Source organism: Pongo pygmaeus, chromosome 14, assembly GCF_028885625.2.
Source record: "Pongo pygmaeus isolate AG05252 chromosome 14, NHGRI_mPonPyg2-v2.0_pri, whole genome shotgun sequence".
NCBI classification, from domain to species: Eukaryota; Metazoa; Chordata; class Mammalia; order Primates; family Hominidae; genus Pongo; species Pongo pygmaeus.
This window is the reverse complement of record NC_072387.2, coordinates 23,700,107-23,772,195: the sequence shown is the minus strand read 5'-3', so window position 1 is coordinate 23,772,195 and position 72,089 is coordinate 23,700,107.

The window sequence follows — 72,089 nt, the reverse complement described above, 5'->3', positions numbered from 1 at the left end:
ATTCCATATCCCAGCACAGGCTTCGTTGTGCTTCAAATAACCACTTGCAGATTTTACCAAAAGAGTGTTTCAAAACTGCTCTTTCTACAGGTAAGTTCAAGTCTGTGAGTTGAATTCACTCAACACAAAGAAGTTTCTGAGAATGCTTCTGTTCAGTTTTTATGTGAAATTATTTCCTTTTCCAACATCGGCCTCAAACGGCTCCAAATATCCACTTGCAGATTCTACAAAAAGAGTGTTTCCAAACTTCTCTATCAATTGGTAGGTTCAGCTCTGTGAGTTGAATGAACTCATCACAAAGAAGTTTCTGAGAATCCTTCTCTCTAGTTTTTATGTGAAGATATTTCCTTTTCCAACATAGGCCTCAAGGTGCTCCGAATAAACACTTGCAGATTCTACAAACGTAATGTTTCCAAACTGTTCTTTCAAAAGAAACGTTCAAGTCTGTGAGTTGAATGCACTCATCACACAGAAGTTACTGAGAATGCTTCTGTCTAGTTTTTAGGTGAAGATATTTCCTTTTCCAGCTTAGGCCTCAAAACGCTCCAAATATCCTCTCGCAGATTCTACAAAAAGAGTGTTTCAAAACTGTTCTATCAAAAGGAAGGTTCAACTCTGTGAGTTGAATGAATGCATCGTGAAGAACTTTCTGAGAATGCTTCTCTGTAGTTTTTAGGTGAAGATATTCCATATCCCAGCACAGGCCTCGAAGTGCTCCAAATAACCACTTGCAGATTTTACCATAAGAGTGTTTCAAAACTGCTCTTTCTACAGGTAAGTTCAAGTCTGTGAGTTGAATGCACTCAACACAAAGAAGTTTCGGAGAATGCTTCCGTTCAGTTTTTATGTGAAGATATTTCCTTTTCCAGCATAGGCCTCAAACGGCTCCAAATATCCACTTGCAGATTCTACAAAAAGAGTGTTTCCAAACTTCTCTATCAATTGGTAGGTTCAACTCTGTGAGTTGAATGAACTCATCACAAAGATGTTTCTGAGAATCCTTCTCTCTAGTTTTTATGTGAAGATATTTCCTTTTCCAACATAGGCCTCAAGGTGATCCGAATAAACACTTGCAGATTCTACAAACGTAATGTTTCAAAACTGTTCTATCAAGAGAAACGTTCAAGTCTGTGAGTTGAATGCACTCATCACACAGAAGTTTCTGAGAATACTTCTGTCTAGTTTTTAGGTGAAGATATTTCCTTTTCCAGCATAGGCCTCAAAACGCTGCAAATATCGTCTTGCAGATTCTACAAAAAGAGTGTTTCAAAACTGTTCTATCAAAAGGAAGGTTCAACTCTGTGAGTTGAATGAATGCATCGTGAAGAACTTTCTGAGAATGCTTCTCTGTAGTTTTTAGGTGAAGATATTCCATATCCCAGCACAGGCCTCGAAGTGCTCCAAATAACCACTTGCAGATTTTACCAAAAGAGTGTTTCAAAACTGCTCTTTCTACAGGTAAGTTCAAGTCTGTGAGTTGAATGCACTCAACACAAAGAAGTTTCTGAGAATGCTTCTGTTCAGTTTTTATGTGAAGATATTTCCTTTTCCAGCATACGCCTCAAACGGCTCCAAATATCCACTTGCAGATTCTACAAAAAGAGTGTTTCCAAACTTCTCTATCAATTGGTAGGTTCAACTCTGTGAGTTGAATGAACTCATCACAAAGAAGTTTCTGAGAATCCTTCTCTCTAGTTTTTATGTGAAGATATTTCCTTTTCCAACATAGGCCTCAAGGTGCTCCGAATAAACACTTGCAGATTCTACAAACGTAATGTTTCAAAACTGTTCTATCAAAAGAAACGTTCAAGTCTGTGAGTTGAATGCACTCATCACACAGAAGTTTCTGAGAATGCTTCTGTCTAGTTTTTAGGTGAAGATATTTTCTTTTCCAGCATAGGCCTCAAAACGCTCCAAATATCCTCTTGCAGATTCTATAAAAAGAGTGTTTCAAAACTGTTCTATCAAAAGGAAGGTTCAACTCTGTGAGTTGAATGAATGCATCGTGAAGAACTTTCTGAGAATGCTTCTCTGTAGTTTTTAGGTGAAGATATTCCATATCCCAGCACAGGCCTCGAAGTGCTCCAAATAACCACTTGCAGATTTTACCAAAAGAGTGTTTCAAAACTGCTCTTTCTACAGGTAAGTTCAAGTCTGTGAGTTGAATGCACTCAACACAAAGAAGTTTCTGAGAATGCTTCTGTTCAGTTTTTATGTGAAGATATTTCCTTTTCCAGCATAGGCCTCAAACGGCTCCAAATATCCACTTACAGATTCTACAAAAAGAGTGTTTCCAAACTTCTCTACCAATTGGTAGGTTCAACTCTGTGAGTTGAATGAACTCATCACAAAGAAGTTTCTGAGAATCCTTCTCTCTAGTTTTTATGTGAAGATATTTCCTTTTCCAACATAGGCCTCAAGGTGCCCCGAATAAACACTTGCAGATTCTACAAACGTAATGTTTCAAAACTGTTCTATCAAAAGAAACGTTCAAGTCTGTGAGTTGAATGCACTCATCACACAGAAGTTTCTGAGACTGCTTCTGTCTAGTTTTTAGGTGAAGATATTTCCTTTTCCAGCATAGGCCTCAAAACGCTCCAAATATCCTCTTGCAGATTCTACAAAAAGAGTGTTTCAAAACTGTTCTGTCAAAAGGAAGGTTCAACTCTGTGAGTTGAATGAATGCATCGTGAATAACTTTCTGAGAATGCTTCTCTGTAGTTTTTAGGTGAAGATATTCCACATCCCAGCACAGGCCTCGAAGTGCTCCAAATAACCACTTGCAGATTTTACCAAAAGAGTGTTTCAAAACTGCTCTTTCTACAGGTAAGTTCAAGTCTGTGAGTTGAATGCACTCAACACAAAAAAGTTTCTGAGAATGCTTCTGTTCAGTTTTTATGTGAAGATATTTCCTTTTCCAGCATAGGCCTCAAACGGCTCCAAATATCCACTTGCAGATTCTACAAAAAGAGTGTTCCCAAACTTCTCTATCAATTGGTAGGTTCAACTCTGTGAGTTGAATGAACTCATCACAAAGAAGTTTCTGAGAATCCTTCTCTCTAGTTTTTATGTGAAGATATTTCCTTTTCCAACATAGGCCTCAAGGTGCTCCGAATAAACACTTGCAGATTCTACAAACGTAATGTTTCAAAACTGTTCTATCAAAAGAAACGTTCAAGTCTGTGAGTTGAATGCACTCATCGCAGAGAAGTTTCTGAGAATGCTTCTGTCTAGTTTTTAGGTGAAGATATTTCCTTTTCCAGCATAGGCCTCAAAACGCTCCAAATATCCTCTTGCAGATTCTATAAAAAGAGTGTTTCAAAACTGTTCTATCAAAAGGAAGGTTCAACTCTGTGAGTTGAATGAATGCATCGGGAAGAACTTTCTGAGAATGCTTCTCTGTAGTTTTTAGGTGAAGATATTCCATATCCCAGCACAGGCCTCGAAGTGCTCCAAATAACCACTTGCAGATTTTAACAAAAGAGTGTTTCAAAACTGCTCTTTCTACAGGTAAGTTCAAGTCTGTGAGTTGAATGCACTCAACACAAAGAAGTTTCTGAGAATGCTTCTGTTCAGTTTTTATGTGAAGATATTTCCTTTTCCAGCATTGGCCTCAAACGGCTCCAAATATCCACTTACAGATTCTACAAAAAGAGTGTTTCCAAACTTCTCTACCAATTGGTAGGTTCAACTCTGTGAGTTGAATGAACTCATCACAAAGAAGTTTCTGAGAATCCTTCTCTCTAGTTTTTATGTGAAGATAATTCCTTTTCCAACATAGGCCTGAATATGCTCCGAATAAACACTTGCAGATTCTACAAACGTAATGTTTCCAAACTGTTCTATCAAAAGAAACGTTCAAGTCTGTGAGTTGAATGCACTCATCGCACAGAAGTTTCTCAGAATGCTTCTGTCTAGTTTTTAGGTGAAGATATTTCCTTTTCCAGCATAGGCCTCAAAACGCTCCAAATATCCTCTTGCAGATTCTACAAAAAGAGTGTTTCAAAACTGTTCTATCAAAAGGAAGGTTCAACTCTGTGAGTTGAATGAATGCATCGTGAAGAACTTTCTGAGAATGCTTCTCTGTAGTTTTTAGGTGAAGATATTCCATATCCCAGCACAGGCCTCGAAGTGCTCCAAATAACCACTTGCAGATTTTACCAAAAGAGTGTTTCAAAACTGCTCTTTCTACAGGTAAGTTCAAGTCTGTGAGTTGAATGCACTCAACACAAAAAAGTTTCTGAGAATGCTTCTGTTCAGTTTTTATGTGAAGATATTTCCTTTTCCAGCATAGGCCTCAAACGGCTCCAAATATCCACTTGCAGATTCCACAAAAAGAGTGTTTCCAAACTTCTCTATCAATTGGTAGGTTCAACTCTGTGAGTTGAATGAACTCATCACAAAGAAGTTTCTGAGAATCCTTCTCTCTAGTTTTTATTTGAAGATATTTCCTTTTACAACATAGGCCTCAAGGTGCTCCGATAAGCACTTGCAGATTCTACAAACGTAATGTTTCAAAACTGTTCTATCAAAAGAAACGTTCAAGTCTGTAAGTTGAATGCACTCATCACACAGAAGTTTCTGAGAATGCTTCTGTCTAGTTTTTAGGTGAAGATATTTCCTTTTCCAGCATAGGCCTCAAAACGCTCCAAATATCCTCTTGCAGATTCTACAAAAAGAGTGTTTCAAAACTGTTCTATCAAAAGGAAGGTTCACCTCTGTGAGTTGAATGAATGAATCGTGAAGAACTTTCTGAGAATGCTTCTCTGTAGTTTTTAGGTGAAGATATTCCATATCCCAGCACAGGCCTCGAAGTGCTCCAAATAACCACTTGCAGATTTTACCAAAAGAGTGTTTCAAAACTGCTCTTTCTACAGGTAAGTTCAAGTCTGTGAGTTGAATGCACTCAACACAAAGAAGTTTCTGAGAATGCTTCTGTTCAGTTTTTATGTGAAGATATTTCCTTTTCCAGCATAGGCCTCAAACGGCTCCAAATATCCACTTGCAGATTCTACAAAAAGAGTGTTCCCAAACTTCTCTATCAATTGGTAGGTTCAACTCTGTGAGTTGAATGAACTCATCACAAAGAAGTTTCTGAGAATCCTTCTCTCTAATTTTTATGTGAAGATATTTCCTTTTCCAACAAAGGCCTCAAGGTGCTCCGAATAAACACTTGCAGATTCTACAAACGTAATGTTTCAAAACTGTTCTATCAAAAGAAACGTTCAAGTCTGCGAGTTGAATGCACTCATCGCACAGAAGTTTCTGAGAATGCTTCTGTCTAGTTTTTAGGTGAAGATATTTCCTTTTCCAGCATAGGCCTCAAAACGCTCCAAATATCGCCTTGCAGATTCTACAAAAAGAGTGTTTCAAAACTGTTCTATCAAAAGGAAGGTTCAACTCTGTGAGTTGAATGAATGCGTCGTGAAGAACTTTCTGAGAATGCTTCTCTGTAGTTTTTAGGTGAAGATATTCCATATCCCAACACAGGCCTCGAAGTGCTCCAAATAACCACTTGCAGATTTTACCAAAAGAGTGTTTCAAAACTGCTCTTTCTACAGGTAAGTTCAAGTCTGTGAGTTGAATGCACTCAACACAAAGAAGTTTCTGAGAATTCTTCTGTTCAGTTTTTATGTGAAGATATTTCCTTTTCCAGCATAGGCCTCAAACGGCTCCAAATATCCACTTGCAGATTCTACAAAAAGAGTGTTTCCAAACTTCTCTATCAATTGGTAGGTTCAACTCTGTGAGTTGAATGAACTCATCACAAAGAAGTTTCTGAGAATCCTTCTCTCTAGTTTTTATGTGAAGTTATTTCCTTTTCCAACATAGGCCTCAAGGTGCTCCGAATAAACACTTGCAGATTCCACAAACGTAATGTTTCAAAACTGTTCTATCAAAAGAAACGTTCAAGTCTGCGAGTTGAATGCACTCATCACACAGAAGTTTCTGAGAATGCTTCTGTCTAGTTTTTAGGTGAAGATATTTCCTTTTCCATCATAGGCCTCAAAACGCTCCAAATATCCTCTTGCAGATTCTATAAAAAGAGTGTTTCAAAACTGTTCTATCAAAAGGAAGGTTCAACTCTGTGAGTTGAATGAATGCATCATGAAGAACTTTCTGAGAATGCTTCTCTGTAGTTTTTAGGTGAAGATATTCCATATCCCAGCACAGGCCTCGAAGTGCTCCAAATAACCACTTGCAGATTTTACCAAAAGAGTGTTTCAAAACTGCTCTTTCTACAGGTAAGTTCAAGTCTGTGAGTTGAATGCACTCAACACAAAGAAGTTTCTGAGAATGCTTCTGTTCAGTTTTTATGTGAAGATATTTCCTTTTCCAGCATAGGCCTCAAACGGCTCCAAATATCCAATTACAGATTCTACAAAAAGAGTGTTTCCAAACTTCTCTACCAATTGGTAGGTTCAACTCTGTGAGTTGAATGAACTCATCACAAAGAAGTTTCTGAGAATCCTTCTCTCTAGTTTTTATGTGAAGATATTTCCTCTTCCAACATAGGCCTCAAGGTGCTCCGAATAAACACTTGCAGATTCTACAAACGTAATGTTTCAAAACTGTTCTATCAAAAGAAACGTTCAAGTCTGTGAGTTGAATGCACTCACCGCAGAGAAGTTTCTGAGAATGCTTCTGTCTAGTTTTTAGGTGAAGATATTTCCTTTTCCAGCATAGGCCTCAAAACGCTCCAAATATCCTCTTGCAGATTCTATAAAAAGAGTGTTTCAAAACTGTTCTATCAAAAGGAAGGTTCAACTCTGTGAGTTGAATGAATGCATCGTGAAGAACTTTCTGAGAATGCTTCTCTGTAGTTTTTAGGTGAAGATATTCCATATCCCAGCACAGGCCTCGAAGTGCTCCAAATAACCACTTGCAGATTTTACCAAAAGAGTGTTTCAAACTGCTCTTTCTACAGGTAAGTTCAAGTCTGTGAGTTGAATGCACTCAACACAAAGAAGTTTCTGAGAATGCTTCTGTTCAGTTTTTATGTGAAGATATTTCCTTTTCCAGCATAGGCCTCAAACGGCTCCAAATATCCACTTGCAGATTCTACAAAAAGAGTGTTTCCAAACTTCTCTAACAATTGGTAGGTTCAACTCTGTGAGTTGAATGAACTCATCACAAAGAAGTTTCTGAGAATCCTTCTCTCTAGTTTTTATGTGAAGATATTTCCTTTTCCAACATAGGCCTCAAGGTGCTCCGAATAAACACTTGCAGATTCTACAAACGTAATGTTTCAAAACTGTTCTATCAAAAGAAACGTTCAAGTCTGTGAGTTGAATGCACTCATCACACAGAAGTTTCTGAGAATGCTTCTGTCTAGTTTTTAGGTGAAGATATTTCCTTTTCCAGCATAGGCCTCAAAACGCTCCAAATATCGTCTTGCAGATTCTTCAAAAAGAGTGTTTCAAAACTGTTCTATCAAAAGGAAGGTTCAACTCTGTGAGTTGAATGAATGCATCGTGAAGAACTTTCTGAGAATGCTTCTCTGTAGTTTTTAGGTGAAGATATTCCATATCCCAGCACAGGCCTCGAAGTGCTCCAAATAACCACTTGCAGATTTTACCAAAAGAGTGTTTCAAAACTGCTCTTTCTACAGGTAAGTTCAAGTCTGTGAGTTGAATGCACTCAACACAAAGAAGTTTCTGAGAATGCTTCTGTTCAGTTTTTATGTGAAGATATTTCCTTTTCCAGCATAGGCCTCAAACGGCTCCAAATATCCACTTGCAGATTCTACAAAAAGAGTGTTTCCAAACTTCTCTATCAATTGGTAGGTTCAACTCTGTGAGTTGAATGAACTCATCACAAAGAAGTTTCTGAGAATCCTTCTCTCTAGTTTTTATGTGAAGATATTACCTTTTCCAACATAGGCCTCAAGGTACTCCGAATAAACACTTGCAGATTCTACAAACGTAATGTTTCCAAACTGTTCTATCAAAAGAAACGTTCTAGTCTGTGAGTTGAATGCACTCATCACACAGAAGTTTCTGAGAATGCTTCTGTCTAGTTTTTAGGTGAAGATATTTCCTTTTCCAGCATAGGCCTCAAAACGCTCCAAATATCCTCTTGCAGATTCTACAAAAAGAGTGTTTCAAATCTGTTCTATCAAAAGGAAGGTTCAACTCTGTGAGTTGAATGAATGCGTCGTGAAGAACTTTCTGAGAATGCTTCTCTGTAGTTTTTAGGTGAAGATATTCCATATCCCAGCACAGTCCTCGAAGTGCTCCAAATAACCACTTGCAGATTTTACCAACAGAGTGTTTCAAAACTGCTCTTTTACAGGTAAGTTCAAGTCTGTCAGTTGAATGCACTCAACACCAAGAAGTTTCTGAGAATGCTTCTGTTCAGTTTTTATGTGAAGATATTTCCTTTTCCAGCATAGGCCTCAAACGGCTCCAAATATCCACTTGCAGATTCTACAAAAAGAGTGTTCCCAAACTTCTCTATCAATTGGTAGGTTCAACTCTGTGAGTTGAATGAACTCATCACAAAGAAGTTTCTGAGAATCCTTGTCTCTAGTTTTTATGTGAAGATATTTCCTTTTCCAACATAGGCCTCAAGGTGCTGCGAATAAACACTTGCAGATTCTACAAACGTAATGTTTCAAAACTGTTCTATCAAAAGAAACGTTCAAGTCTGTGAGTTGAATGCACTCATCACACAGAAGTTTCTGAGAATGCTTCTGTCTAGTTTATAGGTGAAGATATTTCCTTTTCCAGCATAGGCCTCAAAACGCTCCAAATATCGTCTTGCAGATTCTTCAAAAAGAGTGTTTCAAAACTGTTCTATCAAAAGGAAGGTTCAACTCTGTGAGTTGAATGAATGCATCGTGAAGAACTTTCTGAGAATGCTTCTCTGTAGTTTTTAGGTGAAGATATTCCATATCCCAGCACAGGCCTCGAAGTGCTCCAAATAACCACTTGCAGATTTTACCAAAAGAGTGTTTCAAAACTGCTCTTTCTACAGGTAAGTTCAAGTCTGTGAGTTGAATGCACTCAACACAAAGAAGTTTCTGAGAATGCTTCTGTTCAGTTTTTATGTGAAGATATTTCCTTTTCCAGCATAGGCCTCAAACGGCTCCAAATATCCACTTGCAGATTCTACAAAAAGAGTGTTTCCAAACTTCTCTATCAATTGGTAGGTTCAACTCTGTGAGTTGAATGAACTCATCACGAAGAAGTTTCTGAGAATCCTTCTCTCTAGTTTTTATGTGAAGATATTACCTTTTCCAACATAGGCCTCAAGGTGCTCCGAATAAACACTTGCAGATTCTACAAACGTAATGTTTCCAAACTGTTCTATCAAAAGAAACGTTCTACTCTGTGAGTTGAATGCACTCATCACACAGAAGTTTCTGAGAATGCTTCTGTCTAGTTTTTAGGTGAAGATATTTCCTTTTCCAGCATAGGCCTCAAAACGCTCCAAATATCCTCTTGCAGATTCTACAAAAAGAGTGTTTCAAATCTGTTCTATCAAAAGGAAGGTTCAACTCTGTGAGTTGAATGAATGCGTCGTGAAGAACTTTCTGAGAATGCTTCTCTGTAGTTTTTAGGTGAAGATATTCCACATCCCAGCACAGTCCTCGAAGTGCTCCAAATAACCACTTGCAGATTTTACCAAAAGAGTGTTTCAAAACTGCTCTTTCTACAGGTAAGTTCAAGTCTGTGAGTTGAATGCACTCAACACCAAGAAGTTTCTGAGAATTCTTCTGTTCAGTTTTTATGTGAAGATATTTCCTTTTCCAGCATAGGCCTCAAACGGCTCCAAATATCCACTTGCAGATTCTACAAAAAGAGTGTTTCCAAACTTCTCTATCAATTGGTAGGTTCAACTCTGTGAGTTGAATGAACTCATCACAAAGAAGTTTCTGAGAATCCTTCTCTCTAGTTTTTATGTGAAGATATTTCCTTTTCCAACATAGGCCTCAAGGTGCTCCGAATAAACACTTGCAGATTCTACAAACGTAATGTTTCAAAACTGTTCTATCAAAAGAAACGTTCAAGTCTGTGAGTTGAATGCACTCATCACACAGAAGTTTCTGAGACTGCTTCTGTCTAGTTTTTAGGTGAAGATATTTCCTTTTCCAGCATAGGCCTCAAAACGCTCCAAATATCCTCTTGCAGATTCTACAAAAAGAGTGTTTCAAAACTGTTCTATCAAAAGGAAGGTTCAACTCTGTGAGTTGAATGAATGCATCGTGAAAAACTTTCTGAGAATGCTTCTCTGTAATTTTTAGGTGAAGATATTCCATATCCCAGCACAGGCCTCGAAGTGCTCCAAATAACCACTTGCAGATTTTACCAAAAGAGTGTTTCAAAACTGCTCTTTCTACAGGTAAGTTCAAGTCTGTGAGTTGAATGCACTCAACACAAAGAAGTTTCTGAGAATGCTTCTGTTCAGTTTTTATGTGAAGATATTTCCTTTTCCAGCATAGGCCTCAAACGGCTCCAAATATCCACTTGCAGATTCTACAAAAAGAGTGTTCCCAACTTCTCTATCAATTGGTAGGTTCAACTCTGTGAGTTGAATGAACTCATCACAAAGAAGTTTCTGAGAATCCTTCTCTCTAGTTTTTATGTGAAGATATTTCCTTTTCCAACGTAGGCCTCAAGGTGCTCCGAATAAACACTTGCAGATTCTACAAACGTAATGTTTCAAAACTGTTCTATCAAAAGAAACGTTCAAGTCTGTGAGTTGAATGCACTCATCACACAGAAGTTTCTGAGAATGCTTCTGTCTAGTTTTTAGGTGAAGATATTTCCTTTTCCAGCATAGGCCTCAAAACGCTCCAAATATCGTCTTGCAGATTCTTCAAAAAGAGTGTTTCAAAACTGTTCTATCAAAAGGAAGGTTCAACTCTGTGAGTTGAATGAATGCATCGTGAAAAACTTTCTGAGAATGCTTCTCTATAGTTTTTAGGTGAAGATATTCCATATCCCAGCACAGGCCTCGAAGTGCTCCAAATAACCACTTGCAGATTTTACCAAAAGAGTGTTTCAAAACTGCTCTTTCTACAGGTAAGTTCAAGTCTGTGAGTTGAATGCACTCAACACAAAGAAGTTTCTGAGAATGCTTCTGTTCAGTTTTTAGGTGAAGATATTTCCTTTTCCAGCATAGGCCTCAAACGGCTCCAAATATCCACTTGCAGATTCTACAAAAAGAGTGTTTCCAAACTTCTCTATCAATTCGTAGGTTCAACTCTGTGAGTTGAATGAACTCAACACAAAGAAGTTTCTGAGAATCCTTCTCTCTAGTTTTTATGCGAAGATATTTCCTTTTCCAACATAGGCCTCAAGGTACTCCGAATAAACACTTGCAGATTCTACAAACGTAATGTTTCCAAACTGTTCTATCAAAAGAAACGTTCTAGTCTGTGAGTTGAATGCACTCATCACACAGAAGTTTCTGAGAATTCTTCTGTCTAGTTTTTAGGTGAAGATATTTCCTTTTCCAGCATAGGCCTCAAAACGCTCCAAATATCCTCTTGCAGATTCTACAAAAAGAGTGTTTCAAAACTGTTCTATCAAAAGGAAGGTTCAACTCTGTGAGTTGAATGAATGCATCGTGAAGAACTTTCTGAGAATGCTTCTCTGTAGTTTTTAGGTGAAGATATTCCATATCCCAGCACAGGCCTCGAAGTGCTCCAAATAACCACTTGCAGATTTTAACAAAAGAGTGTTTCAAAACTGCTCTTTCTACAGGTAAGTTCAAGTCTGTGAGTTGAATGCACTCAACACAAAAAAGTTTCTGAGAATGCTTCTGTTCAGTTTTTATGTGAAGATATTTCCTTTTCCAGCATAGGCCTCAAACGGCTCCAAATATCCACTTGCAGATTCTACAAAAAGAGTGTTTCCAAACTTCTCTATCAATTGGTAGGTTCAACTCTGTGAGTTGAATGAACTCATCACAAAGAAGTTTCTGAGAATCCTTCTCTCTAGTTTTTATGTGAAGATATTACCTTTTCCAACATAGGCCTCAAGGTACTCCGAATAAACACTTGCAGATTCTACAAACGTAATGTTTCCAAACTGTTCTATCAAAAGAAACGTTCTAGTCTGTGAGTTGAATGCACTCATCACACAGAAGTTTCTGAGAATGCTTCTGTCTAGTTTTTAGGTGAAGATATTTCCTTTTCCAGCATAGGCCTCAAAACGCTCCAAATATCCTCTTGCAGATTCTACAAAAAGAGTGTTTCAAATCTGTTCTATCAAAAGGAAGGTTCAACTCTGTGAGTTGAATGAATGCGTCGTGAAGAACTTTCTGAGAATGCTTCTCTGTAGTTTTTAGGTGAAGATATTCCATATCCCAGCACAGTCCTCGAAGTGCTCCAAATAACCACTTGCAGATTTTACCAACAGAGTGTTTCAAAACTGCTCTTTTACAGGTAAGTTCAAGTCTGTGAGTTGAATGCACTCAACACCAAGAAGTTTCTGAGAATGCTTCTGTTCAGTTTTTATGTGAAGATATTTCCTTTTCCAGCATAGGCCTCAAACGGCTCCAAATATCCACTTGCAGATTCTACAAAAAGAGTGTTCCCAAACTTCTCTATCAATTGGTAGGTTCAACTCTGTGAGTTGAATGAACTCATCACAAAGAAGTTTCTGAGAATCCTTGTCTCTAGTTTTTATGTGAAGATATTTCCTTTTCCAACATAGGCCTCAAGGTGCTGCGAATAAACACTTGCAGATTCTACAAACGTAATGTTTCAAAACTGTTCTATCAAAAGAAACGTTCAAGTCTGTGAGTTGAATGCACTCATCACACAGAAGTTTCTGAGAATGCTTCTGTCTAGTTTATAGGTGAAGATATTTCCTTTTCCAGCATAGGCCTCAAAACGCTCTAAATATCGTCTTGCAGATTCTTCAAAAAGAGTGTTTCAAAACTGTTCTATCAAAAGGAAGGTTCAACTCTGTGAGTTGAATGAATGCATCGTGAAGAACTTTCTGAGAATGCATCTCTGTAGTTTTTAGGTGAAGATATTCCATATCCCAGCACAGGCCTCGAAGTGCTCCAAATAACCACTTGCAGATTTTACCAAAAGAGTGTTTCAAAACTGCTCTTTCTACAGGTAAGTTCAAGTCTGTGAGTTGAATGCACTCAACACAAAGAAGTTTCTGAGAATGCTTCTGTTCAGTTTTTATGTGAAGATATTTCCTTTTCCAGCATAGGCCTCAAACGGCTCCAAATATCCACTTGCAGATTCTACAAAAAGAGTGTTTCCAAACTTCTCTATCAATTGGTAGGTTCAACTCTGTGAGTTGAATGAACTCATCACGAAGAAGTTTCTGAGAATCCTTCTCTCTAGTTTTTATGTGAAGATATTACCTTTTACAACATAGGCCTCAAGGTGCTCCGAATAAACACTTGCAGATTCTACAAACGTAATGTTTCCAAACTGTTCTATCAAAAGAAACGTTCTACTCTGTGAGTTGAATGCACTCATCACACAGAAGTTTCTGAGAATGCTTCTGTCTAGTTTTTAGGTGAAGATATTTCCTTTTCCAGCATAGGCCTCAAAACGCTCCAAATATCCTCTTGCAGATTCTACAAAAAGAGTGTTTCAAATCTGTTCTATCAAAAGGAAGGTTCAACTCTGTGAGTTGAATGAATGCGTCGTGAAGAACTTTCTGAGAATGCTTCTCTGTAGTTTTTAGGTGAAGATATTTCACATCCCAGCACAGTCCTCGAAGTGCTCCAAATAACCACTTGCAGATTTTACCAAAAGAGTGTTTCAAAACTGCTCTTTCTACAGGTAAGTTCAAGTCTGTGAGTTGAATGCACTCAACACCAAGAAGTTTCTGAGAATGCTTCTGTTCAGTTTTTATGTGAAGATATTTCCTTTTCCAGCATAGGCCTCAAACGGCTCCAAATATCCACTTGCAGATTCTACAAAAAGAGTGTTTCCAAACTTCTCTATCAATTGGTAGGTTCAACTCTGTGAGTTGAATGAACTCGTCACAAAGAAGTTTCTGAGAATCCTTCTCTCTAGTTTTTATGTGAAGATAATTCCTTTTCCAACATAGGCCTGAATGTGCTCCGAATAAACACTTGCAGATTCTACAAACGTAATGTTTCAAAACTGTTCTATCAAAAGAAACGTTCAAGTCTGCGAGTTGAATGCACTCATCGCACAGAAGTTTCTGAGAATGCTTCTGTCTAGTTTTTAGGTGAAGATATTTCCTTTTCCAGCATAGGCCTCAAAACGCTCCAAATATCGTCTTGCAGATTCTACAAAAAGAGTGTTTCAAAACTGTTCTATCAAAAGGAAGGTTCAACTCTGTGAGTTGAATGAATGCGTCATGAAGAACTTTCTGAGAATGCTTCTCTGTAGTTTTTAGGTGAAGATATTCCATATCCCAACACAGGCCTCGAAGTGCTCCAAATAACCACTTGCAGATTTTACCAAAAGAGTGTTTCAAAACTGCTCTTTCTACAGGTAAGTTCAAGTCTGTGAGTTGAATGCACTCAACACAAAGAAGTTTCTGAGAATGCTTCTGTTCAGTTTTTATGTGAAGATATTTCCTTTTCCAGCATAGGCCTCAAACGGCTCCAAATATCCACTTGCAGATTCTACAAAAAGAGTGTTTCCAAACTTCTCTATCAATTGGTAGGTTCAACTCTGTGAGTTGAATGAACTCATCACAAAGAAGTTTCTGAGAATCCTTCTCTCTAGTTTTTATGTGAAGTTATTTCCTTTTCCAACATAGGCCTCAAGGTGCTCCGAATAAACACTTGCAGATTCCACAAACGTAATGTTTCAAAACTGTTCTATCAAAAGAAACGTTCAAGTCTGCGAGTTGAATGCACTCATCACACAGAAGTTTCTGAGAATGCTTCTCTCTAGTTTTTAGGTGAAAATATTTCCTTTTCCAGCATAGGCCTCAAAACGCTCCAAATATCCTCTTGCAGATTCTATAAAAAGAGTGTTTCAAAACTGTTCTATCAAAAGGAAGGTTCAACTCTGTGAGTTGAATGAATGCATCGTGAAGAACTTTCTGAGAATGCTTCTCTGTAGTTTTTAGGTGAAGATATTCCATATCCCAGCACAGGCCTCGAAGTGCTCCAAATAACCACTTGCAGATTTTACCAAAAGAGTGTTTCAAAACTGCTCTTTCTACAGGTAAGTTCAAGTCTGTGAGTTGAATGCACTCAACACAAAGAAGTTTCTGAGAATGCTTCTGTTCAGTTTTTATGTGAAGATATTTCCTTTTCCAGCATAGGCCTCAAACGGCTCCAAATATCCACTTACAGATTCTACAAAAAGAGTGTTTCCAAACTTCTCTACCAATTGGTAGGTTCAACTCTGTGAGTTGAATGAACTCATCACAAAGAAGTTTCTGAGAATCCTTCTCTCTAGTTTTTATGCGAAGATATTTCCTTTTCCAACATAGGCCTCAAGGTGCTCCGAATAAACACTTGCAGATTCTACAAACGTAATGTTTCAAAACTGTTCTATCAAAAGAAACGTTCAAGTCTGTGAGTTGAATGCACTCATCACACAGAAGTTTCTGAGAATTCTTCTGTCTAGTTTTTAGGTGAAGATATTTCCTTTTCCAGCATAGTCCTCAAAACGCTCCAAATATCCTCTTGCAGATTCTACAAAAAGAGTGTTTCAAATCTGTTCTATCAAAAGGAAGGTTCAACTCTGTGAGTTGAATGAATGCGTCGTGAAGAACTTTCTGAGAATGCTTCTCTGTAGTTTTTAGGTGAAGATATTCCATATCCCAGCACAGGCCTCGAAGTGCTCCAAATAACCACTTGCAGATTTTACCAAAAGAGTGTTTCAAAACTGCTCTTTCTACAGGTAAGTTCAAGTCTGTGAGTTGAATGCACTCAACACCAAGAAGTTTCTGAGAATTCTTCTGTTCAGTTTTTAGGTGAAGATATTTCCTTTTCCAGCATAGGCCTCAAACGGCTCCAAATATCCACTTGCAGATTCTACAAAAAGAGTGTTCCCAAACTTCTCTATCAATTGGTAGTTTCAACTCTGTGAGTTGAATGAACTCATCACTAAGAAGTTTCTGAGAATCCTTCTCTCTAGTTTTTATGTGAAGATAATTCCTTTTCCAACATAGGCCTGAATGTGCTCCGAATAAACACTTGCAGATTCTACAAACGTAATGTTTCAAAACTGTTCTATCAAAAGAAACGTTCAAGTCTGTGAGTTGAATGCACTCATCGCAGAGAAGTTTCTGAGAATGCTTCTGTCTAGTTTTTAGGTGAAGATATTTCCTTTTCCAGCATAGGCCTCAAAACGCTCCAAATATCCTCTTGCAGATTCTATAAAAAGAGTGTTTCAAAACTGTTCTATCAAAAGGAAGGTTCAACTCTGTGAGTTGAATGAATGCATCGTGAAGAACTTTCTGAGAATGCTTCTCTGTAGTTTTTAGGTGAAGATATTCCATATCCCAGCACAGGCCTCGAAGTGCTCCAAATAACCACTTGCAGATTTTACCAAAAGAGTGTTTCAAAACTGCTCTTTCTACAGGTAAGTTCAAGTCTGTGAGTTGAATGCACTCAACACAAAGAAGTTTCTGAGAATGCTTCTGTTCAGTTTTTATGTGAAGATATTTCCTTTTCCAGCATAGGCCTCAAACGGCTCCAAATATCCACTTGCAGATTCTACAAAAAGAGTGTTTCCAAACTTCTCTATCAATTCGTAGGTTCAACTCTGTGAGTTGAATGAACTCATCACAAAGAAGTTTCTGAGAATCCTTCTCTCTAGTTTTTATGCGAAGATATTTCCTTTTCCAACATAGGCCTCAAGGTGCTCCGAATAAACACTTGCAGATTCTACAAACGTAATGTTTCCAAACTGTTCTATCAAAAGAAACGTTCTAGTCTGTGAGTTGAATGCACTCATCACACAGAAGTTTCTGAGAATTCTTCTGTCTAGTTTTTAGGTGAAGATATTTCCTTTTCCAGCATAGGCCTCAAAACGCTCCAAATATCCTCTTGCAGATTCTACAAAAAGAGTGTTTCAAATCTGTTCTATCAAAAGGAAGGTTCAACTCTGTGAGTTGAATGAATGCGTCGTGAAGAACTTTCTGAGAATGCTTCTCTGTAGTTTTTAGGTGAAGATATTCCATATCCCAGCAGAGGCCTCGAAGTGCTCCAAATAACCACTTGCAGATTTTACCAAAAGAGTGTTTCAAAACTGCTCTTTCTACAGGTAAGTTCAAGTCTGTGAGTTGAATGCACTCAACACAAAGAAGTTTCTGAGAATGCTTCTGTTCAGTTTTTATGTGAAGATATTTCCTTTTCCAGCATAGGCCTCAAACGGCTCCAAATATCCACTTGCAGATTCTACAAAAAGAGTGTTTCCAAACTTCTCTATCAATTGGTAGGTTCAACTCTGTGAGTTGAATGAACTCATCACAAAGAAGTTTCTGAGAATCCTTCTCTCTAGTTTTTATGTGAAGATAATTCCTTTTCCAACATAGGCCTGAATGTGCTCCGAATAAACACTTGCAGATTCTACAAACGTAATGTTTCAAAACTGTTCTATCAAAAGAAACGTTCAAGTCTGTGAGTTGAATGCACTCATCGCACAGAAGTTTCTCAGAATGCTTCTGTCTAGTTTTTAGGTGAAGATATTTCCTTTTCCAGCATAGGCCTCAAAACGCTCCAAATATCCTCTTGCAGATTCTACAAAAAGAGTGTTTCAAAACTGTTCTATCAAAAGGAAGGTTCAACTCTGTGAGTTGAATGAATGCATCGTGAAGAACTTTCTGAGAATGCTTCTCTGTAGTTTTTAGGTGAAGATATTCCATATCCCAGCACAGGCCTCGAAGTGCTCCAAATAACCACTTGCAGATTTTAGCAAAAGAGTGTTTCAAAACTGCTCTTTCTACAGGTAAGTTCAAGTCTGTGAGTTGAATGCACTCAACACAAAAAAGTTTCTGAGAATGCTTCTGTTCAGTTTTTATGTGAAGATATTTCCTTTTCCAGCATAGGCCTCAAACGGCTCCAAATATCCACTTGCAGATTCTACAAAAAGAGTGTTCCCAAACTTCTCTATCAATTGGTAGGTTCAACTCTGTGAGTTGAATGAACTCATCACAAAGAAGTTTCTGAGAATCCTTCTCTCTAGTTTTTATGTGAAGATATTTCCTTTTCCAACATAGGCCTGAATGTGCTCCGAATAAACACTTGCAGATTCTACAAACGTAATGTTTCAAAACTGTTCTATCAAAAGAAACGTTCAAGTCTGTGAGTTGAATGCACTCATCGCAGAGAAGTTTCTGAGAATGCTTCTGTCTAGTTTTTAGGTGAAGATATTTCCTTTTCCAGCATAGGCCTCAAAACGCTCCAAATATCCTCTTGCAGATTCTACAAAAAGAGTGTTTCAAAACTGTTCTATCAAAAGGAAGGTTCAACTCTGTGAGTTGAATGAATGCATCGTGAAGAACTTTCTGAGAATGCTTCTCTGTAGTTTTTAGGTGAAGATATTCCATATCCCAGCACAGGCCTCGAAGTGCTCCAAATAACCACTTGCAGATTTTACCAAAAGAGTGTTTCAAAACTGCTCTTTCTACAGGTAAGTTCAAGTCTGTGAGTTGAATGCACTCAACACAAAGAAGTTTCTGAGAATGCTTCTGTTCAGTTTTTATGTGAAGATATTTCCTTTTCCAGCATAGGCCTCAAACGGCTCCAAATATCCACTTACAGATTCTACAAAAAGAGTGTTTCCAAACTTCTCTACCAATTGGTAGGTTCAACTCTGTGAGTTGAATGAACTCATCACAAAGAAGTTTCTGAGAATCCTTCTCTCTAGTTTTTATGTGAAGATATTTCCTTTTCCAACATAGGCCTCAAGGTGCTCCGAATAAACACTTGCAGATTCTACAAACGTAATGTTTCAAAACTGTTCTATCAAAAGAAACGTTCAAGTCTGTGAGTTGAATGCACTCATCACACAGAAGTTTCTGAGAATTCTTCTGTCTAGTTTTTAGGTGAAGATATTTCCTTTTCCAGCATAGGCCTCAAAACGCTCCAAATATCCTCTTGCAGATTCTACAAAAAGAGTGTTTCAAATCTGTTCTATCAAAAGGAAGGTTCAACTCTGTGAGTTGAATGAATGCATCGTGAAGAACTTTCTGAGAATGCTTCTCTGTAGTTTTTAGGTGAAGATATTCCATATCCCAGCACAGGCCTCGAAGTGCTCCAAATAACCACTTGCAGATTTTACCAAAAGAGTGTTTCAAAACTGCTCTTTCTACAGGTAAGTTCAAGTCTGTGAGTTGAAAGCACTCAACACCAAGAAGTTTCTGAGAATTCTTCTGTTCAGTTTTTAGGTGAAGATATTTCCTTTTCCAGCACAGGCCTCAAACGGCTCCAAATATCCACTTGCAGATTCTACAAAGGAGTGTTTCCAAACTTCTCTATCAATTGGTAGGTTCAACTCTGTGAGTTGAATGAACTCATCACTAAGAAGTTTCTGAGAAATCTTCTCTCTAGTTTTTATGTGAAGATAATTCCTTTTCCAACATAGGCCTGAATGTGCTCCGAATAAACACTTGCAGATTCTACAAACGTAATGCTTCAAAACTGTTCTATCAAAAGAAACGTTCAAGTCTGTGAGTTGAATGCACTCATCGCAGAAAAGTTTCTGAGAATGCTTCTGTCTAGTTTTTAGGTGAAGATATTTCCTTTTCCAGCATAGGCCTCAAAACGCTCCAAATATCCTCTTGCAGATTCTATAAAAAGAGTGTTTCAAAACTGTTCTATCAAAAGGAAGGTTCAACTCTGTGAGTTGAATGAATGCATCGTGAAGAACTTTCTGAGAATGCTTCTCTGTAGTTTTTAGGTGAAGATATTCCATATCCCAGCACAGGCCTCGAAGTGCTCCAAATAACCACTTGCAGATTTTACCAAAAGAGTGTTTCAAAACTGCTCTTTCTACAGGTAAGTTCAAGTCTGTGAGTTGAATGCACTCAACACAAAGAAGTTTCTGAGAATGCTTCTGTTCAGTTTTTATGTGAAGATATTTCCTTTTCCAGCATAGGCCTCAAACGGCTCCAAATATCCACTTGCAGATTCTACAAAAAGAGTGTTTCCAAACTTCTCTATCAATTCGTAGGTTCAACTCTGTGAGTTGAATGAACTCATCACAAAGAAGTTTCTGAGAATCCTTCTCTCTAGTTTTTATGCGAAGATATTTCCTTTTCCAACATAGGCCTCAAGGTGCTCCGAATAAACACTTGCAGATTCTACAAACGTAATGTTCCCAAACTGTTCTATCAAAAGAAACGTTCTAGTCTGTGAGTTGAATGCACTCATCACACAGAAGTTTCTGAGAATTCTTCTGTCTAGTTTTTAGGTGAAGATATTTCCTTTTCCAGCATAGGCCTCAAAACGCTCCAAATATCCTCTTGCAGATTCTACAAAAAGAGTGTTTCAAATCTGTTCTATCAAAAGGAAGGTTCAACTCTGTGAGTTGAATGAATGCGTCGTGAAGAACTTTCTGAGAATGCTTCTCTGTAGTTTTTAGGTGAAGATATTCCATATCCCAGCACAGGCCTCGAAGTGCTCCAAATAACCACTTGCAGATTTTACCAAAAGAGTGTTTCAAAACTGCTCTTTCTACAGGTAAGTTCAAGTCTGTGAGTTGAATGCACTCAACACAAAGAAGTTTCTGAGAATGCTTCTGTTCAGTTTTTATGTGAAGATATTTCCTTTTCCAGCATAGGCCTCAAACGGCTCCAAATATCCACTTGCAGATTCTACAAAAAGAGTGTTTCCAAACTTCTCTATCAATTGGTAGGTTCAACTCTGTGAGTTGAATGAACTCATCACAAAGAAGTTTCTGAGAATCCTTCTCTCTAGTTTTTATGTGAAGATATTACCTTTTCCAACATAGGCCTCAAGGTGCTCCGAATAAACACTTGCAGATTCTACAAACGTAATGTTTCCAAACTGTTCTATCAAAAGAAACGTTCTAGTCTGTGAGTTGAATGCACTCATCACACAGAAGTTTCTGAGAATGCTTCTGTCTAGTTTTTAGGTGAAGATATTTCCTTTTCCAGCATAGGCCTCAAAACGCTCCAAATATCCTCTTGCAGATTCTACAAAAAGAGTGTTTCAAATCTGTTCTATCAAAAGGAAGGTTCAACTCTGTGAGTTGAATGAATGCGTCGTGAAGAACTTTCTGAGAATGCTTCTCTGTAGTTTTTAGGTGAAGATATTCCATATCCCAGCACAGGCCTCGAAGTGCTCCAAATAACCACTTGCAGATTTTACCAAAAGAGTGTTTCAAAACTGCTCTTTCTACAGGTAAGTTCAAGTCTGTGAGTTGAATGCACTCAACACCAAGAAGTTTCTGAGAATTCTTCTGTTCAGTTTTTAGGTGAAGATATTTCCTTTTCCAGCATAGGCCTCAAACGGCTCCAAATATCCACTTGCAGATTCTACAAAAAGAGTGTTTCCAAACTTCTCTATCAATTGGTAGGTTCAACTCTGTGAGTTGAATGAACTCATCACAAAGAAGTTTCTGAGAATCCTTCTCTCTAGTTTTTATGTGAAGATAATTCCTTTTCCAACATAGGCCTGAATGTGCTCCGAATAAACACATGCAGATTCTACAAACGTAATGTTTCCAAACTGTTCTATCAAAAGAAACGTTCAAGTCTGTGAGTTGAATGCACTCATCGCACAGAAGTTTCTCAGAATGCTTCTGTCTAGTTTTTAGGTGAAGATATTTCCTTTTCCAGCATAGGCCTCAAAACGCTCTAAATATCCTCTTGCAGATTCTACAAAAAGAGTGTTTCAAAACTGTTCTATCAAAAGGAAGGTTCAACTCTGTGAGTTGAATGAATGCATCGTGAAGAACTTTCTGAGAATGCTTCTCTGTAGTTTTTAGGTGAAGATATTCCATATCCCAGCACAGGCCTCGAAGTGCTCCAAATAACCACTTGCAGATTTTACCAAAAGAGTGTTTCAAAACTGCTCTTTCTACAGGTAAGTTCAAGTCTGTGAGTTGAATGCACTCAACACAAAAAAGTTTCTGAGAATGCTTCTGTTCAGTTTTTATGTGAAGATATTTCCTTTTCCAGCATAGGCCTCAAACGGCTCCAAATATCCACTTGCAGATTCTACAAAAAGAGTGTTCCCAAACTTCTCTATCAATTGGTAGGTTCAACTCTGTGAGTTGAATGAACTCATCACAAAGAAGTTTCTGAGAATCCTTCTCTCTAGTTTTTATGTGAAGATATTTCCTTTTCCAACATAGGTCTCAAGGTGCTCCGAATAAACACTTGCAGATTCTACAAACGTAATGTTTCAAAACTGTTCTATCAAAAGAAACGTTCAAGTCTGTGAGTTGAATGCACTCATCACACAGAAGTTTCTGAGAATTCTTCTGTCTAGTTTTTAGGTGAAGATATTTCCTTTTCCAGCATAGGCCTCAAAACGCTCCAAATATCCTCTTGCAGATTCTACAAAAAGAGTGTTTCAAATCTGTTCTATCAAAAGGAAGGTTCAACTCTGGGAGTTGAATGAATGCGTCGTGAAGAACTTTCTGAGAATGCTTCTCTGTAGTTTTTAGGTGAAGACATTCCATATCCCAGCACAGGCCTCGAAGTGCTCCAAATAACCACTTGCAGATTTTACCAAAAGAGTGTTTCAAAACTGCTCTTTCTACAGGTAAGTTCAAGTCTGTGAGTTGAATGCACTCAACACCAAGAAGTTTCTGAGAATTCTTCTGTTCAGTTTTTAGGTGAAGATATTTCCTTTTCCAGCATAGGCCTCAAACGGCTCCAAATATCCACTTGGAGATTCTACAAAAAGAGTGTTTCCAAACTTCTCTATCAATTGGTAGGTTCAACTCTGTGAGTTGAATGAACTCATCACAAAGAAGTTTCTGAGAATCCTTCTCTCTAGTTTTTATGTGAAGATAATTCCTTTTCCAACATAGGCCTGAATGTGCTCCGAATAAACACTTGCAGATTCTACAAACGTAATGTTTCAAAACTGTTCTATCAAAAGAAACGTTCAAGTCTGTGAGTTGAATGCACTCATCGCAGAGAAGTTTCTGAGAATGCTTCTGTCTAGTTTTTAGGTGAAGATATTTCCTTTTCCAGCATAGGCCTCAAAACGCTCCAAATATCCTCTTGCAGATTCTACAAAAAGAGTGTTTCAAAACTGTTCTATCAAAAGGAAGGTTCAACTCTGTGAGTTGAATGAATGCATCGTGAAGAACTTTCTGAGAATGCTTCTCTGTAGTTTTTAGGTGAAGATATTCCATATCCCAGCACAGGCCTCGAAGTGCTCCAAATAACCACTTGCAGATTTTACCAAAAGAGTGTTTCAAAACTTCTCTTTCTACAGGTAAGTTCAAGTCTGTGAGTTGAATGCACTCAACACAAAGAAGTTTCTGAGAATGCTTCTGTTCAGTTTTTATGTGAAGATATTTCCTTTTCCAGCATAGGCCTCAAACGGCTCCAAATATCCACTTGCAGATTCTACAAAAAGAGTGTTTCCAAACTTCTCTATCAATTGGTAGGTTCAACTCTGTGAGTTGAATGAACTCATCACTAAGAAGTTTCTGAGAATCCTTCTCTCTAGTTTTTATGTGAAGATAATTCCTTTTCCAACATAGGCCTGAATGTGCTCCGAATAAACACTTGCAGATTCTACAAACGTAATGTTTCAAAACTGTTCTATCAAAAGAAACGTTCAAGTCTGTGAGTTGAATGCACTCATCGCAGAGAAGTTTCTGAGAATGCTTCTGTCTAGTTTTTAGGTGAAGATATTTCCTTTTCCAGCATAGGCCTCAAAACGCTCCAAATATCCTCTTGCAGATTCTATAAAAAGAGTGTTTCAAAACTGTTCTATCAAAAGGAAGGTTCAACTCTGTGAGTTGAATGAATGCATCGTGAAGAACTTTCTGAGAATGCTTCTCTGTAGTTTTTAGGTGAAGATATTCCATATCCCAGCACAGGCCTCGAAGTGCTCCAAATAACCACTTGCAGATTTTACCAAAAGAGTGTTTCAAAACTGCTCTTTCTACAGGTAAGTTCAAGTCTGTGAGTTGAATGCACTCAACACAAAGAAGTTTCTGAGAATGCTTCTGTTCAGTTTTTATGTGAAGATATTTCCTTTTCCAGCATAGGCCTCAAACGGCTCCAAATATCCACTTGCAGATTCTACAAAAAGAGTGTTTCCAAACTTCTCTATCAATTCGTAGGTTCAACTCTGTGAGTTGAATGAACTCATCACAAAGAAGTTTCTGAGAATCCTTCTCTCTAGTTTTTATGCGAAGATATTTCCTTTTCCAACATAGGCCTCAAGGTGCTCCGAATAAACACTTGCAGATTCTACAAACGTAATGTTTCCAAACTGTTCTATCAAAAGAAACGTTCTAATCCGTGAGTTGAATGCACTCATCACACAGAAGTTTCTGAGAATTCTTCTGTCTAGTTTTTAGGTGAAGATATTTCCTTTTCCAGCATAGGCCTCAAAACGCTCCAAATATCCTCTTGCAGATTCTACAAAAAGAGTGTTTCAAATCTGTTCTATCAAAAGGAAGGTTCAACTCTGTGAGTTGAATGAATGCGTCGTGAAGAACTTTCTGAGAATGCTTCTCTGTAGTTTTTAGGTGAAGACATTCCATATCCCAGCACAGGCCTCGAAGTGCTCCAAATAACCACTTGCAGATTTTACCAAAAGAGTGTTTCAAAACTGCTCTTTCTACAGGTAAGTTCAAGTCTGTGAGTTGAATGCACTCAACACCAAGAAGTTTCTGAGAATTCTTCTGTTCAGTTTTTAGGTGAAGATATTTCCTTTTCCAGCATAGGCCTCAAACGGCTCCAAATATCCACTTGCAGATTCTACAAAAAGAGTGTTTCCAAACTTCTCTATCAATTGGTAGGTTCAACTCTGTGAGTTGAATGAACTCATCACAAAGAAGTTTCTGAGAATCCTTCTCTCTAGTTTTTATGTGAAGATAATTCCTTTTCCAACATAGGCCTGAATGTGCTCCGAATAAACACTTGCAGATTCTACAAACGTAATGTTTCAAAACTGTTCTATCAAAAGAAACGTTCAAGTCTGTGAGTTGAATGCACTCATCGCACAGAAGTTTCTCAGAATGCTTCTGTCTAGTTTTTAGGTGAAGATATTTCCTTTTCCAGCATAGGCCTCAAAACGCTCCAAATATCCTCTTGCAGATTCTACAAAAAGAGTGTTTCAAAACTGTTCTATCAAAAGGAAGGTTCAACTCTGTGAGTTGAATGAATGCATCGTGAAGAACTTTCTGAGAATGCTTCTCTGTAGTTTTTAGGTGAAGATATTCCATATCCCAGCACAGGCCTCGAAGTGCTCCAAATAACCACTTGCAGATTTTAGCAAAAGAGTGTTTCAAAACTGCTCTTTCTACAGGTAAGTTCAAGTCTGTGAGTTGAATGCACTCAACACAAAAAAGTTTCTGAGAATGCTTCTGTTCAGTTTTTATGTGAAGATATTTCCTTTTCCAGCATAGGCCTCAAACGGCTCCAAATATCCACTTGCAGATTCTACAAAAAGAGTGTTCCCAAACTTCTCTATCAATTGGTAGGTTCAACTCTGTGAGTTGAATGAACTCATCACAAAGAAGTTTCTGAGAATCCTTCTCTCTAGTTTTTATGTGAAGATATTTCCTTTTCCAACATAGGCCTGAATGTGCTCCGAATAAACACTTGCAGATTCTACAAACGTAATGTTTCAAAACTGTTCTATCAAAAGAAACGTTCAAGTCTGTGAGTTGAATGCACTCATCGCAGAGAAGTTTCTGAGAATGCTTCTGTCTAGTTTTTAGGTGAAGATATTTCCTTTTCCAGCATAGGCCTCAAAACGCTCCAAATATCCTCTTGCAGATTCTACAAAAAGAGTGTTTCAAAACTGTTCTATCAAAAGGAAGGTTCAACTCTGTGAGTTGAATGAATGCATCGTGAAGAACTTTCTGAGAATGCTTCTCTGTAGTTTTTAGGTGAAGATATTCCATATCCCAGCACAGGCCTCGAAGTGCTCCAAATAACCACTTGCAGATTTTACCAAAAGAGTGTTTCAAAACTGCTCTTTCTACAGGTAAGTTCAAGTCTGTGAGTTGAATGCACTCAACACAAAGAAGTTTCTGAGAATGCTTCTGTTCAGTTTTTATGTGAAGATATTTCCTTTTCCAGCATAGGCCTCAAACGGCTCCAAATATCCACTTACAGATTCTACAAAAAGAGTGTTTCCAAACTTCTCTACCAATTGGTAGGTTCAACTCTGTGAGTTGAATGAACTCATCACAAAGAAGTTTCTGAGAATCCTTCTCTCTAGTTTTTATGTGAAGATATTTCCTTTTCCAACATAGGCCTCAAGGTGCTCCGAATAAACACTTGCAGATTCTACAAACGTAATGTTTCAAAACTGTTCTATCAAAAGAAACGTTCAAGTCTGTGAGTTGAATGCACTCATCACACAGAAGTTTCTGAGAATTCTTCTGTCTAGTTTTTAGGTGAAGATATTTCCTTTTCCAGCATAGGCCTCAAAACGCTCCAAATATCCTCTTGCAGATTCTACAAAAAGAGTGTTTCAAATCTGTTCTATCAAAAGGAAGGTTCAACTCTGTGAGTTGAATGAATGCATCGTGAAGAACTTTCTGAGAATGCTTCTCTGTAGTTTTTAGGTGAAGATATTCCATATCCCAGCACAGGCCTCGAAGTGCTCCAAATAACCACTTGCAGATTTTACCAAAAGAGTGTTTCAAAACTGCTCTTTCTACAGGTAAGTTCAAGTCTGTGAGTTGAAAGCACTCAACACCAAGAAGTTTCTGAGAATTCTTCTGTTCAGTTTTTAGGTGAAGATATTTCCTTTTCCAGCACAGGCCTCAAACGGCTCCAAATATCCACTTGCAGATTCTACAAAGGAGTGTTTCCAAACTTCTCTATCAATTGGTAGGTTCAACTCTGTGAGTTGAATGAACTCATCACTAAGAAGTTTCTGAGAAATCTTCTCTCTAGTTTTTATGTGAAGATAATTCCTTTTCCAACATAGGCCTGAATGTGCTCCGAATAAACACTTGCAGATTCTACAAACGTAATGCTTCAAAACTGTTCTATCAAAAGAAACGTTCAAGTCTGTGAGTTGAATGCACTCATCGCAGAAAAGTTTCTGAGAATGCTTCTGTCTAGTTTTTAGGTGAAGATATTTCCTTTTCCAGCATAGGCCTCAAAACGCTCCAAATATCCTCTTGCAGATTCTATAAAAAGAGTGTTTCAAAACTGTTCTATCAAAAGGAAGGTTCAACTCTGTGAGTTGAATGAATGCATCGTGAAGAACTTTCTGAGAATGCTTCTCTGTAGTTTTTAGGTGAAGATATTCCATATCCCAGCACAGGCCTCGAAGTGCTCCAAATAACCACTTGCAGATTTTACCAAAAGAGTGTTTCAAAACTGCTCTTTCTACAGGTAAGTTCAAGTCTGTGAGTTGAATGCACTCAACACAAAGAAGTTTCTGAGAATGCTTCTGTTCAGTTTTTATGTGAAGATATTTCCTTTTCCAGCATAGGCCTCAAACGGCTCCAAATATCCACTTGCAGATTCTACAAAAAGAGTGTTTCCAAACTTCTCTATCAATTCGTAGGTTCAACTCTGTGAGTTGAATGAACTCATCACAAAGAAGTTTCTGAGAATCCTTCTCTCTAGTTTTTATGCGAAGATATTTCCTTTTCCAACATAGGCCTCAAGGTGCTCCGAATAAACACTTGCAGATTCTACAAACGTAATGTTCCCAAACTGTTCTATCAAAAGAAACGTTCTAGTCTGTGAGTTGAATGCACTCATCACACAGAAGTTTCTGAGAATTCTTCTGTCTAGTTTTTAGGTGAAGATATTTCCTTTTCCAGCATAGGCCTCAAAACGCTCCAAATATCCTCTTGCAGATTCTACAAAAAGAGTGTTTCAAATCTGTTCTATCAAAAGGAAGGTTCAACTCTGTGAGTTGAATGAATGCGTCGTGAAGAACTTTCTGAGAATGCTTCTCTGTAGTTTTTAGGTGAAGATATTCCATATCCCAGCACAGGCCTCGAAGTGCTCCAAATAACCACTTGCAGATTTTACCAAAAGAGTGTTTCAAAACTGCTCTTTCTACAGGTAAGTTCAAGTCTGTGAGTTGAATGCACTCAACACAAAGAAGTTTCTGAGAATGCTTCTGTTCAGTTTTTATGTGAAGATATTTCCTTTTCCAGCATAGGCCTCAAACGGCTCCAAATATCCACTTGCAGATTCTACAAAAAGAGTGTTTCCAAACTTCTCTATCAATTGGTAGGTTCAACTCTGTGAGTTGAATGAACTCATCACAAAGAAGTTTCTGAGAATCCTTCTCTCTAGTTTTTATGTGAAGATATTACCTTTTCCAACATAGGCCTCAAGGTGCTCCGAATAAACACTTGCAGATTCTACAAACGTAATGTTTCCAAACTGTTCTATCAAAAGAAACGTTCTAGTCTGTGAGTTGAATGCACTCATCACACAGAAGTTTCTGAGAATGCTTCTGTCTAGTTTTTAGGTGAAGATATTTCCTTTTCCAGCATAGGCCTCAAAACGCTCCAAATATCCTCTTGCAGATTCTACAAAAAGAGTGTTTCAAATCTGTTCTATCAAAAGGAAGGTTCAACTCTGTGAGTTGAATGAATGCGTCGTGAAGAACTTTCTGAGAATGCTTCTCTGTAGTTTTTAGGTGAAGATATTCCATATCCCAGCACAGGCCTCGAAGTGCTCCAAATAACCACTTGCAGATTTTACCAAAAGAGTGTTTCAAAACTGCTCTTTCTACAGGTAAGTTCAAGTCTGTGAGTTGAATGCACTCAACACCAAGAAGTTTCTGAGAATTCTTCTGTTCAGTTTTTAGGTGAAGATATTTCCTTTTCCAGCATAGGCCTCAAACGGCTCCAAATATCCACTTGCAGATTCTACAAAAAGAGTGTTTCCAAACTTCTCTATCAATTGGTAGGTTCAACTCTGTGAGTTGAATGAACTCATCACAAAGAAGTTTCTGAGAATCCTTCTCTCTAGTTTTTATGTGAAGATAATTCCTTTTCCAACATAGGCCTGAATGTGCTCCGAATAAACACATGCAGATTCTACAAACGTAATGTTTCCAAACTGTTCTATCAAAAGAAACGTTCAAGTCTGTGAGTTGAATGCACTCATCGCACAGAAGTTTCTCAGAATGCTTCTGTCTAGTTTTTAGGTGAAGATATTTCCTTTTCCAGCATAGGCCTCAAAACGCTCTAAATATCCTCTTGCAGATTCTACAAAAAGAGTGTTTCAAAACTGTTCTATCAAAAGGAAGGTTCAACTCTGTGAGTTGAATGAATGCATCGTGAAGAACTTTCTGAGAATGCTTCTCTGTAGTTTTTAGGTGAAGATATTCCATATCCCAGCACAGGCCTCGAAGTGCTCCAAATAACCACTTGCAGATTTTACCAAAAGAGTGTTTCAAAACTGCTCTTTCTACAGGTAAGTTCAAGTCTGTGAGTTGAATGCACTCAACACAAAAAAGTTTCTGAGAATGCTTCTGTTCAGTTTTTATGTGAAGATATTTCCTTTTCCAGCATAGGCCTCAAACGGCTCCAAATATCCACTTGCAGATTCTACAAAAAGAGTGTTCCCAAACTTCTCTATCAATTGGTAGGTTCAACTCTGTGAGTTGAATGAACTCATCACAAAGAAGTTTCTGAGAATCCTTCTCTCTAGTTTTTATGTGAAGATATTTCCTTTTCCAACATAGGTCTCAAGGTGCTCCGAATAAACACTTGCAGATTCTACAAACGTAATGTTTCAAAACTGTTCTATCAAAAGAAACGTTCAAGTCTGTGAGTTGAATGCACTCATCACACAGAAGTTTCTGAGAATTCTTCTGTCTAGTTTTTAGGTGAAGATATTTCCTTTTCCAGCATAGGCCTCAAAACGCTCCAAATATCCTCTTGCAGATTCTACAAAAAGAGTGTTTCAAATCTGTTCTATCAAAAGGAAGGTTCAACTCTGGGAGTTGAATGAATGCGTCGTGAAGAACTTTCTGAGAATGCTTCTCTGTAGTTTTTAGGTGAAGACATTCCATATCCCAGCACAGGCCTCGAAGTGCTCCAAATAACCACTTGCAGATTTTACCAAAAGAGTGTTTCAAAACTGCTCTTTCTACAGGTAAGTTCAAGTCTGTGAGTTGAATGCACTCAACACCAAGAAGTTTCTGAGAATTCTTCTGTTCAGTTTTTAGGTGAAGATATTTCCTTTTCCAGCATAGGCCTCAAACGGCTCCAAATATCCACTTGGAGATTCTACAAAAAGAGTGTTTCCAAACTTCTCTATCAATTGGTAGGTTCAACTCTGTGAGTTGAATGAACTCATCACAAAGAAGTTTCTGAGAATCCTTCTCTCTAGTTTTTATGTGAAGATAATTCCTTTTCCAACATAGGCCTGAATGTGCTCCGAATAAACACTTGCAGATTCTACAAACGTAATGTTTCAAAACTGTTCTATCAAAAGAAACGTTCAAGTCTGTGAGTTGAATGCACTCATCGCAGAGAAGTTTCTGAGAATGCTTCTGTCTAGTTTTTAGGTGAAGATATTTCCTTTTCCAGCATAGGCCTCAAAACGCTCCAAATATCCTCTTGCAGATTCTACAAAAAGAGTGTTTCAAAACTGTTCTATCAAAAGGAAGGTTCAACTCTGTGAGTTGAATGAATGCATCGTGAAGAACTTTCTGAGAATGCTTCTCTGTAGTTTTTAGGTGAAGATATTCCATATCCCAGCACAGGCCTCGAAGTGCTCCAAATAACCACTTGCAGATTTTACCAAAAGAGTGTTTCAAAACTTCTCTTTCTACAGGTAAGTTCAAGTCTGTGAGTTGAATGCACTCAACACAAAGAAGTTTCTGAGAATGCTTCTGTTCAGTTTTTATGTGAAGATATTTCCTTTTCCAGCATAGGCCTCAAACGGCTCCAAATATCCACTTGCAGATTCTACAAAAAGAGTGTTTCCAAACTTCTCTATCAATTGGTAGGTTCAACTCTGTGAGTTGAATGAACTCATCACTAAGAAGTTTCTGAGAATCCTTCTCTCTAGTTTTTATGTGAAGATAATTCCTTTTCCAACATAGGCCTGAATGTGCTCCGAATAAACACTTGCAGATTCTACAAACGTAATGTTTCAAAACTGTTCTATCAAAAGAAACGTTCAAGTCTGTGAGTTGAATGCACTCATCGCAGAGAAGTTTCTGAGAATGCTTCTGTCTAGTTTTTAGGTGAAGATATTTCCTTTTCCAGCATAGGCCTCAAAACGCTCCAAATATCCTCTTGCAGATTCTATAAAAAGAGTGTTTCAAAACTGTTCTATCAAAAGGAAGGTTCAACTCTGTGAGTTGAATGAATGCATCGTGAAGAACTTTCTGAGAATGCTTCTCTGTAGTTTTTAGGTGAAGATATTCCATATCCCAGCAAAGGCCTCGAAGTGCTCCAAATAACCACTTGCAGATTTTACCAAAAGAGTGTTTCAAAACTGCTCTTTCTACAGGTAAGTTCAAGTCTGTGAGTTGAATGCACTCAACACAAAGAAGTTTCTGAGAATGCTTCTGTTCAGTTTTTATGTGAAGATATTTCCTTTTCCAGCATAGGCCTCAAACGGCTCCAAATATCCACTTGCAGATTCTACAAAAAGAGTGTTTCCAAACTTCTCTATCAATTCGTAGGTTCAACTCTGTGAGTTGAATGAACTCATCACAAAGAAGTTTCTGAGAATCCTTCTCTCTAGTTTTTATGCGAAGATATTTCCTTTTCCAACATAGGCCTCAAGGTGCTCCGAATAAACACTTGCAGATTCTACAAACGTAATGTTTCCAAACTGTTCTATCAAAAGAAACGTTCTAATCCGTGAGTTGAATGCACTCATCACACAGAAGTTTCTGAGAATTCTTCTGTCTAGTTTTTAGGTGAAGATATTTCCTTTTCCAGCATAGGCCTCAAAACGCTCCAAATATCCTCTTGCAGATTCTACAAAAAGAGTGTTTCAAATCTGTTCTATCAAAAGGAAGGTTCAACTCTGTGAGTTGAATGAATGCGTCGTGAAGAACTTTCTGAGAATGCTTCTCTGTAGTTTTTAGGTGAAGATATTCCATATCCCAGCACAGGCCTCGAAGTGCTCCAAATAACCACTTGCAGATTTTACCAAAAGAGTGTTTCAAAACTGCTCTTTCTACAGGTAAGTTCAAGTCTGTGAGTTGAATGCACTCAACACAAAGAAGTTTCTGAGAATGCTTCTGTTCAGTTTTTATGTGAAGATATTTCCTTTTCCAGCATAGGCCTCAAACGGCTCCAAATATCCACTTGCAGATTCTACAAAAAGAGTGTTTCCAAACTTCTCTATCAATTGGTAGGTTCAACTCTGTGAGTTGAATGAACTCATCACAAAGAAGTTTCTGAGAATCCTTCTCTCTAGTTTTTATGTGAAGATATTACCTTTTCCAACACAGGCCTCAAGGTGCTCCGAATAAACACTTGCAGATTCTACAAACGTAATGTTTCCAAACTGTTCTATCAAAAGAAACGTTCTAGTCTGTGAGTTGAATGCACTCATCACACAGAAGTTTCTGAGAATGCTTCTGTCTAGTTTTTAGGTGAAGATATTTCCTTTTCCAGCATAGGCCTCAAAACGCTCCAAATATCCTCTTGCAGATTCTACAAAAAGAGTGTTTCAAATCTGTTCTATCAAAAGGAAGGTTCAACTCTGTGAGTTGAATGAATGCATCGTGAAGAACTTTCTGAGAATGCTTCTCTGTAGTTTTTAGGTGAAGATATTCCACATCCCAGCACAGTCCTCGAAGTGCACCAAATAACCACTTGCAGATTTTACCAAAAGAGTGTTTCAAAACTGCTCTTTCTACAGGTAAGTTCAAGTCTGTGAGTTGAATGCACTCAACACCAAGAAGTTTCTGAGAATGCTTCTGTTCAGTTTTTATGTGGAGATATTTCCTTTTCCAGCATAGGCCTCAAACGGCTCCAAATATCCACTTGCAGATTCTACAAAAAGAGTGTTCCCAAACTTCTCTATCAATTGGTAGGTTCAACTCTGTGAGTTGAATGAACTCATCACAAAGAAGTTTCTGAGAATCCTTCTCTCTAGTTTTTATGTGAAGATATTTCCTTTTCCAACATAGGCCTCAAGGTGCTCCGAATAAACACTTGCAGATTCTACAAACGTAATGTTTCAAAACTGTTCTATCAAAAGAAACGTTCAAGTCTGTGAGTTGAATGCACTCATCACACAGAAGTTTCTGAGAATTCTTCTGTCTAGTTTTTAGGTGAAGATATTTCCTTTTGCAGCATAGGCCTCAAAACGCTCCAAATATCCTCTTGCAGATTCTACAAAAAGAGTGTTTCAAATCTGTTCTATCAAAAGGAAGGTTCAACTCTGTGAGTTGAATGAATGCGTCATGAAGAACTTTCTGAGAATGCTTCTCTGTAGTTTTTAGGTGAAGACATTCCATATCCCAGCACAGGCCTCGAAGTGCTCCAAATAACCACTTGCAGATTTTACCAAAAGAGTGTTTCAAAACTGCTCTTTCTACAGGTAAGTTCAAGTCTGTGAGTTGAATGCACTCAACACCAAGAAGTTTCTGAGAATTCTTCTGTTCAGTTTTTAGGTGAAGATATTTCCTTTTCCAGCATAGGCCTCAAACGGCTCCAAATATCCACTTGCAGATTCTACAAAAAGAGTGTTTCCAAACTTCTCTATCAATTGGTAGGTTCAACTCTGTGAGTTGAATGAACTCATCACAAAGAAGTTTCTGAGAATCCTTCTCTCTAGTTTTTATGTGAAGATAATTCCTTTTCCAACATAGGCCTGAATGTGCTCCGAATAAACACTTGCAGATTCTACAAACGTAATGTTTCAAAACTGTTCTATCAAAAGAAACGTTCAAGTCTGTGAGTTGAATGCACTCATCGCAGAGAAGTTTCTGAGAATGCTTCTGTCTAGTTTTTAGGTGAAGATATTTCCTTTTCCAGCATAGGCCTCAAAACGCTCCAAATATCCTCTTGCAGATTCTACAAAAAGAGTGTTTCAAAACTGTTCTATCAAAAGGAAGGTTCAACTCTGTGAGTTGAATGAATGCATCGTGAAGAACTTTCTGAGAATGCTTCTCTGTAGTTTTTAGGTGAAGATATTCCATATCCCAGCACAGGCCTCGAAGTGCTCCAAATAACCACTTGCAGATTTTACCAAAAGAGTGTTTCAAAACTGCTCTTTCTACAGGTAAGTTCAAGTCTGTGAGTTGAATGCACTCAACACCAAGAAGTTTCTGAGAATGCTTCTGTTCAGTTTTTATGTGAAGATATTTCCTTTTCCAGCATAGGCCTCAAACGGCTCCAAATATCCACTTACAGATTCTACAAAAAGAGTGTTTCCAAACTTCTCTACCAATTGGTAGGTTCAACTCTGTGAGTTGAATGAACTCATCACAAAGAAGTTTCTGAGAATCCTTCTCTCTAGTTTTTATGTGAAGATATTTCCTTTTCCAACATAGGCCTCAAGGTGCTCCGAATAAACACTTGCAGATTCTACAAACGTAATGTTTCAAAACTGTTCTATCAAAAGAAACGTTCAAGTCTGTGAGTTGAATGCACTCATCACACAGAAGTTTCTGAGAATTCTTCTGTCTAGTTTTTAGGTGAAGATATTTCCTTTTCCAGCATAGGCCTCAAAACGCTCCAAATATCCTCTTGCAGATTCTACAAAAATAGTGTTTCAAATCTGTTCTATCAAAAGGAAGGTTCAACTCTGTGAGTTGAATGAATGCGTCGTGAAGAACTTTCTGAGAATGCTTCTCTGTAGTTTTTAGGTGAAGATATTCCATATCCCAGCACAGGCCTCGAAGTGCTCCAAATAACCACTTGCAGATTTTACCAAAAGAGTGTTTCAAAACTGCTCTTTCTACAGGTAAGTTCAAGTCTGTGAGTTGAATGCACTCAACACCAAGAAGTTTCTGAGAATTCTTCTGTTCAGTTTTTAGGTGAAGATATTTCCTTTTCCAGCATAGGCCTCAAACGGCTCCAAATATCCACTTGCAGATTCTACAAAAAGAGTGTTTCCAAACTTCTCTATCAATTGGTAGGTTCAACTCTGTGAGTTGAATGAACTCATCACTAAGAAGTTTCTGAGAATCCTTCTCTCTAGTTTTTATGTGAAGATAATTCCTTTTCCAACATAGGCCTGAATGTGCTCCGAATAAACACTTGCAGATTCTACAAACGTAATGTTTCCAAACTGTTCTATCAAAAGAAACGTTCAAGTCTGTGAGTTGAATGCACTCATCGCAGAGAAGTTTCTGAGAATGCTTCTGTCTAGTTTTTAGGTGAAGATATTTCCTTTTCCAGCATAGGCCTCAAAACGCTCCAAATATCCTCTTGCAGATTCTATAAAAAGAGTGTTTCAAAACTGTTCTATCAAAAGGAAGGTTCAACTCTGTGAGTTGAATGAATGCATCGTGAAGAACTTTCTGAGAATGCTTCTCTGTAGTTTTTAGGTGAAGATATTCCATATCCCAGCACAGGCCTCGAAGTGCTCCAAATAACCACTTGCAGATTTTACCAAAAGAGTGTTTCAAAACTGCTCTTTCTACAGGTAAGTTCAAGTCTGTGAGTTGAATGCACTCAACACAAAGAAGTTTCTGAGAATGCTTCTGTTCAGTTTTTATGTGAAGATATTTCCTTTTCCAGCATAGGCCTCAAACGGCTCCAAATATCCACTTACAGATTCTACAAAAAGAGTGTTTCCAAACTTCTCTACCAATTGGTAGGTTCAACTCTGTGAGTTGAATGAACTCATCACAAAGAAGTTTCTGAGAATCCTTCTCTCTAGTTTTTATGTGAAGATATTTCCTTTTCCAACATAGGCCTCAAGGTGCTCCGAATAAACACTTGCAGATTCTACAAACGTAATGTTTCAAAACTGTTCTATCAAAAGAAACGTTCAAGTCTGTGAGTTGAATGCACTCATCACACAGAAGTTTCTGAGAATTCTTCTGTCTAGTTTTTAGGTGAAGATATTTCCTTTTCCAGCATAGGCCTCAAAACGCTCCAAATATCCTCTTGCAGATTCTACAAAAAGAGTGTTTCAAATCTGTTCTATCAAAAGGAAGGTTCAACTCTGTGAGTTGAATGAATGCGTCGTGAAGAACTTTCTGAGAATGCTTCTCTGTAGTTTTTAGGTGAAGATATTCCATATCCCAGCACAGGCCTCGAAGTGCTCCAAATAACCACTTGCAGATTTTACCAAAAGAGTGTTTCAAAACTGCTCTTTCTACAGGTAAGTTCAAGTCTGTGAGTTGAATGCACTCAACACCAAGAAGTTTCTGAGAATTCTTCTGTTCAGTTTTTAGGTGAAGATATTTCCTTTTCCAGCATAGGCCTCAAACGGCTCCAAATATCCACTTGCAGATTCTACAAAAAGAGTGTTTCCAAACTTCTCTATCAATTGGTAGGTTCAACTCTGTGAGTTGAATGAACTCATCACTAAGAAGTTTCTGAGAAATCTTCTCTCTAGTTTTTATGTGAAGATAATTCCTTTTCCAACATAGGCCTGAATGTGCTCCGAATAAACACTTGCAGATTCTACAAACGTAATGTTTCAAAACTGTTCTATCAAAAGAAACGTTCAAGTCTGTGAGTTGAATGCACTCATCGCAGAAAAGTTTCTGAGAATGCTTCTGTCTAGTTTTTAGGTGAAGATATTTCCTTTTCCAGCATAGGCCTCAAAACGCTCCAAATATCCTCTTGCAGATTCTATAAAAAGAGTGTTTCAAAACTGTTCTATCAAAAGGAAGGTTCAACTCTGTGAGTTGAATGAATGCATCGTGAAGAACTTTCTGAGAATGCTTCTCTGTAGTTTTTAGGTGAAGATATTCCATATCCCAGCACAGGCCTCGAAGTGCTCCAAATAACCACTTGCAGATTTTACCAAAAGAGTGTTTCAAAACTGCTCTTTCTACAGGTAAGTTCAAGTCTGTGAGTTGAATGCACTCAACACAAAGAAGTTTCTGAGAATGCTTCTGTTCAGTTTTTATGTGAAGATATTTCCTTTTCCAGCATAGGCCTCAAACGGCTCCAAATATCCACTTGCAGATTCTACAAAAAGAGTGTTTCCAAACTTCTCTATCAATTCGTAGGTTCAACTCTGTGAGTTGAATGAACTCATCACAAAGAAGTTTCTGAGAATCCTTCTCTCTAGTTTTTATGCGAAGATATTTCCTTTTCCAACATAGGCCTTAAGGTGCTCCGAATAAACACTTGCAGATTCTACAAACGTAATGTTCCCAAACTGTTCTATCAAAAGAAACGTTCTAGTCTGTGAGTTGAATGCACTCATCACAGAGAAGTTTCTGAGAATTCTTCTGTCTAGTTTTTAGGTGAAGATATTTCCTTTTCCAGCATAGGCCTCAAAACGCTCCAAATATCCTCTTGCAGATTCTACAAAAAGAGTGTTTCAAATCTGTTCTATCAAAAGGAAGGTTCAACTCTGTGAGTTGAATGAATGCGTCGTGAAGAACTTTCTGAGAATGCTTCTCTGTAGTTTTTAGGTGAAGATATTCCATATCCCAGCACAGGCCTCGAAGTGCTCCAAATAACCACTTGCAGATTTTACCAAAAGAGTGTTTCAAAACTGCTCTTTCTACAGGTAAGTTCAAGTCTGTGAGTTGAATGCACTCAACACAAAGAAGTTTCTGAGAATGCTTCTGTTCAGTTTTTATGTGAAGATATTTCCTTTTCCAGCATAGGCCTCAAACGGCTCCAAATATCCACTTGCAGATTCTACAAAAAGAGTGTTTCCAAACTTCTCTATCAATTGGTAGGTTCAACTCTGTGAGTTGAATGAACTCATCACAAAGAAGTTTCTGAGAATCCTTCTCTCTAGTTTTTATGTGAAGATATTACCTTTTCCAACATAGGCCTCAAGGTGCTCCGAATAAACACTTGCAGATTCTACAAACGTAATGTTTCCAAACTGTTCTATCAAAAGAAACGTTCTAGTCTGTGAGTTGAATGCACTCATCACAGAGAAGTTTCTGAGAATGCTTCTGTCTAGTTTTTAGGTGAAGATATTTCCTTTTCCAGCATAGGCCTCAAAACGCTCCAAATATCCTCTTGCAGATTCTACAAAAAGAGTGTTTCAAATCTGTTCTATCAAAAGGAAGGTTCAACTCTGTGAGTTGAATGAATGCGTCGTGAAGAACTTTCTGAGAATGCTTCTCTGTAGTTTTTAGGTGAAGATATTCCATATCCCAGCACAGGCCTCGAAGTGCTCCAAATAACCACTTGCAGATTTTACCAAAAGAGTGTTTCAAAACTGCTCTTTCTACAGGTAAGTTCAAGTCTGTGAGTTGAATGCACTCAACACCAAGAAGTTTCTGAGAATTCTTCTGTTCAGTTTTTAGGTGAAGATATTTCCTTTTCCAGCATAGGCCTCAAACGGCTCCAAATATCCACTTGCAGATTCTACAAAAAGAGTGTTTCCAAACTTCTCTATCAATTGGTAGGTTCAACTCTGTGAGTTGAATGAACTCATCACAAAGAAGTTTCTGAGAATCCTTCTCTCTAGTTTTTATGTGAAGATAATTCCTTTTCCAACATAGGCCTGAATGTGCTCCGAATAAACACATGCAGATTCTACAAACGTAATGTTTCCAAACTGTTCTATCAAAAGAAACGTTCAAGTCTGTGAGTTGAATGCACTCATCGCACAGAAGTTTCTCAGAATGCTTCTGTCTAGTTTTTAGGTGAAGATATTTCCTTTTCCAGCATAGGCCTCAAAACGCTCTAAATATCCTCTTGCAGATTCTACAAAAAGAGTGTTTCAAAACTGTTCTATCAAAAGGAAGGTTCAACTCTGTGAGTTGAATGAATGCATCGTGAAGAACTTTCTGAGAATGCTTCTCTGTAGTTTTTAGGTGAAGATATTCCATATCCCAGCACAGGCCTCGAAGTGCTCCAAATAACCACTTGCAGATTTTACCAAAAGAGTGTTTCAAAACTGCTCTTTCTACAGGTAAGTTCAAGTCTGTGAGTTGAATGCACTCAACACAAAAAAGTTTCTGAGAATGCTTCTGTTCAGTTTTTATGTGAAGATATTTCCTTTTCCAGCATAGGCCTCAAACGGCTCCAAATATCCACTTGCAGATTCTACAAAAAGAGTGTTCCCAAACTTCTCTATCAATTGGTAGGTTCAACTCTGTGAGTTGAATGAACTCATCACAAAGAAGTTTCTGAGAATCCTTCTCTCTAGTTTTTATGTGAAGATATTTCCTTTTCCAACATAGGCCTCAAGGTGCTCCGAATAAACACTTGCAGATTCTACAAACGTAATGTTTCAAAACTGTTCTATCAAAAGAAACGTTCAAGTCTGTGAGTTGAATGCACTCATCACACAGAAGTTTCTGAGAATTCTTCTGTCTAGTTTTTAGGTGAAGATATTTCCTTTTCCAGCATAGGCCTCAAAACGCTCCAAATATCCTCTTGCAGATTCTACAAAAAGAGTGTTTCAAATCTGTTCTATCAAAAGGAAGGTTCAACTCTGGGAGTTGAATGAATGCGTCGTGAAGAACTTTCTGAGAATGCTTCTCTGTAGTTTTTAGGTGAAGACATTCCATATCCCAGCACAGGCCTCGAAGTGCTCCAAATAACCACTTGCAGATTTTACCAAAAGAGTGTTTGAAAACTGCTCTTTCTACAGGTAAGTTCAAGTCTGTGAGTTGAATGCACTCAACACCAAGAAGTTTCTGAGAATTCTTCTGTTCAGTTTTTAGGTGAAGATATTTCCTTTTCCAGCATAGGCCTCAAACGGCTCCAAATATCCACTTGCAGATTCTACAAAAAGAGTGTTTCCAAACTTCTCTATCAATTGGTAGGTTCAACTCTGTGAGTTGAATGAACTCATCACAAAGAAGTTTCTGAGAATCCTTCTCTCTAGTTTTTATGTGAAGATAATTCCTTTTCCAACATAGGCCTGAATGTGCTCCGAATAAACACTTGCAGATTCTACAAACGTAATGTTTCAAAACTGTTCTATCAAAAGAAACGTTCAAGTCTGTGAGTTGAATGCACTCATCGCAGAGAAGTTTCTGAGAATGCTTCTGTCTAGTTTTTAGGTGAAGATATTTCCTTTTCCAGCATAGGCCTCAAAACGCTCCAAATATCCTCTTGCAGATTCTACAAAAAGAGTGTTTCAAAACTGTTCTATCAAAAGGAAGGTTCAACTCTGTGAGTTGAATGAATGCATCGTGAAGAACTTTCTGAGAATGCTTCTCTGTAGTTTTTAGGTGAAGATATTCCATATCCCAGCACAGGCCTCGAAGTGCTCCAAATAACCACTTGCAGATTTTACCAAAAGAGTGTTTCAAAACTTCTCTTTCTACAGGTAAGTTCAAGTCTGTGAGTTGAATGCACTCAACACAAAGAAGTTTCTGAGAATGCTTCTGTTCAGTTTTTATGTGAAGATATTTCCTTTTCCAGCATAGGCCTCAAACGGCTCCAAATATCCACTTGCAGATTCTACAAAAAGAGTGTTTCCAAACTTCTCTATCAATTGGTAGGTTCAACTCTGTGTGTTGAATGAACTCATCACTAAGAAGTTTCTGAGAATCCTTCTCTCTAGTTTTTATGTGAAGATAATTCCTTTTCCAACATAGGCCTGAATGTGCTCCGAATAAACACTTGCAGATTCTACAAACGTAATGTTTCAAAACTGTTCTATCAAAAGAAACGTTCAAGTCTGTGAGTTGAATGCACTCATCGCAGAGAAGTTTCTGAGAATGCTTCTGTCTAGTTTTTAGGTGAAGATATTTCCTTTTCCAGCATAGGCCTCAAAACGCTCCAAATATCCTCTTGCAGATTCTATAAAAAGAGTGTTTCAAAACTGTTCTATCAAAAGGAAGGTTCAACTCTGTGAGTTGAATGAATGCATCGTGAAGAACTTTCTGAGAATGCTTCTCTGTAGTTTTTAGGTGAAGATATTCCATATCCCAGCAAAGGCCTCGAAGTGCTCCAAATAACCACTTGCAGATTTTACCAAAAGAGTGTTTCAAAACTGCTCTTTCTACAGGTAAGTTCAAGTCTGTGAGTTGAATGCACTCAACACAAAGAAGTTTCTGAGAATGCTTCTGTTCAGTTTTTATGTGAAGATATTTCCTTTTCCAGCATAGGCCTCAAACGGCTCCAAATATCCACTTGCAGATTCTACAAAAAGAGTGTTTCCAAACTTCTCTATCAATTCGTAGGTTCAACTCTGTGAGTTGAATGAACTCATCACAAAGAAGTTTCTGAGAATCCTTCTCTCTAGTTTTTATGCGAAGATATTTCCTTTTCCAACATAGGCCTCAAGGTGCTCCGAATAAACACTTGCAGATTCTACAAACGTAATGTTTCCAAACTGTTCTATCAAAAGAAACGTTCTAGTCCGTGAGTTGAATGCACTCATCACACAGAAGTTTCTGAGAATTCTTCTGTCTAGTTTTTAGGTGAAGATATTTCCTTTTCCAGCATAGGCCTCAAAACGCTCCAAATATCCTCTTGCAGATTCTACAAAAAGAGTGTTTCAAATCTGTTCTATCAAAAGGAAGGTTCAACTCTGTGAGTTGAATGAATGCGTCGTGAAGAACTTTCTGAGAATGCTTCTCTGTAGTTTTTAGGTGAAGATATTCCATATCCCAGCACAGGCCTCGAAGTGCTCCAAATAACCACTTGCAGATTTTACCAAAAGAGTGTTTCAAAACTGCTCTTTCTACAGGTAAGTTCAAGTCTGTGAGTTGAATGCACTCAACACAAAGAAGTTTCTGAGAATGCTTCTGTTCAGTTTTTATGTGAAGATATTTCCTTTTCCAGCATAGGCCTCAAACGGCTCCAAATATCCACTTGCAGATTCTACAAAAAGAGTGTTTCCAAACTTCTCTATCAATTGGTAGGTTCAACTCTGTGAGTTGAATGAACTCATCACAAAGAAGTTTCTGAGAATCCTTCTCTCTAGTTTTTATGTGAAGATATTACCTTTTCCAACACAGGCCTCAAGGTGCTCCGAATAAACACTTGCAGATTCTACAAACGTAATGTTTCCTAACTGTTCTATCAAAAGAAACGTTCTAGTCTGTGAGTTGAATGCACTCATCACACAGAAGTTTCTGAGAATGCTTCTGTCTAGTTTTTAGGTGAAGATATTTCCTTTTCCAGCATAGGCCTCAAAACGCTCCAAATATCCTCTTGCAGATTCTACAAAAAGAGTGTTTCAAATCTCTTCTATCAAAAGGAAGGTTCAACTCTGTGAGTTGAATGAATGCATCGTGAAGAACTTTCTGAGAATGCTTCTCTGTAGTTTTTAGGTGAAGATATTCCACATCCCAGCACAGTCCTCGAAGTGCTCCAAATAACCACTTGCAGATTTTACCAAAAGAGTGTTTCAAAACTGCTCTTTCTACAGGTAAGTTCAAGTCTGTGAGTTGAATGCACTCAACACCAAGAAGTTTCTGAGAATGCTTCTGTTCAGTTTTTATGTGGAGATATTTCCTTTTCCAGCATAGGCCTCAAACGGCTCCAAATATCCACTTGCAGATTCTACAAAAAGAGTGTTCCCAAACTTGTCTATCAATTGGTAGGTTCAACTCTGTGAGTTGAATGAACTCATCACAAAGAAGTTTCTGAGAATCCTTCTCTCTAGTTTTTATGTGAAGATATTTCCTTTTCCAACATAGGCCTCAAGGTGCTCCGAATAAACACTTGCAGATTCTACAAACGTAATGTTTCAAAACTGTTCTATCAAAAGAAACGTTCAAGTCTGTGAGTTGAATGCACTCATCACACAGAAGTTTCTGAGAATTCTTCTGTCTAGTTTTTAGGTGAAGATATTTCCTTTTGCAGCATAGGCCTCAAAACGCTCCAAATATCCTCTTGCAGATTCTACAAAAAGAGTGTTTCAAATCTGTTCTATCAAAAGGAAGGTTCAACTCTGTGAGTTGAATGAATGCGTCGTGAAGAACTTTCTGAGAATGCTTCTCTGTAGTTTTTAGGTGAAGACATTCCATATCCCAGCACAGGCCTCGAAGTGCTCCAAATAACCACTTGCAGATTTTACCAAAAGAGTGTTTCAAAACTGCTCTTTCTACAGGTAAGTTCAAGTCTGTGAGTTGAATGCACTCAACACCAAGAAGTTTCTGAGAATTCTTCTGTTCAGTTTTTAGGTGAAGATATTTCCTTTTCCAGCATAGGCCTCAAACGGCTCCAAATATCCACTTGCAGATTCTACAAAAAGAGTGTTTCCAAACTTCTCTATCAATTGGTAGGTTCAACTCTGTGAGTTGAATGAACTCATCACAAAGAAGTTTCTGAGAATCCTTCTCTCTAGTTTTTATGTGAAGATAATTCCTTTTCCAACATAGGCCTGAATGTGCTCCGAATAAACACTTGCAGATTCTACAAACGTAATGTTTCAAAACTGTTCTATCAAAAGAAACGTTCAAGTCTGTGAGTTGAATGCACTCATCGCAGAGAAGTTTCTGAGAATGCTTCTGTCTAGTTTTTAGGTGAAGATATTTCCTTTTCCAGCATAGGCCTCAAAACGCTCCAAATATCCTCTTGCAGATTCTACAAAAAGAGTGTTTCAAATCTGTTCTATCAAAAGGAAGGTTCAACTCTGTGAGTTGAATGAATGCGTCGTGAAGAACTTTCTGAGAATGCTTCTCTGTAGTTTTTAGGTGAAGATATTCCATATCCCAGCACAGGCCTCGAAGTGCTCCAAATAACCACTTGCAGATTTTACCAAAAGAGTGTTTCAAAACTTCTCTTTCTACAGGTAAGTTCAAGTCTGTGAGTTGAATGCACTCAACACAAAGAAGTTTCTGAGAATGCTTCTGTTCAGTTTTTATGTGAAGATATTTCCTTTTCCAGCATAGGCCTCAAACGGCTCCAAATATCCACTTGCAGATTCTACAAAAAGAGTGTTTCCAAACTTCTCTATCAATTGGTAGGTTCAACTCTGTGAGTTGAATGAACTCATCACAAAGAAGTTTCTGAGAATCCTTCTCTCTAGTTTTTATGTGAAGATATTACCTTTTCCAACATAGGCCTCAAGGTGCTCCGAATAAACACTTGCAGATTCTACAAACGTAATGTTTCCAAACTGTTCTATCAAAAGAAACGTTCTAGTCTGTGAGTTGAATGCACTCATCACACAGAAGTTTCTGAGAATGCTTCTGTCTAGTTTTTAGGTGAAGATATTTCCTTTTCCAGCATAGGCCTCAAAACGCTCCAAATATCCTCTTGCAGATTCTACAAAAAGAGTGTTTCAAATCTGTTCTATCAAAAGAAAGGTTCAACTCTGTGAGTTGAATGAATGCATCGTGAAGAACTTTCTGAGAATGCTTCTCTGTAGTTTTTAGGTGAAGATATTCCATATCCCAGCACAGGCCTCGAAGTGCTCCAAATAACCACTTGCAGATTTTACCAAAAGAGTGTTTCAAAACTGCTCTTTCTACAGGTAAGTTCAAGTCTGTGAGTTGAAAGCACTCAACACCAAGAAGTTTCTGAGAATTCTTCTGTTCAGTTTTTAGGTGAAGATATTTCCTTTTCCAGCATAGGCCTCAAACGGCTCCAAATATCCACTTGCAGATTCTACAAAAAGAGTGTTTCCAAACTTCTCTATCAATTGGTAGGTTCAACTCTGTGAGTTGAATGAACTCATCACTAAGAAGTTTCTGAGAAATCTTCTCTCTAGTTTTTATGTGAAGATAATTCCTTTTCCAACATAGGCCTGAATGTGCTCCGAATAAACACTTGCAGATTCTACAAACGTAATGTTTCAAAACTGTTCTATCAAAAGAAACGTTCAAGTCTGTGAGTTGAATGCACTCATCGCAGAAAAGTTTCTGAGAATGCTTCTGTCTAGTTTTTAGGTGAAGATATTTCCTTTTCCAGCATAGGCCTCAAAACGCTCCAAATATCCTCTTGCAGATTCTATAAAAAGAGTGTTTCAAAACTGTTCTATCAAAAGGAAGGTTCAACTCTGTGAGTTGAATGAATGCATCGTGAAGAACTTTCTGAGAATGCTTCTCTGTAGTTTTTAGGTGAAGATATTCCATATCCCAGCACAGGCCTCGAAGTGCTCCAAATAACCACTTGCAGATTTTACCAAAAGAGTGTTTCAAAACTGCTCTTTCTACAGGTAAGTTCAAGTCTGTGAGTTGAATGCACTCAACACAAAGAAGTTTCTGAGAATGCTTCTGTTCAGTTTTTATGTGAAGATATTTCCTTTTCCAGCATAGGCCTCAAACGGCTCCAAATATCCACTTGCAGATTCTACAAAAAGAGTGTTTCCAAACTTCTCTATCAATTCGTAGGTTCAACTCTGTGAGTTGAATGAACTCATCACAAAGAAGTTTCTGAGAATCCTTCTCTCTAGTTTTTATGCGAAGATATTTCCTTTTCCAACATAGGCCTCAAGGTGCTCCGAATAAACACTTGCAGATTCTACAAACGTAATGTTCCCAAACTGTTCTATCAAAAGAAACGTTCTAGTCTGTGAGTTGAATGCACTCATCACACAGAAGTTTCTGAGAATTCTTCTGTCTAGTTTTTAGGTGAAGATATTTCCTTTTCCAGCATAGGCCTCAAAACGCTCCAAATATCCTCTTGCAGATTCTACAAAAAGAGTGTTTCAAATCTGTTCTATCAAAAGGAAGGTTCAACTCTGTGAGTTGAATGAATGCGTCGTGAAGAACTTTCTGAGAATGCTTCTCTGTAGTTTTTAGGTGAAGATATTCCATATCCCAGCACAGGCCTCGAAGTGCTCCAAATAACCACTTGCAGATTTTACCAAAAGAGTGTTTCAAAACTGCTCTTTCTACAGGTAAGTTCAAGTCTGTGAGTTGAATGCACTCAACACAAAGAAGTTTCTGAGAATGCTTCTGTTCAGTTTTTATGTGAAGATATTTCCTTTTCCAGCATAGGCCTCAAACGGCTCCAAATATCCACTTGCAGATTCTACAAAAAGAGTGTTTCCAAACTTCTCTATCAATTGGTAGGTTCAACTCTGTGAGTTGAATGAACTCATCACAAAGAAGTTTCTGAGAATCCTTCTCTCTAGTTTTTATGTGAAAATATTACCTTTTAGAACATAGGCCTCAAGGTGCTCCGAATAAACACTTGCAGATTCTACAAACGTAATGTTTCCAAACTGTTCTATCAAAAGAAACGTTCTAGTCTGTGAGTTGAATGCACTCATCACACAGAAGTTTCTGAGAATGCTTCTGTCTAGTTTTTAGGTGAAGATATTTCCTTTTCCAGCATAGGCCTCAAAACGCTCCAAATATCCTCTTGCAGATTCTACAAAAAGAGTGTTTCAAATCTGTTCTATCAAAAGGAAGGTTCAACTCTGTGAGTTGAATGAATGCGTCGTGAAGAACTTTCTGAGAATGCTTCTCTGTAGTTTTTAGGTGAAGATATTCCATATCCCAGCACAGGCCTCGAAGTGCTCCAAATAACCACTTGCAGATTTTACCAAAAGAGTGTTTCAAAACTGCTCTTTCTACAGGTAAGTTCAAGTCTGTGAGTTGAATGCACTCAACACCAAGAAGTTTCTGAGAATTCTTCTGTTCAGTTTTTAGGTGAAGATATTTCCTTTTCCAGCATAGGCCTCAAACGGCTCCAAATATCCACTTGCAGATTCTACAAAAAGAGTGTTTCCAAACTTCTCTATCAATTGGTAGGTTCAACTCTGTGAGTTGAATGAACTCATCACAAAGAAGTTTCTGAGAATCCTTCTCTCTAGTTTTTATGTGAAGATAATTCCTTTTCCAACATAGGCCTGAATGTGCTCCGAATAAACACATGCAGATTCTACAAACGTAATGTTTCCAAACTGTTCTATCAAAAGAAACGTTCAAGTCTGTGAGTTGAATGCACTCATCGCACAGAAGTTTCTCAGAATGCTTCTGTCTAGTTTTTAGGTGAAGATATTTCCTTTTCCAGCATAGGCCTCAAAACGCTCTAAATATCCTCTTGCAGATTCTACAAAAAGAGTGTTTCAAAACTGTTCTATCAAAAGGAAGGTTCAACTCTGTGAGTTGAATGAATGCATCGTGAAGAACTTTCTGAGAATGCTTCTCTGTAGTTTTTAGGTGAAGATATTCCATATCCCAGCACAGGCCTCGAAGTGCTCCAAATAACCACTTGCAGATTTTACCAAAAGAGTGTTTCAAAACTGCTCTTTCTACAGGTAAGTTCAAGTCTGTGAGTTGAATGCACTCAACACAAAAAAGTTTCTGAGAATGCTTCTGTTCAGTTTTTATGTGAAGATATTTCCTTTTCCAGCATAGGCCTCAAACGGCTCCAAATATCCACTTGCAGATTCTACAAAAAGAGTGTTCCCAAACTTCTCTATCAATTGGTAGGTTCAACTCTGTGAGTTGAATGAACTCATCACAAAGAAGTTTCTGAGAATCCTTCTCTCTAGTTTTTATGTGAAGATATTTCCTTTTCCAACATAGGCCTCAAGGTGCTCTGAATAAACACTTGCAGATTCTACAAACGTAATGTTTCAAAACTGTTCTATCAAAAGAAACGTTCAAGTCTGTGAGTTGAATGCACTCATCACACAGAAGTTTCTGAGAATTCTTCTGTCTAGTTTTTAGGTGAAGATATTTCCTTTTCCAGCATAGGCCTCAAAACGCTCCAAATATCCTCTTGCAGATTCTACAAAAAGAGTGTTTCAAATCTGTTCTATCAAAAGGAAGGTTCAACTCTGGGAGTTGAATGAATGCGTCGTGAAGAACTTTCTGAGAATGCTTCTCTGTAGTTTTTAGGTGAAGACATTCCATATCCCAGCACAGGCCTCGAAGTGCTCCAAATAACCACTTGCAGATTTTACCAAAAGAGTGTTTCAAAACTGCTCTTTCTACAGGTAAGTTCAAGTCTGTGAGTTGAATGCACTCAACACCAAGAAGTTTCTGAGAATTCTTCTGTTCAGTTTTTAGGTGAAGATATTTCCTTTTCCAGCATAGGCCTCAAACGGCTCCAAATATCCACTTGGAGATTCTACAAAAAGAGTGTTTCCAAACTTCTCTATCAATTGGTAGGTTCAACTCTGTGAGTTGAATGAACTCATCACAAAGAAGTTTCTGAGAATCCTTCTCTCTAGTTTTTATGTGAAGATAATTCCTTTTCCAACATAGGCCTGAATGTGCTCCGAATAAACACTTGCAGATTCTACAAACGTAATGTTTCAAAACTGTTCTATCAAAAGAAACGTTCAAGTCTGTGAGTTGAATGCACTCATCGCAGAGAAGTTTCTGAGAATGCTTCTGTCTAGTTTTTAGGTGAAGATATTTCCTTTTCCAGCATAGGCCTCAAAACGCTCCAAATATCCTCTTGCAGATTCTACAAAAAGAGTGTTTCAAAACTGTTCTATCAAAAGGAAGGTTCAACTCTGTGAGTTGAATGAATGCATCGTGAAGAACTTTCTGAGAATGCTTCTCTGTAGTTTTTAGGTGAAGATATTCCATATCCCAGCACAGGCCTCGAAGTGCTCCAAATAACCACTTGCAGATTTTACCAAAAGAGTGTTTCAAAACTTCTCTTTCTACAGGTAAGTTCAAGTCTGTGAGTTGAATGCACTCAACACAAAGAAGTTTCTGAGAATGCTTCTGTTCAGTTTTTATGTGAAGATATTTCCTTTTCCAGCATAGGCCTCAAACGGCTCCAAATATCCACTTGCAGATTCTACAAAAAGAGTGTTTCCAAACTTCTCTATCAATTGGTAGGTTCAACTCTGTGAGTTGAATGAACTCATCACTAAGAAGTTTCTGAGAATCCTTCTCTCTAGTTTTTATGTGAAGATAATTCCTTTTCCAACATAGGCCTGAATGTGCTCCGAATAAACACTTGCAGATTCTACAAACGTAATGTTTCAAAACTGTTCTATCAAAAGAAACGTTCAAGTCTGTGAGTTGAATGCACTCATCGCAGAGAAGTTTCTGAGAATGCTTCTGTCTAGTTTTTAGGTGAAGATATTTCCTTTTCCAGCATAGGCCTCAAAACGCTCCAAATATCCTCTTGCAGATTCTATAAAAAGAGTGTTTCAAAACTGTTCTATCAAAAGGAAGGTTCAACTCTGTGAGTTGAATGAATGCATCATGAAGAACTTTCTGAGAATGCTTCTCTGTAGTTTTTAGGTGAAGATATTCCATATCCCAGCAAAGGCCTCGAAGTGCTCCAAATAACCACTTGCAGATTTTACCAAAAGAGTGTTTCAAAACTGCTCTTTCTACAGGTAAGTTCAAGTCTGTGAGTTGAATGCACTCAACACAAAGAAGTTTCTGAGAATGCTTCTGTTCAGTTTTTATGTGAAGATATTTCCTTTTCCAGCATAGGCCTCAAACGGCTCCAAATATCCACTTGCAGATTCTACAAAAAGAGTGTTTCCAAACTTCTCTATCAATTCGTAGGTTCAACTCTGTGAGTTGAATGAACTCATCACAAAGAAGTTTCTGAGAATCCTTCTCTCTAGTTTTTATGCGAAGATATTTCCTTTTCCAACATAGGCCTCAAGGTGCTCCGAATAAACACTTGCAGATTCTACAAACGTAATGTTTCCAAACTGTTCTATCAAAAGAAACGTTCTAATCCGTGAGTTGAATGCACTCATCACACAGAAGTTTCTGAGAATTCTTCTGTCTAGTTTTTAGGTGAAGATATTTCCTTTTCCAGCATAGGCCTCAAAACGCTCCAAATATCCTCTTGCAGATTCTACAAAAAGAGTGTTTCAAATCTGTTCTATCAAAAGGAAGGTTCAACTCTGTGAGTTGAATGAATGCGTCGTGAAGAACTTTCTGAGAATGCTTCTCTGTAGTTTTTAGGTGAAGATATTCCATATCCCAGCACAGGCCTCGAAGTGCTCCAAATAACCACTTGCAGATTTTACCAAAAGAGTGTTTCAAAACTGCTCTTTCTACAGGTAAGTTCAAGTCTGTGAGTTGAATGCACTCAACACAAAGAAGTTTCTGAGAATGCTTCTGTTCAGTTTTTATGTGAAGATATTTCCTTTTCCAGCATAGGCCTCAAACGGCTCCAAATATCCACTTGCAGATTCTACAAAAAGAGTGTTTCCAAACTTCTCTATCAATTGGTAGGTTCAACTCTGTGAGTTGAATGAACTCATCACAAAGAAGTTTCTGAGAATCCTTCTCTCTAGTTTTTATGTGAAGATATTACCTTTTCCAACACAGGCCTCAAGGTGCTCCGAATAAACACTTGCAGATTCTACAAACGTAATGTTTCCAAACTGTTCTATCAAAAGAAACGTTCTAGTCTGTGAGTTGAATGCACTCATCACACAGAAGTTTCTGAGAATGCTTCTGTCTAGTTTTTAGGTGAAGATATTTCCTTTTCCATCATAGGCCTCAAATCGCTCCAAATATCCTCTTGCAGATTCTACAAAAAGAGTGTTTCAAATCTGTTCTATCAAAAGGAAGGTTCAACTCTGTGAGTTGAATGAATGCATCGTGAAGAACTTTCTGAGAATGCTTCTCTGTAGTTTTTAGGTGAAGATATTCCACATCCCAGCACAGTCCTCGAAGTGCACCAAATAACCACTTGCAGATTTTACCAAAAGAGTGTTTCAAAACTGCTCTTTCTACAGGTAAGTTCAAGTCTGTGAGTTGAATGCACTCAACACCAAGAAGTTTCTGAGAATGCTTCTGTTCAGTTTTTATGTGGAGATATTTCCTTTTCCAGCATAGGCCTCAAACGGCTCCAAATATCCACTTGCAGATTCTACAAAAAGAGTGTTCCCAAACTTCTCTATCAATTGGTAGGTTCAACTCTGTGAGTTGAATGAACTCATCACAAAGAAGTTTCTGAGAATCCTTCTCTCTAGTTTTTATGTGAAGATATTTCCTTTTCCAACATAGGCCTCAAGGTGCTCCGAATAAACACTTGCAGATTCTACAAACGTAATGTTTCAAAACTGTTCTATCAAAAGAAACGTTCAAGTCTGTGAGTTGAATGCACTCATCACACAGAAGTTTCTGAGAATTCTTCTGTCTAGTTTTTAGGTGAAGATATTTCCTTTTGCAGCATAGGCCTCAAAACGCTCCAAATATCCTCTTGCAGATTCTACAAAAAGAGTGTTTCAAATCTGTTCTATCAAAAGGAAGGTTCAACTCTGTGAGTTGAATGAATGCGTCGTGAAGAACTTTCTGAGAATGCTTCTCTGTAGTTTTTAGGTGAAGACATTCCATATCCCAGCACAGGCCTCGAAGTGCTCCAAATAACCACTTGCAGATTTTACCAAAAGAGTGTTTCAAAACTGCTCTTTCTACAGGTAAGTTCAAGTCTGTGAGTTGAATGCACTCAACACCAAGAAGTTTCTGAGAATTCTTCTGTTCAGTTTTTAGGTGAAGATATTTCCTTTTCCAGCATAGGCCTCAAACGGCTCCAAATATCCACTTGCAGATTCTACAAAAAGAGTGTTTCCAAACTTCTCTATCAATTGGTAGGTTCAACTCTGTGAGTTGAATGAACTCATCACAAAGAAGTTTCTGAGAATCCTTCTCTCTAGTTTTTATGTGAAGATAATTCCTTTTCCAACATAGGCCTGAATGTGCTCCGAATAAACACTTGCAGATTCTACAAACGTAATGTTTCAAAACTGTTCTATCAAAAGAAACGTTCAAGTCTGTGAGTTGAATGCACTCATCGCAGAGAAGTTTCTGAGAATGCTTCTGTCTAGTTTTTAGGTGAAGATATTTCCTTTTCCAGCATAGGCCTCAAAACGCTCCAAATATCCTCTTGCAGATTCTACAAAAAGAGTGTTTCAAAACTGTTCTATCAAAAGGAAGGTTCAACTCTGTGAGTTGAATGAATGCATCGTGAAGAACTTTCTGAGAATGCTTCTCTGTAGTTTTTAGGTGAAGATATTCCATATCCCAGCACAGGCCTCGAAGTGCTCCAAATAACCACTTGCAGATTTTACCAAAAGAGTGTTTCAAAACTGCTCTTTCTACAGGTAAGTTCAAGTCTGTGAGTTGAATGCACTCAACACCAAGAAGTTTCTGAGAATGCTTCTGTTCAGTTTTTATGTGAAGATATTTCCTTTTCCAGCATAGGCCTCAAACGGCTCCAAATATCCACTTACAGATTCTACAAAAAGAGTGTTTCCAAACTTCTCTACCAATTGGTAGGTTCAACTCTGTGAGTTGAATGAACTCATCACAAAGAAGTTTCTGAGAATCCTTCTCTCTAGTTTTTATGTGAAGATATTTCCTTTTCCAACATAGGCCTCAAGGTGCTCCGAATAAACACTTGCAGATTCTACAAACGTAATGTTTCAAAACTGTTCTATCAAAAGAAACGTTCAAGTCTGTGAGTTGAATGCACTCATCACACAGAAGTTTCTGAGAATTCTTCTGTCTAGTTTTTAGGTGAAGATATTTCCTTTTCCAGCATAGGCCTCAAAACGCTCCAAATATCCTCTTGCAGATTCTACAAAAATAGTGTTTCAAATCTGTTCTATCAAAAGGAAGGTTCAACTCTGTGAGTTGAATGAATGCGTCGTGAAGAACTTTCTGAGAATGCTTCTCTGTAGTTTTTAGGTGAAGATATTCCATATCCCAGCACAGGCCTCGAAGTGCTCCAAATAACCACTTGCAGATTTTACCAAAAGAGTGTTTCAAAACTGCTCTTTCTACAGGTAAGTTCAAGTCTGTGAGTTGAATGCACTCAACACCAAGAAGTTTCTGAGAATTCTTCTGTTCAGTTTTTAGGTGAAGATATTTCCTTTTCCAGCATAGGCCTCAAACGGCTCCAAATATCCACTTGCAGATTCTACAAAAAGAGTGTTTCCAAACTTCTCTATCAATTGGTAGGTTCAACTCTGTGAGTTGAATGAACTCATCACTAAGAAGTTTCTGAGAATCCTTCTCTCTAGTTTTTATGTGAAGATAATTCCTTTTCCAACATAGGCCTGAATGTGCTCCGAATAAACACTTGCAGATTCTACAAACGTAATGTTTCCAAACTGTTCTATCAAAAGAAACGTTCAAGTCTGTGAGTTGAATGCACTCATCGCAGAGAAGTTTCTGAGAATGCTTCTGTCTAGTTTTTAGGTGAAGATATTTCCTTTTCCAGCATAGGCCTCAAAACGCTCCAAATATCCTCTTGCAGATTCTATAAAAAGAGTGTTTCAAAACTGTTCTATCAAAAGGAAGGTTCAACTCTGTGAGTTGAATGAATGCATCGTGAAGAACTTTCTGAGAATGCTTCTCTGTAGTTTTTAGGTGAAGATATTCCATATCCCAGCACAGGCCTCGAAGTGCTCCAAATAACCACTTGCAGATTTTACCAAAAGAGTGTTTCAAAACTGCTCTTTCTACAGGTAAGTTCAAGTCTGTGAGTTGAATGCACTCAACACAAAGAAGTTTCTGAGAATGCTTCTGTTCAGTTTTTATGTGAAGATATTTCCTTTTCCAGCATAGGCCTCAAACGGCTCCAAATATCCACTTACAGATTCTACAAAAAGAGTGTTTCCAAACTTCTCTACCAATTGGTAGGTTCAACTCTGTGAGTTGAATGAACTCATCACAAAGAAGTTTCTGAGAATCCTTCTCTCTAGTTTTTATGTGAAGATATTTCCTTTTCCAACATAGGCCTCAAGGTGCTCCGAATAAACACTTGCAGATTCTACAAACGTAATGTTTCAAAACTGTTCTATCAAAAGAAACGTTCAAGTCTGTGAGTTGAATGCACTCATCACACAGAAGTTTCTGAGAATTCTTCTGTCTAGTTTTTAGGTGAAGATATTTCCTTTTCCAGCATAGGCCTCAAAACGCTCCAAATATCCTCTTGCAGATTCTACAAAAAGAGTGTTTCAAATCTGTTCTATCAAAAGGAAGGTTCAACTCTGTGAGTTGAATGAATGCGTCGTGAAGAACTTTCTGAGAATGCTTCTCTGTAGTTTTTAGGTGAAGATATTCCATATCCCAGCACAGGCCTCGAAGTGCTCCAAATAACCACTTGCAGATTTTACCAAAAGAGTGTTTCAAAACTGCTCTTTCTACAGGTAAGTTCAAGTCTGTGAGTTGAATGCACTCAACACCAAGAAGTTTCTGAGAATTCTTCTGTTCAGTTTTTAGGTGAAGATATTTCCTTTTCCAGCATAGGCCTCAAACGGCTCCAAATATCCACTTGCAGATTCTACAAAAAGAGTGTTTCCAAACTTCTCTATCAATTGGTAGGTTCAACTCTGTGAGTTGAATGAACTCATCACTAAGAAGTTTCTGAGAAATCTTCTCTCTAGTTTTTATGTGAAGATAATTCCTTTTCCAACATAGGCCTGAATGTGCTCCGAATAAACACTTGCAGATTCTACAAACGTAATGTTTCAAAACTGTTCTATCAAAAGAAACGTTCAAGTCTGTGAGTTGAATGCACTCATCGCAGAAAAGTTTCTGAGAATGCTTCTGTCTAGTTTTTAGGTGAAGATATTTCCTTTTCCAGCATAGGCCTCAAAACGCTCCAAATATCCTCTTGCAGATTCTATAAAAAGAGTGTTTCAAAACTGTTCTATCAAAAGGAAGGTTCAACTCTGTGAGTTGAATGAATGCATCGTGAAGAACTTTCTGAGAATGCTTCTCTGTAGTTTTTAGGTGAAGATATTCCATATCCCAGCACAGGCCTCGAAGTGCTCCAAATAACCACTTGCAGATTTTACCAAAAGAGTGTTTCAAAACTGCTCTTTCTACAGGTAAGTTCAAGTCTGTGAGTTGAATGCACTCAACACAAAGAAGTTTCTGAGAATGCTTCTGTTCAGTTTTTATGTGAAGATATTTCCTTTTCCAGCATAGGCCTCAAACGGCTCCAAATATCCACTTGCAGATTCTACAAAAAGAGTGTTTCCAAACTTCTCTATCAATTCGTAGGTTCAACTCTGTGAGTTGAATGAACTCATCACAAAGAAGTTTCTGAGAATCCTTCTCTCTAGTTTTTATGCGAAGATATTTCCTTTTCCAACATAGGCCTTAAGGTGCTCCGAATAAACACTTGCAGATTCTACAAACGTAATGTTCCCAAACTGTTCTATCAAAAGAAACGTTCTAGTCTGTGAGTTGAATGCACTCATCACAGAGAAGTTTCTGAGAATTCTTCTGTCTAGTTTTTAGGTGAAGATATTTCCTTTTCCAGCATAGGCCTCAAAACGCTCCAAATATCCTCTTGCAGATTCTACAAAAAGAGTGTTTCAAATCTGTTCTATCAAAAGGAAGGTTCAACTCTGTGAGTTGAATGAATGCGTCGTGAAGAACTTTCTGAGAATGCTTCTCTGTAGTTTTTAGGTGAAGATATTCCATATCCCAGCACAGGCCTCGAAGTGCTCCAAATAACCACTTGCAGATTTTACCAAAAGAGTGTTTCAAAACTGCTCTTTCTACAGGTAAGTTCAAGTCTGTGAGTTGAATGCACTCAACACAAAGAAGTTTCTGAGAATGCTTCTGTTCAGTTTTTATGTGAAGATATTTCCTTTTCCAGCATAGGCCTCAAACGGCTCCAAATATCCACTTGCAGATTCTACAAAAAGAGTGTTTCCAAACTTCTCTATCAATTGGTAGGTTCAACTCTGTGAGTTGAATGAACTCATCACAAAGAAGTTTCTGAGAATCCTTCTCTCTAGTTTTTATGTGAAGATATTACCTTTTCCAACATAGGCCTCAAGGTGCTCCGAATAAACACTTGCAGATTCTACAAACGTAATGTTTCCAAACTGTTCTATCAAAAGAAACGTTCTAGTCTGTGAGTTGAATGCACTCATCACACAGAAGTTTCTGAGAATGCTTCTGTCTAGTTTTTAGGTGAAGATATTTCCTTTTCCAGCATAGGCCTCAAAACGCTCCAAATATCCTCTTGCAGATTCTACAAAAAGAGTGTTTCAAATCTGTTCTATCAAAAGGAAGGTTCAACTCTGTGAGTTGAATGAATGCGTCGTGAAGAACTTTCTGAGAATGCTTCTCTGTAGTTTTTAGGTGAAGATATTCCATATCCCAGCACAGGCCTCGAAGTGCTCCAAATAACCACTTGCAGATTTTACCAAAAGAGTGTTTCAAAACTGCTCTTTCTACAGGTAAGTTCAAGTCTGTGAGTTGAATGCACTCAACACCAAGAAGTTTCTGAGAATTCTTCTGTTCAGTTTTTAGGTGAAGATATTTCCTTTTCCAGCATAGGCCTCAAACGGCTCCAAATATCCACTTGCAGATTCTACAAAAAGAGTGTTTCCAAACTTCTCTATCAATTGGTAGGTTCAACTCTGTGAGTTGAATGAACTCATCACAAAGAAGTTTCTGAGAATCCTTCTCTCTAGTTTTTATGTGAAGATAATTCCTTTTCCAACATAGGCCTGAATGTGCTCCGAATAAACACATGCAGATTCTACAAACGTAATGTTTCCAAACTGTTCTATCAAAAGAAACGTTCAAGTCTGTGAGTTGAATGCACTCATCGCACAGAAGTTTCTCAGAATGCTTCTGTCTAGTTTTTAGGTGAAGATATTTCCTTTTCCAGCATAGGCCTCAAAACGCTCTAAATATCCTCTTGCAGATTCTACAAAAAGAGTGTTTCAAAACTGTTCTATCAAAAGGAAGGTTCAACTCTGTGAGTTGAATGAATGCATCGTGAAGAACTTTCTGAGAATGCTTCTCTGTAGTTTTTAGGTGAAGACATTCCATATCCCAGCACAGGCCTCGAAGTGCTCCAAATAACCACTTGCAGATTTTACCAAAAGAGTGTTTCAAAACTGCTCTTTCTACAGGTAAGTTCAAGTCTGTGAGTTGAATGCACTCAACACAAAAAAGTTTCTGAGAATGCTTCTGTTCAGTTTTTATGTGAAGATATTTCCTTTTCCAGCATAGGCCTCAAACGGCTCCAAATATCCACTTGCAGATTCTACAAAAAGAGTGTTCCCAAACTTCTCTATCAATTGGTAGGTTCAACTCTGTGAGTTGAATGAACTCATCACAAAGAAGTTTCTGAGAATCCTTCTCTCTAGTTTTTATGTGAAGATATTTCCTTTTCCAACATAGGCCTCAAGGTGCTCCGAATAAACACTTGCAGATTCTACAAACGTAATGTTTCAAAACTGTTCTATCAAAAGAAACGTTCAAGTCTGTGAGTTGAATGCACTCATCACACAGAAGTTTCTGAGAATTCTTCTGTCTAGTTTTTAGGTGAAGATATTTCCTTTTCCAGCATAGGCCTCAAAACGCTCCAAATATCCTCTTGCAGATTCTACAAAAAGAGTGTTTCAAATCTGTTCTATCAAAAGGAAGGTTCAACTCTGGGAGTTGAATGAATGCGTCGTGAAGAACTTTCTGAGAATGCTTCTCTGTAGTTTTTAGGTGAAGACATTCCATATCCCAGCACAGGCCTCGAAGTGCTCCAAATAACCACTTGCAGATTTTACCAAAAGAGTGTTTGAAAACTGCTCTTTCTACAGGTAAGTTCAAGTCTGTGAGTTGAATGCACTCAACACCAAGAAGTTTCTGAGAATTCTTCTGTTCAGTTTTTAGGTGAAGATATTTCCTTTTCCAGCATAGGCCTCAAACGGCTCCAAATATCCACTTGCAGATTCTACAAAAAGAGTGTTTCCAAACTTCTCTATCAATTGGTAGGTTCAACTCTGTGAGTTGAATGAACTCATCACAAAGAAGTTTCTGAGAATCCTTCTCTCTAGTTTTTATGTGAAGATAATTCCTTTTCCAACATAGGCCTGAATGTGCTCCGAATAAACACTTGCAGATTCTACAAACGTAATGTTTCAAAACTGTTCTATCAAAAGAAACGTTCAAGTCTGTGAGTTGAATGCACTCATCGCAGAGAAGTTTCTGAGAATGCTTCTGTCTAGTTTTTAGGTGAAGATATTTCCTTTTCCAGCATAGGCCTCAAAACGCTCCAAATATCCTCTTGCAGATTCTACAAAAAGAGTGTTTCAAAACTGTTCTATCAAAAGGAAGGTTCAACTCTGTGAGTTGAATGAATGCATCGTGAAGAACTTTCTGAGAATGCTTCTCTGTAGTTTTTAGGTGAAGATATTCCATATCCCAGCACAGGCCTCGAAGTGCTCCAAATAACCACTTGCAGATTTTACCAAAAGAGTGTTTCAAAACTTCTCTTTCTACAGGTAAGTTCAAGTCTGTGAGTTGAATGCACTCAACACAAAGAAGTTTCTGAGAATGCTTCTGTTCAGTTTTTATGTGAAGATATTTCCTTTTCCAGCATAGGCCTCAAACGGCTCCAAATATCCACTTGCAGATTCTACAAAAAGAGTGTTTCCAAACTTCTCTATCAATTGGTAGGTTCAACTCTGTGTGTTGAATGAACTCATCACTAAGAAGTTTCTGAGAATCCTTCTCTCTAGTTTTTATGTGAAGATAATTCCTTTTCCAACATAGGCCTGAATGTGCTCCGAATAAACACTTGCAGATTCTACAAACGTAATGTTTCAAAACTGTTCTATCAAAAGAAACGTTCAAGTCTGTGAGTTGAATGCACTCATCGCAGAGAAGTTTCTGAGAATGCTTCTGTCTAGTTTTTAGGTGAAGATATTTCCTTTTCCAGCATAGGCCTCAAAACGCTCCAAATATCCTCTTGCAGATTCTATAAAAAGAGTGTTTCAAAACTGTTCTATCAAAAGGAAGGTTCAACTCTGTGAGTTGAATGAATGCATCGTGAAGAACTTTCTGAGAATGCTTCTCTGTAGTTTTTAGGTGAAGATATTCCATATCCCAGCAAAGGCCTCGAAGTGCTCCAAATAACCACTTGCAGATTTTACCAAAAGAGTGTTTCAAAACTGCTCTTTCTACAGGTAAGTTCAAGTCTGTGAGTTGAATGCACTCAACACAAAGAAGTTTCTGAGAATGCTTCTGTTCAGTTTTTATGTGAAGATATTTCCTTTTCCAGCATAGGCCTCAAACGGCTCCAAATATCCACTTGCAGATTCTACAAAAAGAGTGTTTCCAAACTTCTCTATCAATTCGTAGGTTCAACTCTGTGAGTTGAATGAACTCATCACAAAGAAGTTTCTGAGAATCCTTCTCTCTAGTTTTTATGCGAAGATATTTCCTTTTCCAACATAGGCCTCAAGGTGCTCCGAATAAACACTTGCAGATTCTACAAACGTAATGTTTCCAAACTGTTCTATCAAAAGAAACGTTCTAGTCCGTGAGTTGAATGCACTCATCACACAGAAGTTTCTGAGAATTCTTCTGTCTAGTTTTTAGGTGAAGATATTTCCTTTTCCAGCATAGGCCTCAAAACGCTCCAAATATCCTCTTGCAGATTCTACAAAAAGAGTGTTTCAAATCTGTTCTATCAAAAGGAAGGTTCAACTCTGTGAGTTGAATGAATGCGTCGTGAAGAACTTTCTGAGAATGCTTCTCTGTAGTTTTTAGGTGAAGATATTCCATATCCCAGCACAGGCCTCGAAGTGCTCCAAATAACCACTTGCAGATTTTACCAAAAGAGTGTTTCAAAACTGCTCTTTCTACAGGTAAGTTCAAGTCTGTGAGTTGAATGCACTCAACACAAAGAAGTTTCTGAGAATGCTTCTGTTCAGTTTTTATGTGAAGATATTTCCTTTTCCAGCATAGGCCTCAAACGGCTCCAAATATCCACTTGCAGATTCTACAAAAAGAGTGTTTCCAAACTTCTCTATCAATTGGTAGGTTCAACTCTGTGAGTTGAATGAACTCATCACAAAGAAGTTTCTGAGAATCCTTCTCTCTAGTTTTTATGTGAAGATATTACCTTTTCCAACACAGGCCTCAAGGTCCTCCGAATAAACACTTGCAGATTCTACAAACGTAATGTTTCCTAACTGTTCTATCAAAAGAAACGTTCTAGTCTGTGAGTTGAATGCACTCATCACACAGAAGTTTCTGAGAATGCTTCTGTCTAGTTTTTAGGTGAAGATATTTCCTTTTCCAGCATAGGCCTCAAAACGCTCCAAATATCCTCTTGCAGATTCTACAAAAAGAGTGTTTCAAATCTGTTCTATCAAAAGGAAGGTTCAACTCTGTGAGTTGAATGAATGCATCGTGAAGAACTTTCTGAGAATGCTTCTCTGTAGTTTTTAGGTGAAGATATTCCACATCCCAGCACAGTCCTCGAAGTGCTCCAAATAACCACTTGCAGATTTTACCAAAAGAGTGTTTCAAAACTGCTCTTTCTACAGGTAAGTTCAAGTCTGTGAGTTGAATGCACTCAACACCAAGAAGTTTCTGAGAATGCTTCTGTTCAGTTTTTATGTGGAGATATTTCCTTTTCCAGCATAGGCCTCAAACGGCTCCAAATATCCACTTGCAGATTCTACAAAAAGAGTGTTCCCAAACTTGTCTATCAATTGGTAGGTTCAACTCTGTGAGTTGAATGAACTCATCACAAAGAAGTTTCTGAGAATCCTTCTCTCTAGTTTTTATGTGAAGATATTTCCTTTTCCAACATAGGCCTCAAGGTGCTCCGAATAAACACTTGCAGATTCTACAAACGTAATGTTTCAAAACTGTTCTATCAAAAGAAACGTTCAAGTCTGTGAGTTGAATGCACTCATCACACAGAAGTTTCTGAGAATTCTTCTGTCTAGTTTTTAGGTGAAGATATTTCCTTTTGCAGCATAGGCCTCAAAACGCTCCAAATATCCTCTTGCAGATTCTACAAAAAGAGTGTTTCAAATCTGTTCTATCAAAAGGAAGGTTCAACTCTGTGAGTTGAATGAATGCGTCGTGAAGAACTTTCTGAGAATGCTTCTCTGTAGTTTTTAGGTGAAGACATTCCATATCCCAGCACAGGCCTCGAAGTGCTCCAAATAACCACTTGCAGATTTTACCAAAAGAGTGTTTCAAAACTGCTCTTTCTACAGGTAAGTTCAAGTCTGTGAGTTGAATGCACTCAACACCAAGAAGTTTCTGAGAATTCTTCTGTTCAGTTTTTAGGTGAAGATATTTCCTTTTCCAGCATAGGCCTCAAACGGCTCCAAATATCCACTTGCAGATTCTACAAAAAGAGTGTTTCCAAACTTCTCTATCAATTGGTAGGTTCAACTCTGTGAGTTGAATGAACTCATCACAAAGAAGTTTCTGAGAATCCTTCTCTCTAGTTTTTATGTGAAGATAATTCCTTTTCCAACATAGGCCTGAATGTGCTCCGAATAAACACTTGCAGATTCTACAAACGTAATGTTTCAAAACTGTTCTATCAAAAGAAACGTTCAAGTCTGTGAGTTGAATGCACTCATCGCAGAGAAGTTTCTGAGAATGCTTCTGTCTAGTTTTTAGGTGAAGATATTTCCTTTTCCAGCATAGGCCTCAAAACGCTCCAAATATCCTCTTGCAGATTCTACAAAAAGAGTGTTTCAAATCTGTTCTATCAAAAGGAAGGTTCAACTCTGTGAGTTGAATGAATGCGTCGTGAAGAACTTTCTGAGAATGCTTCTCTGTAGTTTTTAGGTGAAGATATTCCATATCCCAGCACAGGCCTCGAAGTGCTCCAAATAACCACTTGCAGATTTTACCAAAAGAGTGTTTCAAAACTGCTCTTTCTACAGGTAAGTTCAAGTCTGTGAGTTGAATGCACTCAACACAAAGAAGTTTCTGAGAATGCTTCTGTTCAGTTTTTATGTGAAGATATTTCCTTTTCCAGCATAGGCCTCAAACGGCTCCAAATATCCACTTGCAGATTCTACAAAAAGAGTGTTTCCAAACTTCTCTATCAATTGGTAGGTTCAACTCTGTGAGTTGAATGAACTCATCACAAAGAAGTTTCTGAGAATCCTTCTCTCTAGTTTTTATGTGAAGATATTACCTTTTCCAACATAGGCCTCAAGGTGCTCCGAATAAACACTTGCAGATTCTACAAACGTAATGTTTCCAAACTGTTCTATCAAAAGAAACGTTCTAGTCTGTGAGTTGAATGCACTCATCACACAGAAGTTTCTGAGAATGCTTCTGTCTAGTTTTTAGGTGAAGATATTTCCTTTTCCAGCATAGGCCTCAAAACGCTCCAAATATCCTCTTGCAGATTCTACAAAAAGAGTGTTTCAAATCTGTTCTATCAAAAGAAAGGTTCAACTCTGTGAGTTGAATGAATGCATCGTGAAGAACTTTCTGAGAATGCTTCTCTGTAGTTTTTAGGTGAAGATATTCCATATCCCAGCACAGGCCTCGAAGTGCTCCAAATAACCACTTGCAGATTTTACCAAAAGAGTGTTTCAAAACTGCTCTTTCTACAGGTAAGTTCAAGTCTGTGAGTTGAAAGCACTGAACACCAAGAAGTTTCTGAGAATTCTTCTGTTCAGTTTTTAGGTGAAGATATTTCCTTTTCCAGCATAGGCCTCAAACGGCTCCAAATATCCACTTGCAGATTCTACAAAAAGAGTGTTTCCAAACTTCTCTATCAATTGGTAGGTTCAACTCTGTGAGTTGAATGAACTCATCACTAAGAAGTTTCTGAGAAATCTTCTCTCTAGTTTTTATGTGAAGATAATTCCTTTTCCAACATAGGCCTGAATGTGCTCCGAATAAACACTTGCAGATTCTACAAACGTAATGTTTCAAAACTGTTCTATCAAAAGAAACGTTCAAGTCTGTGAGTTGAATGCACTCATCGCAGAAAAGTTTCTGAGAATGCTTCTGTCTAGTTTTTAGGTGAAGATATTTCCTTTTCCAGCATAGGCCTCAAAACGCTCCAAATATCCTCTTGCAGATTCTATAAAAAGAGTGTTTCAAAACTGTTCTATCAAAAGGAAGGTTCAACTCTGTGAGTTGAATGAATGCATCGTGAAGAACTTTCTGAGAATGCTTCTCTGTAGTTTTTAGGTGAAGATATTCCATATCCCAGCACAGGCCTCGAAGTGCTCCAAATAACCACTTGCAGATTTTACCAAAAGAGTGTTTCAAAACTGCTCTTTCTACAGGTAAGTTCAAGTCTGTGAGTTGAATGCACTCAACACAAAGAAGTTTCTGAGAATGCTTCTGTTCAGTTTTTATGTGAAGATATTTCCTTTTCCAGCATAGGCCTCAAACGGCTCCAAATATCCACTTGCAGATTCTACAAAAAGAGTGTTTCCAAACTTCTCTATCAATTCGTAGGTTCAACTCTGTGAGTTGAATGAACTCATCACAAAGAAGTTTCTGAGAATCCTTCTCTCTAGTTTTTATGCGAAGATATTTCCTTTTCCAACATAGGCCTCAAGGTGCTCCGAATAAACACTTGCAGATTCTACAAACGTAATGTTCCCAAACTGTTCTATCAAAAGAAACGTTCTAGTCTGTGAGTTGAATGCACTCATCACACAGAAGTTTCTGAGAATTCTTCTGTCTAGTTTTTAGGTGAAGATATTTCCTTTTCCAGCATAGGCCTCAAAACGCTCCAAATATCCTCTTGCAGATTCTACAAAAAGAGTGTTTCAAATCTGTTCTATCAAAAGGAAGGTTCAACTCTGTGAGTTGAATGAATGCGTCGTGAAGAACTTTCTGAGAATGCTTCTCTGTAGTTTTTAGGTGAAGATATTCCATATCCCAGCACAGGCCTCGAAGTGCTCCAAATAACCACTTGCAGATTTTACCAAAAGAGTGTTTCAAAACTGCTCTTTCTACAGGTAAGTTCAAGTCTGTGAGTTGAATGCACTCAACACAAAGAAGTTTCTGAGAATGCTTCTGTTCAGTTTTTATGTGAAGATATTTCCTTTTCCAGCATAGGCCTCAAACGGCTCCAAATATCCACTTGCAGATTCTACAAAAAGAGTGTTTCCAAACTTCTCTATCAATTGGTAGGTTCAACTCTGTGAGTTGAATGAACTCATCACAAAGAAGTTTCTGAGAATCCTTCTCTCTAGTTTTTATGTGAAGATATTACCTTTTAGAACATAGGCCTCAAGGTGCTCCGAATAAACACTTGCAGATTCTACAAACGTAATGTTTCCAAACTGTTCTATCAAAAGAAACGTTCTAGTCTGTGAGATGAATGCACTCATCACACAGAAGTTTCTGAGAATGCTTCTGTCTAGTTTTTAGGTGAAGATATTTCCTTTTCCAGCATAGGCCTCAAAACGCTCCAAATATCCTCTTGCAGATTCTACAAAAAGAGTGTTTCAAATCTGTTCTATCAAAAGGAAGGTTCAACTCTGTGAGTTGAATGAATGCGTCGTGAAGAACTTTCTGAGAATGCTTCTCTGTAGTTTTTAGGTGAAGATATTCCATATCCCAGCACAGGCCTCGAAGTGCTCCAAATAACCACTTGCAGATTTTACCAAAAGAGTGTTTCAAAACTGCTCTTTCTACAGGTAAGTTCAAGTCTGTGAGTTGAATGCACTCAACACCAAGAAGTTTCTGAGAATTCTTCTGTTCAGTTTTTAGGTGAAGATATTTCCTTTTCCAGCATAGGCCTCAAACGGCTCCAAATATCCACTTGCAGATTCTACAAAAAGAGTGTTTCCAAACTTCTCTATCAATTGGTAGGTTCAACTCTGTGAGTTGAATGAACTCATCACAAAGAAGTTTCTGAGAATCCTTCTCTCTAGTTTTTATGTGAAGATAATTCCTTTTCCAACATAGGCCTGAATGTGCTCCGAATAAACACTTGCAGATTCTACAAACGTAATGTTTCAAAACTGTTCTATCAAAAGAAACGTTCAAGTCTGTGAGTTGAATGCACTCATCGCACAGAAGTTTCTCAGAATGCTTCTGTCTAGCTTTTAGGTGAAGATATTTCCTTTTCCAGCATAGGCCTCAAAACGCTCCAAATATCCTCTTGCAGATTCTACAAAAAGAGTGTTTCAAAACTGTTCTATCAAAAGGAAGGTTCAACTCTGTGAGTTGAATGAATGCATCGTGAAGAACTTTCTGAGAATGCTTCTCTGTAGTTTTTAGGTGAAGATATTCCATATCCCAGCACAGGCCTCGAAGTGCTCCAAATAACCACTTGCAGATTTTAACAAAAGAGTGTTTCAAAACTGCTCTTTCTACAGGTAAGTTCAAGTCTGTGAGTTGAATGCACTCAACACAAAAAAGTTTCTGAGAATGCTTCTGTTCAGTTTTTATGTGAAGATATTTCCTTTTCCAGCATAGGCCTCAAACGGCTCCAAATATCCACTTGCAGATTCTACAAAAAGAGTGTTCCCAAAGTTCTCTATCAATTGGTAGGTTCAACTCTGTGAGTTGAATGAACTCATCACAAAGAAGTTTCTGAGAATCCTTCTCTCTAGTTTTTATGTGAAGATATTTCCTTTTCCAACATAGGCCTCAAGGTGCTCCGAATAAACACTTGCAGATTCTACAAACGTAATGTTTCAAAACTGTTCTATCAAAAGAAACGTTCAAGTCTGTGAGTTGAATGCACTCATCACACAGAAGTTTCTGAGAATTCTTCTGTCTAGTTTTTAGGTGAAGATATTTCCTTTTCCAGCATAGGCCTCAAAACGCTCCAAATATCCTCTTGCAGATTCTACAAAAAGAGTGTTTCAAATCTGTTCTATCAAAAGGAAGGTTCAACTCTGTGAGTTGAATGAATGCGTCGTGAAGAACTTTCTGAGAATGCTTCTCTGTAGTTTTTAGGTGAAGACATTCCATATCCCAGCACAGGCCTCGAAGTGCTCCAAATAACCACTTGCAGATTTTACCAAAAGAGTGTTTCAAAACTGCTCTTTCTACAGGTAAGTTCAAGTCTGTGAGTTGAATGCACTCAACACAAAGAAGTTTCTGAGAATGCTTCTGTTCAGTTTTTATGTGAAGATATTTCCTTTTCCAGCATAGGCCTCAAACGGCTCCAAATATCCACTTACAGATTCTACAAAAAGAGTGTTTCCAAACTTCTCTACCAATTGGTAGGTTCAACTCTGTGAGTTGAATGAACTCATCACAAAGAAGTTTCTGAGAATCCTTCTCTCTAGTTTTTATGTGAAGATATTTCCTTTTCCAACATAGGCCTCAAGGTGCTCCGAATAAACACTTGCAGATTCTACAAACGTAATGTTTCAAAACTGTTCTATCAAAAGAAACGTTCAAGTCTGTGAGTTGAATGCACTCATCACACAGAAGTTTCTGAGAATTCTTCTGTCTAGTTTTTAGGTGAAGATATTTCCTTTTCCAGCATAGGCCTCAAAACGCTCCAAATATCCTCTTGCAGATTCTACAAAAAGAGTGTTTCAAATCTGTTCTATCAAAAGGAAGGTTCAACTCTGTGAGTTGAATGAATGCGTCGTGAAGAACTTTCTGAGAATGCTTCTCTGTAGTTTTTAGGTGAAGATATTCCATATCCCAGCACAGGCCTCGAAGTGCTCCAAATAACCACTTGCAGATTTTACCAAAAGAGTGTTTCAAAACTGCTCTTTCTACAGGTAAGTTCAAGTCTGTGAGTTGAATGCACTCAACACCAAGAATTTTCTGAGAATTCTTCTGTTCAGTTTTTAGGTGAAGATATTTCCTTTTCCAGCATAGGCCTCAAACGGCTCCAAATATCCACTTGCAGATTCTACAAAAAGAGTGTTTCCAAACTTCTCTATCAATTGGTAGGTTCAACTCTGTGAGTTGAATGAACTCATCACAAAGAAGTTTCTGAGAATCCTTCTCTCTAGTTTTTATGTGAAGATAATTCCTTTTCCAACATAGGCCTGAATGTGCTCCGAATAAACACATGCAGATTCTACAAACGTAATGTTTCCAAACTGTTCTATCAAAAGAAACGTTCAAGTCTGTGAGTTGAATGCACTCATCGCACAGAAGTTTCTCAGAATGCTTCTGTCTAGTTTTTAGGTGAAGATATTTCCTTTTCCAGCATAGGCCTCAAAACGCTCTAAATATCCTCTTGCAGATTCTACAAAAAGAGTGTTTCAAAACTGTTCTATCAAAAGGAAGGTTCAACTCTGTGAGTTGAATGAATGCATCGTGAAGAACTTTCTGAGAATGCTTCTCTGTAGTTTTTAGGTGAAGACATTCCATATCCCAGCACAGGCCTCGAAGTGCTCCAAATAACCACTTGCAGATTTTACCAAAAGAGTGTTTCAAAACTGCTCTTTCTACAGGTAAGTTCAAGTCTGTGAGTTGAATGCACTCAACACAAAAAAGTTTCTGAGAATGCTTCTGTTCAGTTTTTATGTGAAGATATTTCCTTTTCCAGCATAGGCCTCAAACGGCTCCAAATATCCACTTGCAGATTCTACAAAAAGAGTGTTCCCAAACTTCTCTATCAATTGGTAGGTTCAACTCTGTGAGTTGAATGAACTCATCACAAAGAAGTTTCTGAGAATCCTTCTCTCTAGTTTTTATGTGAAGATATTTCCTTTTCCAACATAGGCCTCAAGGTGCTCCGAATAAACACTTGCAGATTCTACAAACGTAATGTTTCAAAACTGTTCTATCAAAAGAAACGTTCAAGTCTGTGAGTTGAATGCACTCATCACACAGAAGTTTCTGAGAATTCTTCTGTCTAGTTTTTAGGTGAAGATATTTCCTTTTCCAGCATAGGCCTCAAAACGCTCCAAATATCCTCTTGCAGATTCTACAAAAAGAGTGTTTCAAATCTGTTCTATCAAAAGGAAGGTTCAACTCTGGGAGTTGAATGAATGCGTCGTGAAGAACTTTCTGAGAATGCTTCTCTGTAGTTTTTAGGTGAAGACATTCCATATCCCAGCACAGGCCTCGAAGTGCTCCAAATAACCACTTGCAGATTTTACCAAAAGAGTGTTTGAAAACTGCTCTTTCTACAGGTAAGTTCAAGTCTGTGAGTTGAATGCACTCAACACCAAGAAGTTTCTGAGAATTCTTCTGTTCAGTTTTTAGGTGAAGATATTTCCTTTTCCAGCATAGGCCTCAAACGGCTCCAAATATCCACTTGCAGATTCTACAAAAAGAGTGTTTCCAAACTTCTCTATCAATTGGTAGGTTCAACTCTGTGAGTTGAATGAACTCATCACAAAGAAGTTTCTGAGAATCCTTCTCTCTAGTTTTTATGTGAAGATAATTCCTTTTCCAACATAGGCCTGAATGTGCTCCGAATAAACACTTGCAGATTCTACAAACGTAATGTTTCAAAACTGTTCTATCAAAAGAAACGTTCAAGTCTGTGAGTTGAATGCACTCATCGCAGAGAAGTTTCTGAGAATGCTTCTGTCTAGTTTTTAGGTGAAGATATTTCCTTTTCCAGCATAGGCCTCAAAACGCTCCAAATATCCTCTTGCAGATTCTACAAAAAGAGTGTTTCAAAACTGTTCTATCAAAAGGAAGGTTCAACTCTGTGAGTTGAATGAATGCATCGTGAAGAACTTTCTGAGAATGCTTCTCTGTAGTTTTTAGGTGAAGATATTCCATATCCCAGCACAGGCCTCGAAGTGCTCCAAATAACCACTTGCAGATTTTACCAAAAGAGTGTTTCAAAACTTCTCTTTCTACAGGTAAGTTCAAGTCTGTGAGTTGAATGCACTCAACACAAAGAAGTTTCTGAGAATGCTTCTGTTCAGTTTTTATGTGAAGATATTTCCTTTTCCAGCATAGGCCTCAAACGGCTCCAAATATCCACTTGCAGATTCTACAAAAAGAGTGTTTCCAAACTTCTCTATCAATTGGTAGGTTCAACTCTGTGTGTTGAATGAACTCATCACTAAGAAGTTTCTGAGAATCCTTCTCTCTAGTTTTTATGTGAAGATAATTCCTTTTCCAACATAGGCCTGAATGTGCTCCGAATAAACACTTGCAGATTCTACAAACGTAATGTTTCAAAACTGTTCTATCAAAAGAAACGTTCAAGTCTGTGAGTTGAATGCACTCATCGCAGAGAAGTTTCTGAGAATGCTTCTGTCTAGTTTTTAGGTGAAGATATTTCCTTTTCCAGCATAGGCCTCAAAACGCTCCAAATATCCTCTTGCAGATTCTATAAAAAGAGTGTTTCAAAACTGTTCTATCAAAAGGAAGGTTCAACTCTGTGAGTTGAATGAATGCATCGTGAAGAACTTTCTGAGAATGCTTCTCTGTAGTTTTTAGGTGAAGATATTCCATATCCCAGCAAAGGCCTCGAAGTGCTCCAAATAACCACTTGCAGATTTTACCAAAAGAGTGTTTCAAAACTGCTCTTTCTACAGGTAAGTTCAAGTCTGTGAGTTGAATGCACTCAACACAAAGAAGTTTCTGAGAATGCTTCTGTTCAGTTTTTATGTGAAGATATTTCCTTTTCCAGCATAGGCCTCAAACGGCTCCAAATATCCACTTGCAGATTCTACAAAAAGAGTGTTTCCAAACTTCTCTATCAATTCGTAGGTTCAACTCTGTGAGTTGAATGAACTCATCACAAAGAAGTTTCTGAGAATCCTTCTCTCTAGTTTTTATGCGAAGATATTTCCTTTTCCAACATAGGCCTCAAGGTGCTCCGAATAAACACTTGCAGATTCTACAAACGTAATGTTTCCAAACTGTTCTATCAAAAGAAACGTTCTAGTCCGTGAGTTGAATGCACTCATCACACAGAAGTTTCTGAGAATTCTTCTGTCTAGTTTTTAGGTGAAGATATTTCCTTTTCCAGCATAGGCCTCAAAACGCTCCAAATATCCTCTTGCAGATTCTACAAAAAGAGTGTTTCAAATCTGTTCTATCAAAAGGAAGGTTCAACTCTGTGAGTTGAATGAATGCGTCGTGAAGAACTTTCTGAGAATGCTTCTCTGTAGTTTTTAGGTGAAGATATTCCATATCCCAGCACAGGCCTCGAAGTGCTCCAAATAACCACTTGCAGATTTTACCAAAAGAGTGTTTCAAAACTGCTCTTTCTACAGGTAAGTTCAAGTCTGTGAGTTGAATGCACTCAACACAAAGAAGTTTCTGAGAATGCTTCTGTTCAGTTTTTATGTGAAGATATTTCCTTTTCCAGCATAGGCCTCAAACGGCTCCAAATATCCACTTGCAGATTCTACAAAAAGAGTGTTTCCAAACTTCTCTATCAATTGGTAGGTTCAACTCTGTGAGTTGAATGAACTCATCACAAAGAAGTTTCTGAGAATCCTTCTCTCTAGTTTTTATGTGAAGATATTACCTTTTCCAACACAGGCCTCAAGGTCCTCCGAATAAACACTTGCAGATTCTACAAACGTAATGTTTCCTAACTGTTCTATCAAAAGAAACGTTCTAGTCTGTGAGTTGAATGCACTCATCACACAGAAGTTTCTGAGAATGCTTCTGTCTAGTTTTTAGGTGAAGATATTTCCTTTTCCAGCATAGGCCTCAAAACGCTCCAAATATCCTCTTGCAGATTCTACAAAAAGAGTGTTTCAAATCTGTTCTATCAAAAGGAAGGTTCAACTCTGTGAGTTGAATGAATGCATCGTGAAGAACTTTCTGAGAATGCTTCTCTGTAGTTTTTAGGTGAAGATATTCCACATCCCAGCACAGTCCTCGAAGTGCTCCAAATAACCACTTGCAGATTTTACCAAAAGAGTGTTTCAAAACTGCTCTTTCTACAGGTAAGTTCAAGTCTGTGAGTTGAATGCACTCAACACCAAGAAGTTTCTGAGAATGCTTCTGTTCAGTTTTTATGTGGAGATATTTCCTTTTCCAGCATAGGCCTCAAACGGCTCCAAATATCCACTTGCAGATTCTACAAAAAGAGTGTTCCCAAACTTGTCTATCAATTGGTAGGTTCAACTCTGTGAGTTGAATGAACTCATCACAAAGAAGTTTCTGAGAATCCTTCTCTCTAGTTTTTATGTGAAGATATTTCCTTTTCCAACATAGGCCTCAAGGTGCTCCGAATAAACACTTGCAGATTCTACAAACGTAATGTTTCAAAACTGTTCTATCAAAAGAAACGTTCAAGTCTGTGAGTTGAATGCACTCATCACACAGAAGTTTCTGAGAATTCTTCTGTCTAGTTTTTAGGTGAAGATATTTCCTTTTGCAGCATAGGCCTCAAAACGCTCCAAATATCCTCTTGCAGATTCTACAAAAAGAGTGTTTCAAATCTGTTCTATCAAAAGGAAGGTTCAACTCTGTGAGTTGAATGAATGCGTCGTGAAGAACTTTCTGAGAATGCTTCTCTGTAGTTTTTAGGTGAAGACATTCCATATCCCAGCACAGGCCTCGAAGTGCTCCAAATAACCACTTGCAGATTTTACCAAAAGAGTGTTTCAAAACTGCTCTTTCTACAGGTAAGTTCAAGTCTGTGAGTTGAATGCACTCAACACCAAGAAGTTTCTGAGAATTCTTCTGTTCAGTTTTTAGGTGAAGATATTTCCTTTTCCAGCATAGGCCTCAAACGGCTCCAAATATCCACTTGCAGATTCTACAAAAAGAGTGTTTCCAAACTTCTCTATCAATTGGTAGGTTCAACTCTGTGAGTTGAATGAACTCATCACAAAGAAGTTTCTGAGAATCCTTCTCTCTAGTTTTTATGTGAAGATAATTCCTTTTCCAACATAGGCCTGAATGTGCTCCGAATAAACACTTGCAGATTCTACAAACGTAATGTTTCAAAACTGTTCTATCAAAAGAAACGTTCAAGTCTGTGAGTTGAATGCACTCATCGCAGAGAAGTTTCTGAGAATGCTTCTGTCTAGTTTTTAGGTGAAGATATTTCCTTTTCCAGCATAGGCCTCAAAACGCTCCAAATATCCTCTTGCAGATTCTACAAAAAGAGTGTTTCAAATCTGTTCTATCAAAAGGAAGGTTCAACTCTGTGAGTTGAATGAATGCGTCGTGAAGAACTTTCTGAGAATGCTTCTCTGTAGTTTTTAGGTGAAGATATTCCATATCCCAGCACAGGCCTCGAAGTGCTCCAAATAACCACTTGCAGATTTTACCAAAAGAGTGTTTCAAAACTGCTCTTTCTACAGGTAAGTTCAAGTCTGTGAGTTGAATGCACTCAACACAAAGAAGTTTCTGAGAATGCTTCTGTTCAGTTTTTATGTGAAGATATTTCCTTTTCCAGCATAGGCCTCAAACGGCTCCAAATATCCACTTGCAGATTCTACAAAAAGAGTGTTTCCAAACTTCTCTATCAATTGGTAGGTTCAACTCTG